This window comes from Chlorocebus sabaeus, chromosome 1 (genome assembly GCF_047675955.1).
Source record: "Chlorocebus sabaeus isolate Y175 chromosome 1, mChlSab1.0.hap1, whole genome shotgun sequence".
Lineage (NCBI taxonomy): Eukaryota > Metazoa > Chordata > Mammalia > Primates > Cercopithecidae > Chlorocebus > Chlorocebus sabaeus.
In genome coordinates this window covers 86,441,120-86,512,680 of record NC_132904.1, presented here as the reverse complement: position 1 = coordinate 86,512,680, position 71,561 = coordinate 86,441,120, and the positions used below count along the sequence as shown (strand labels likewise).

General features: G+C 39.1%; 4 protein-coding genes and 1 pseudogene across 4 annotated transcripts; 3 read left to right on the top strand and 2 right to left on the bottom strand.

The window, feature by feature from the left end:
• Positions 1-117, top strand: part of LOC140712360 (ankyrin repeat domain-containing protein 33B-like) — an 11,099-nt pseudogene extending 10,982 nt beyond the window's left edge.
• A 10,861-nt stretch (positions 118-10,978) lies between these two features.
• LOC103248209 (putative tripartite motif-containing protein 49B) lies at positions 10,979-19,652 on the bottom strand. The gene is made up of 7 exons (XM_073018554.1): positions 19,513-19,652; positions 16,519-16,933; positions 16,157-16,252; positions 14,181-14,411; positions 13,696-13,718; positions 12,741-12,838; positions 10,979-11,656 (listed from the first exon to the last, which is right to left on the bottom strand). Exons 2-7 carry the CDS (start codon positions 16,927-16,929, stop codon positions 11,157-11,159), a joined length of 1,359 nt encoding a protein of 452 aa, XP_072874655.1. The 5' UTR covers positions 16,930-16,933; positions 19,513-19,652; the 3' UTR covers positions 10,979-11,156.
• Positions 19,653-31,163: 11,511 nt separating this feature from the next.
• On the bottom strand, positions 31,164-39,079 carry LOC103248208 (tripartite motif-containing protein 43). The gene is made up of 7 exons (XM_008020483.3): positions 38,900-39,079; positions 36,601-37,015; positions 35,888-35,983; positions 34,583-34,813; positions 33,590-33,612; positions 32,961-33,058; positions 31,164-31,851 (listed from the first exon to the last, which is right to left on the bottom strand). The coding sequence occupies exons 2-7, from the start codon at positions 37,009-37,011 to the stop codon at positions 31,370-31,372; spliced, it is 1,341 nt and encodes a 446-aa protein (XP_008018674.3). The 5' UTR covers positions 37,012-37,015; positions 38,900-39,079; the 3' UTR covers positions 31,164-31,369.
• Positions 39,080-51,750: 12,671 nt separating this feature from the next.
• On the top strand, positions 51,751-60,137 carry LOC103248207 (tripartite motif-containing protein 64C). The gene is made up of 7 exons (XM_073017831.1): positions 51,751-51,866; positions 54,319-54,730; positions 55,284-55,379; positions 56,081-56,311; positions 57,083-57,105; positions 58,068-58,165; positions 59,257-60,137. The coding sequence occupies exons 2-7, from the start codon at positions 54,323-54,325 to the stop codon at positions 59,748-59,750; spliced, it is 1,350 nt and encodes a 449-aa protein (XP_072873932.1). The 5' UTR covers positions 51,751-51,866; positions 54,319-54,322; the 3' UTR covers positions 59,751-60,137.
• Positions 60,138-60,732: 595 nt separating this feature from the next.
• LOC103248206 (superoxide dismutase [Cu-Zn]) lies at positions 60,733-61,479 on the top strand. Its single transcript, XM_008020481.3, has one exon. The coding sequence runs from the start codon at positions 60,807-60,809 to the stop codon at positions 61,269-61,271; it is 465 nt and encodes a 154-aa protein (XP_008018672.1). The 5' UTR covers positions 60,733-60,806; the 3' UTR covers positions 61,272-61,479.
• The last annotated feature ends 10,082 nt before the right edge of the window (positions 61,480-71,561 follow it).

Here is a 71,561-nt window from a genome sequence, read left to right as displayed (position 1 = left end):
TTGGATTTAGCACCAGCATCTACAGGTTACTCCTTGAGTCAAATATAGGAAATGTCTCATGACAGTAGAAATTAGTATAAGTGAAACAATTAATCAAAATAAATTCAGGTTTATGAATACTTATATTCAGCTATTTATTCCTTATACCTGTCATATTCTACTTGGAGGTGGTGGGACATAAACACTGTGTGTCCCCTTCTGATATACAGAATAATAGGATTTAGCTTAAACTGATATTTTCATAATTTTATCAACAGACTTCAATCATATTTTTAATACATGCACTATAAAACTATATAATCTAGGTTAAATATCCATTGTCCACAATGTGGGGAACAGAAGAGTTTCAGTTTTTGGATATTTTTGGATTGTGGAATATTTGCCTATACATAATAAGATAAGATTTTTGTGTTTGTCCCAGGTCTAAACACAAAATTCATTTATGTTTCATATACACGTATGCAGATAGGCTGACAATAATTTTAGACAATATTTTAAATAATTGTGTTCATAAAACAACATGTGTGCACATATCATTTTATTACCTTTTATGAGTGTACTTGCTTGGGGAAATCTAGGTGGACACAGAAAGGTACCTTGCAGCTTAAGTCTGTAATCCCAACGATTAGGGAAGCTGAGGTGGGAGGTTTGCTGGAACACACGAGGTTGAGGCTGCAGTTATTCGGGATCCCATCACTGCCCTCCAGATTGGGCAATAGAGTGAGACTCTGTGTCAAAATAATAATAAGAAGAACAAAAATGTAAAACGACTCACTAATATATACAATGTTTATTATGTTGTAAATATTTTGGATATATTCAGTTAAAGTATATTATTAAAATTAATTTCAGTTGTTTCTAATTGTTTTATAATATCACCAGAAAAATTTATTCCCTTCCTCTCCTTTATAGTTACCTTGCAAATCCATGAACCAATGATGAAAATATATCTACTTGAATAATATTCAAGATACCTAAAACATTTGAAATATAATTAAGATAATGCTAAGAAGGAAATGTATATCATTAAATCCATCTGTCATTAACAAGGAAAGGTCTATTCCAAACAACCAGACAAATACTAGGAAATTAATGCAAAGAAAACAAAGAAAAATTGAAAAAATAATTGCAGAAAATTGGTTAAAAAGCATAAAATAGATAAAATCAATAAAGTCAAAAGCAGGCTCTTTAAATAGGAAAAATAAATTGATAAATTTCCAGCAAGACTCATTTAATAACAGAAAAAGGGAGTTCAAATCATGAGTTAACAGGCAGAAATGCGGGCCATCCACACGTTAAATAGTCAATAAGATTTTAAGAACAACTTTATATCTACACGTTTGACAATTTCAATGAAATGAGGAAATTCTTGAAAAACCACCTGACAAAAACTAACAAAAGAAAGCATAGAAAATTGAAATATATGATTTGGATTATAAAAGTTTGCCCTATTATTGAAAAAAACCTCACAAAGAAAACTCCAGTGATACCTTTCAGTGAAATCTTGAAAACATTTAAGAAAGAAATAGCACACTTAGACAACCCTTCTAGAGAACAGAAAAAAAAGTTATACTTCTCAAATCGTGATGTTGTTCTTTTATTATTATTATTTTTTCTTTTTGTAGACAGCTTTTCTCTCTGTTTCCCAGGCTGAAGTTCAGAGGCAGGATCATAGCTCACAGCAGTCTCAAACTCCTAGTCTTAAGTGCTCCTCCTTTCTTGGCCTCCCAACGTGCTGGAATGACACTTTGCCCAGTCCAAGTGTATAACTTTAATACCCAATGTTGATACACATGTAGTATGAGAAATGAAAATTGCCATACAGACTTTAACATAAACATAGGGACAAAAATTCAAAAAAGTTATTAACTAATCAAATCTTGTGAGAGACAAGGGCATAATACATCATGTGCAAGTGGAGCTTATTCTAGGATAGTAGAGTAATTTAACATCAGAATGTGGAATAAATGTGAATCACCACAGGAACAGGACAAAATACATGTTATTGTTCCTGTAGATAGAGAAGGGAAACATTTGATATAATTAAATGGTCATTTATGATTTTAAAGATATTATTAAAAAACTGAAATAGATGGAAACTTTCACAATCTAATAAGAACATAAAAAGTTAGAACCAATTCAATATTTAATGGAGAATTGAAAGCTTCTACCCAAGAATGGAAATGAGATGTGAATTCTGCTGTCACTGCTTGTTTTCAACACCTTGAAAAATGTCCTCTTCAATGCAACCAGACAAGAATAAGAAAAAAATAATGTGAGGGTTGGATAGAAATAAATCTATGATAATTGCATGATTAGCATAACATGATGTGACATTAAAAGTTACCTGAACTCTATAAACTACTAGACATATTATTGAAATGAGAAAGAGATTTAATCTTGCATGCTTCTTAGACAACAATTAAAAGTGAGAATAAAGTTAAAATGTATTTAAATATTATACAAAGAATCAATACATAGAAATAAAACTAATGGGAGATGCACAAGTCTGTGCATTAAAAACCATAAAATACTATTAAAAGAAATGTTTAAAATATAAGTAAATGAAGAGATATCCTATGTTTGTGGATTTGAAGGTAAGAATTGAAGGTATCCCATGTTTCTGGATTTGAATGCCAATTCAACAAATAAGAAAATGAGTTTTTTGTTTTGTTTTGCTTGTTTTTTTTGCATGTGTATGAACATTCAGAAGTTGATTTTAAATGTATATATGTGATTTGGGCTCTGAAAGCATTTTTTAGCTGTGGAGTGCAAGGGTCGGACCACAACACTACAGAGGAGTTAGTACTCCGTTATTAGACTCATCACCTCTATTCATACCTGAATGGCACAGATAAAAATTGTCATCATTCTGTCGGGGATGACATTGTGCAAGACAGGTGATACATTCCAGTAGAAACAGAGCATAAATATCTGTCTAGAAAAGCCCTTGATAACTTTGCATTGTTCCAAGTAGGCCATCTGAGCTCACTCAGAATATAGTGGACTTCTATTCCGCAGTAGACTCATATTCACAGGAAGTCACAAGCTTATGCGTTACTCGTCACTGACCACATGAAACTCTTTCAAGATTTAAAATGTAGTGAGCTCCTTTTCGATTCTCCAAGAACATGGAAACTGTAAAGGGATCACCATTTTCCACCAAGTCAGCAGGATCTTTCCTGCCCAGCCACTTCCCCACTTTATCTCCTTCCCTTTGGGTTTCTTGAGCACCACTTAAGGAGTCACACTTGAAAACTGGATGATATTAAAGGGTATCCCTAGTAAGATAGTTAGCAGTACCTGCATCCCAGGCATGTTAGGAAACACACTTGCCGTCCAGTGTGTTGACAATGTCAGGTGGAAAACTGACTGTCAAATCTTGTAACAAAAAGTTGCTCATAAAATCACGTGACCTGGTGAGCCTGATTTGGGCTGTTTTCCCTAAGGCAGTGTTCATATCTATTTCTAGATGTTCAAGTAGCCCTTATAGCAATTTTGGTGAAAAGACTCAGCAACTGTATTCCACCAGCCACAATGATGTGAATCTGGACCTCACCACTGTTTGGTAGTAGGAAACTTACTCTGCACCACTCAGGATTTTGAGACGCCAAAATCTGAAGGGTGCTTGACACCAGCCTGACACATGCAAAATCCATGTAGCCATCTAGATTGGTGGGTCACTGTTTATGTCCTGGCTTTCTGAGATCCTCCATATGTGTCAGGCCTTGTGATATGAGATGAATGAAGTGCATGTTTTTGTAATCTGGTTGGTGCAAGCTGATCTTTCACGAGCATCTCTAGGTCTAATAGATCATTATTGTTCTTCTGAAAATAGGATTTGGTACATCTGTATTTTGTTTCCCAATTACCTGCTATTTGTGCTGTTAGAATTTACTTTGCCTAATACAAGACATTTTTTAACATCAAATTTTGTATTTATGTTTACAAGAGGTTTGTATCAAACTAAATCCATATGCTTGGGTGAATTTACATAGGTCTAGCAAATGTTCTAGAATTAGCACACGGCAGAAGGATACATGCATACTTCTATTTGGTCAGATTAGTGGTGCCATAACAGAAATGGAAGCCTTTTTAATCCATCTTTCAAGGGTTTTTTTTTCCTATGGTTTGGGATGGGAAGCATTGTGTTCATATATGTATATTTAGATAAAGTATCTAATGTAAAATATTTTCATTATGGTATAATAGTCCAAGAACATTTTATTTTTGCATAAATCAACCATTAAAAATAGTCATAAAATAGTGAATGGAAGAAAACAATTTTATAAAAGTAATTTCACCAATGATTGTATATTAAATTCGTTGAAACACTACTAAACGCTAGGTGCATTTTTTATGAGAGAGTTCCAAAGATGGGTTGTTGATTTCATTTAAAATTTTATAGTTGTACATATTCAGATAAATAATGGCTGAATGGTTATTTAGCAATGATATATTTTAAAAGGAGAGTGAGACTTTACTGGCTTCTCATAGTTTCTAGATAAAGAACTCCTCCTTTCCATGTTCTGAAACCTGAACCTGCCCCTGCAGCCTCATTTCCCATCAGACCGCTGTCATTCTTGTTACTTTAGCTTCAGTGGCCCTGAGCTCAACTACATTGGGCTCCTTCCACCCAGGAAGCTTTTGCATCTGCGCTGTCACTGCAAGGAAACTTTTTCTCTATCTCACTTTGCCAAGTTAATGTATTCCTATACCTCAGATCTCAGTTCTGTCATATCCTCATGAAAGCCCTGTGTGATCTAACATTCAGCACCTCCCTCCCATTACAGACCCTCAGAGCATTTATTGCTCTTTTATTGAGCTTATACTCTAATTCTAATTATATATGTACTTGTGTGATTCTTCCATTATGATACATTTCATTCACTAATCTGGATATTCTAGTAGGACGGAAAGTGTTTATTATTGTTCATTGTAATTTGTTTCCTATTTCTGCTCTACTGTCATCAGTAAACATTTTTTGAAGAAAGAATGACAAATCTAGAATGGCTGCATGCAGTGGCTCATGCCTATAATCCCAGCACTTTGGGAGGCCGAGGCGGGTGGATCACTAGGTCAGGAGTTCAATACCAACCTGGCCAAGATGGTGAAACCCCGTTTCTCCTAAAAAATACAAAAAAAATTAGCCAGGCGTGGTGGCGGGTGCCTGCAATCCCAGCTATTCAGGAGGCTGAGGCAGATAATTGCTTGAACCAAAGAAGCGGAAGCTGCAGTGAGTCAAGGTCATGCCATTGTACTCCAGCTGGCATGACAGAGTGAGATTCTGTGTCAAAATAATAATAATAATAATAAAAATAGTGGGAAACCATATCTGAAATTTCAGAGTTTAAAAATGGAACAGTAAAGCAAACTTTTAAAATTGTGAGGGAATTGTTTGTGGAATAAAACATTACTTAATGAAATAATTATTTCAGATGTAATGTCTCTGAACAAGGTATGTTCTTACATTTCACTCCAGAGTCATCTAGATTCTCTTGGGCTGTAAGCCCCCATTGTCTATACTTTATAATTGCAGTCAGCCAATATTACACCCTTCTGTGTCACCTAATCTTCTATTTCCACTTCTCTCTCCAGAAAGTAGCTAATCTCATGAAGTGGTTGTGGTCTTAGGTGAGTCTAATCATTTAAAAATCAAACTTGTCTTCCAAGATGGCCCAATAGGAACAGCTCCAATCTACAGTTCCCAGCATGAGCAATGCAGAAGACAGGTGATTTCTGCATTTCTGAATGAGGTACCAGGTTCATCTCACTGGGGCTTGTCAGACAGTGGGTGCAGTACAGTGGGTTCAGCCCACCAAGTGTGAACCTAAGCATGGCGAGGCATCGCCTCACCTGGAAAGTGCAAGGGGTCAGGGAATTCCCTTTCCTAGCCAAGGGAAGCTGTGGCAGACAGGATAATCGGGTCACTCCCACCCTAATACTGTGCTTTTCCAATGTTCTTAGCAAATGGCTCACTAGGAGATTATATCCCGTGCCTGGCTCAGAGGGTGCCACACTACAGAGCCTGGCTCGTTCCTAGCACAGCAGTCTGAGATGGAACTGCAAGGCAGCAGCGAGTCTAGGGGAGGGGCGCCTGCCATTACTGAGGCTTCAGTAGGTAAACAATGCAGCTGGGAAGCTCCAACTGGAACTGGGTGGAGCCCACTGCAGCTCAAGAAGGCTTGTTTGCCTTTGTAGACCCCACCTCTGGGGGCAGGGCATAGCCGAACAAAAGGCAGCAGAAACCTCTGCAGACTTGAATGTCCCTGTCTGACAGCTTTGAGGAGAGTAGTGGTTCTCCCAGCATGGAGTTTGTGATCTGAGAAGGGACAGACTGCCTCCTCAAGTGGGTTCCTGACCCCCTAGTAGCCTAACTGGGAGGGACCCCCCAGAAGGGGCAGATTGACACCTCACATGGTCGGGTACCCCTCTGAAATGAAGCTTCCATAGGAATGATCAGGCAGCAACATTTACTGTTCAGCAATATTTGCTGTTCTGCAGCCTCCACTGCTGATACCCAGGCAAACAGGGTCTGGAGTGGATCTCCAACAAACTCCAGCAGACCTGCAGCTGAGGGTCCTGACTGTTAGAATGAAAACTAACAGAAAGGACATCCACACCAAAACCCCATCTATACGTCATCATCATCAAAGACCAAAGGTAGATCAATCCACAAAGATGGGCAAAAAACAGAGCAGAAAAGCTGAAAATTTAAAAAATCAGAGCACCTCTCACCCTCCAAAAGAACACAGCTCCTCGCCAGCAATGGCACAAAGCTGAATGGAGAATGACTTTGACGAGTTGAGAGAAGAAGTCTTCAGACAATCAAACTTCTCCGAGCTAAAGGAGAAATTTCGAATCCATCGCAAAGAAGCTAAAAACCTTGAAAAAAGATTAGACAAATGGCTAACTAGAATAACCAGTGTAGAGAAGCCCTTAAATGACCTGATGGAGCTGAAAACCATGGCACAAGAACTATGTGATGAATGCATAAGCTTCAGTAGCCGATTCGATCAACTTGAAGAAAGGGCATCAGTGATTGAAGATCAAATGAATGAAATGAAGTGAGAAGAGAAGTTTAGAGAAAAAAGAATAAAAAGAAACGAACAAAGCCTCCCAGAAATGTGGGACTATGTGAAAAAACCAAATCTACGTCTGATTGGTGATGAAAGTGATGGGGAGAAGGAACCAAGCTGGAAAACACTCTGCAGAATATTATCCTGGAGAACTTCCCCAACCTAGCAAACCAGGCCAACATTCAAATTGGCTTGGCCAATTTGATGGCCAATTTGAAGGCCAACATTCAAATACAGAGAATGCCACAAACAAGAAATGGGGAAAGGATTCCCTATTTAATAAATGGTGCTGGGAAAACTGGCTAGCCATATGTAGAAAGCTGAAACTGGATCCCTTCCTTAAACCTTATACAAAAATTAAATCAAGATGGATTAAAGACTTAAATGTTAGACCTAAAACCCTGAAAACCCTAGAAGAAAACCTAGGCAGTATCATTCAGGACATAGGCATTGGCAAGTATTTCATGTCTAAAACATCAAAAGTAATGGCAACAAAAGCCAAAATTGACAAATGGGTTCTAACTAAACTAAACTAAAGTGCTTCTGCACAGCAAAAGAAACTATCATCAGAGTGAACAGGCACCCTACAGAATGGGAGAACATTTTTGCAATCTGCTCATCTGACAAAGGGCTAATTTCCAGAATCTACAAAGAACACAAACAAGTTTGCAAGAAAAAAACAAACAACCCCATCAAAAAGTGGGCAAAGGAGATGAACAGAAACTTCTCAAAAGACGACATTTATGTAACAAACAGACACATGAAAAAATGCTCATCATCACTGGCCATCAGAGAAATGCAAATCAAAACCACAATGATATACCATCTCACACCCGTTAGAATGGTGATCATTAAAAGTAAAAAAACAACAGGTGCTGGAGAGGATGTGGAGAAATAGGAACATTTTTACACTGTTGGTGAGACTGTAAACTAGTTCAACCATTGTGGAAGACAGTGTGGCGATTCCTCAAAGATCTAGAACTAGAAATACCATTTGACACAGCCATCCCATTACTGGGGATATACCCAGAGGATTATAAATCATGCTGCTATAAGGACACATGCACACGTATGTTTATTGTGGCACTAGTCACAACAGCAAAGACTTGGAACCAACCCAAATGTCCATCAATGATAGATTGAATTAAGAAAATGTGGCACATAAACACCATGGAATATTATGCAGCCATAAAAAAGGATGAGTTCCTGTCCTTTGTAGGGACATGGAGGAAGCTGGGAACCATCATTCTCAGCAAACTATCACAAGGACAAAAAACCAAACACCACATGTTCTCTCTCATAGGTGGGAATTTAACAATGAGATCACTTGGACACAGGAAGGGGAACATCACACACTGGGGCCTGTGGTGGGGTGGGGGGCGTGGGGAGGGATAGCATTAGGAGATATACCTAATGTAAATGACGAGTTAATGGGTGCAGCACACCAACAAGGCATATGTATACATATGTAACAAACCTTTATGTTGTGCACATGTACCCTAGAACTTAAAGTAAAATAAAAAAAAAAAAAATCAAACTTTCCAGAGAAGACATCTCCAGAGAAGACACACTGAATATGCAGCTGCTAGGCTTCAGGCACCCAAGAATTACTGCTTACTTGGATATCTGCAAATCCTCCAGATATGAGACTATTCATAGCAGATTCTAGTGTGTATCACAGTTGCAATAAAGCACTTCCTCCTCACTTACTCTAATAAAAATACTTTAAACTTACTTCCCAGGGCACTTTTGTCTGTACAAACACATAGCTATCCCAGCTTTCTCAGTTATTTAAAATAACATCAATATTTAAAATATCTATAATTCGAGCATTTATAATATGTTGGTTTGTGTTACATCAAGTAATTATGGTTTGTTTTATTATTGAGACAGACTGTCATTCTGTCACAGGCTGGACCACACGGCACCACCATGGCTCACTGCAGCCTGGATCTTCTGGACTCGAGCCATCCTGCTGCATCAGCCCCCTGAGTAGCTGGGAATATAGCATGTGCCGTCATGCCAGGCTGATTTCTAAAAGAAAGTTTAGCAGACATGAGGTCTCACTATGTTGCCTACACTGGTCTGGAACTCCTGGTCACAAGCCATTCTTTTTTTTTTTTTTTTTTTTTTTTTTTCCCGAGACGGAGTTTCGCTCTGTCGCCCAGGCTGGAGTGCAGTGGCCGGATCTCAGCTCACTGCAAGCTCCGCCTCCCGGGTTTACGCCATTCTCCTGCCTCAGCCTCCGGAGTAGCTGGGACTACAGGAGCCCGCCACCTCGTCCGGCTAGTTTTTTTTTGGTATTTTTTTTAGTAGAGATGGGGTTTCACCGTGTTAGCCAGGATGGTCTTGATCTCCTGACCTCGTGATCCGCCCGTCTCGGCCTCCCAAAGTGCTGGGATTACAGGCTTGAGCCACCGCGCCCGGCACCATTCTTACACCTTAGTCTCCCCACGTGCTGGGATTAGAGGTGTGTGCCACCATGCCTGGGCTCCTTTTGTATTCTACTATCTTATGCATTATTTGACATTTTGGGTCTTAAGAGTTCTAATTCCATGGTGTTCATGTAATTATGGAACCCACAAAGAGCTTACAATTGCCAATATATACATGGAAGAGTCCTTTCTTAACTTCAATTTATTATTTAAATTGGCATATATTTATTAACTTGTTTCTGAGATTCATCAATTTTGTTGCATTCAGTGTTACAGGATTATTTTGCACCAATAATAATAAATACACCAAATTTATTTAGCTATTCTACTATTGAAGAATATTTTGGCTCTAACTTGGAGCTACTATAAAAATTGATGCAGTGAACAATATTGTGTATGCTGAAGTACATGTAGGCAATCAGTTGACTATATTTTAGAATTAGAATATCTAGCCCATAAGAAATGCTAATAGTCAGTTTCCCAAAAAGAATTTCCATTTACATCTCCCCAGTCATGAATAAATTTCATTTATTCTGCATCTTTGACTACACACAATATTATGTGACTTTAAATTTTGGTATTTTTTTTATGGGGGCCTGTGTTACAACTGGTGGATTAATTCTTAATTTTGTAAGACTAATGAAAGTGAGCACTTTTTTATATTTGGCTAGTTATTTATGTATCCAGTTCTGTAATGGGTCTGTTCAGATATTTTACCCCATCTTCTATTGAGTTCACTGTCTTTCATTTATTACATTTTAAGTATTCATCATGCATATGTATTATATTTTATTTTATGTATGTTGGGATGAATATCTTTCTCCACTACTAGCTTGCATAATGTTTTTTGAAACACAGAAGTCATCGTTATCAATATAAATGAATGAATTGTTTTAATTATTAATTTGTGCCCTGGTTAAGAAATCCTTATGAGAATATTGTATCAGGTTCCCCTTCCTTTCAGGACTTGAATCTATCTGGAAATGAGTGTGTATGGTTTGAGGTAGGGGTCAATATTTAGTCACATTTTTTCCAATATTTAATTAATCCAGCATTGGTCTGATCACCTTGTGTATTTCAATGTAGAAGAGCACACTAATAATGAAGGATTATTTACATCTGTAGTGAGAATTGCAAAATGAAGCCGAACATAGAAGGTCAAATAATAGTATCTCAAAGGATAGATTAATATAATGAATCATGATGGATAAGGGTAATATAGTCAGATAAAGAGGAAGAAAAACATATCCCAGCTATCATTCAGACTTCACTCTAAGTTTCTTTGCATGAAGCACAAGATCCTGACTGTTTCCATTGATTTCTACTTCATTCAGACATGTTTGTCATCTATTATTTCACTCAGTGACAGTCAGAAATAAAGAAAAAAAAAGAGAATATACTGTATGCCATGGTCATGAATAATGATTTTTCAAAAATTAGTTAATAAAGAACCAATACATATACTTTTAGCGTTTTCAGCATATTTAATAGTAACACAATAAATGAGTTTTGATAATATTAGAAGGCAGTTCAAGACATAAAATAGAGCCTATTTGTCGTGTATGTTAAGGCACAAGGAAGAGGATTTCGTGGAATAAAGGGGTTCCCACAGCATGTGAACACGTTCCGGATTTGTCTCTGATCAGAAGTGAATACAGCAAAAGATAGGCCTGAGAGGAGGTGAGAAAGAGCAATTAGGGATGGTGTATATTAGGGAGCTTTGATTAACATCAACAAAGCTCACAGTCTTAGCCTCATAATCCAGGAATAATCCTACTCGGCTGGTAGGTCTTGGGATATATTGCAGCATAAGTGGGGAGGTGGTAAAGAGACGGCATTGAATGTCATTCTTAACACACCCAAGAAGAAAGAGTCCCTCCTCTCCATCTATCTTCTCATTCTGATTCTTCTCTTTCCAATACGTATTACAGACACCAAAAGCCCAGTTCCAAGAGTCCCCCACATGGAACTCCCAGTAATATTTGCCGGAGGTGAAAGTCTGAGCACCCCATGCAAGAAAACTTCTAGGTGTTGCAGTGATATAGGGCACATCTTGATGGTCACATTCAATACACATGCTTCTCAAAATTTCATATCGAAAGATATGACTGTTGGCCTCTTCATGATGCAGAGTAATATGCACTGCAAAAAAATAAAAAAAGAAAAAACATGCATAGACACGTGTAAATTAGAAAAAGATAATTGTTCTATCAAGAAGTTACTTTACCAGGAAATGCAAAATCAGAAAGACAGTTTTGCTTGTAACTTCTAGTAAAGTATAGAGATGATTAATATTATATACAGGACAAACCAAAACTTAACCACAGATATGAAATTTTTTTGAAAACTTACATATTGAGAGCCAAATGTGAGACCAACTTCTTTCAATCCAATTTTCAAAGTAAAATGTACACATTATATGCCCTAAATGCTATACTGTTATCAAGATTTTTATTTAGAAATGTTCCTTATTCTTAAAAGCTAATGCTATCACTTTGGAAAGAATGTGAAGATTTTCACTTACTCAAGAACTGCTCTAGATATCTGGATAAAAATGCATATGTACATGTTATAAGTGATAATTTAAAGCAGATTTCTGCAAAATCTTTGACCAGTCTCTCTGTGGTCCTCCATGCTAGCTCTGGACTGGAAGCTGGATTTTAGACTTAACATGTTGCTCCTCATATTGCAATTAAATTGAACTTATTTTCATTTGTAATTTTACTTGTATTCACAAAATGATTTCCTCCTTTTATTTTTACCCATTAATTCAAATGTTTGCAATATATGAATATATACCCATTTAAAAAATACAAAACCCCCAAGAATCTCCAGTAAACTATATTCCCCCAAAGAACAATCTTAGCAGTTCAAACAAATACACTAAAGAAATGTACAACTTTTTATTTAACATTAAATAATTCACCTGCATTCTGAGCATTATTTCATTTGCTCCTTTTTGAAATTTGCTACCCTACACCTTTTTCCCATTACATAACTCAATACGTATTATGCCAGAAAGTATTGCTTTTCACTATCTTTCAAACTTAATGCTATAAATGTGACTATAAATAGACACAGACACCAAAGGAGTGCATGGTTATATTGTTCACTTATGTCTTAAAAGAAGTAAAATATTTGGTAAGGGATGAAATATTACCTATGTGATCCTAACAACAATAATATTTAGATAAAGTGGGAGTGCTGCCTGTGGTTGGAGACTTACCTCGGAATTGGTTGAGCCTGTCCATCAGTCCAGCGATGGGCCCTGAACTTAGCTCTAGATTCAGAGGCTGGGGCTTATGCAGCAGTACGGACTCACTCCTGCAAGGAAAAACCTGCAGTTACAACATCTACAACCATAAAATAAATAAGAATCACCATTTGTATGTAAAAGACATTTCATGAGAATCCTTTGAATCTACACATTTGGTAATTCAAAAATTATTACTTCCTTTTTTGAAATTAATTCTTATTTAGAGTTCCTAAATTTTAAAGCACGATGGAAGAGTCTAAGTCAGAATTCAATCTGATCCTTCTTTTTTCGCCCCAAATGTGTAAGTTGCCCTCAGCCTTATGGCCTTGATAATATTTAGAATTGAAATTCCGAGTTCCACTTCTTGGCAGACTCCCTGGACATCTTTGAAACAGCAGGGTTCTGGGGAGACTGCTGCATCCACTGCTTCCTTTTCAACATAAAGGCTGTGAAACTTGTTCTAGGCAGGGAGATCTGCCTTTTAGCAAAGAGCTTCCCTAGAGACTTACACACTTCTAACACTCCACAGTTTTTTTCAATCTATTTTTCAGAACTCTTAACTGATTTGTATATATGTATAAAAAACAACACATCAACACATTTTCACTGCTAAAATACTTCCCCCTCTTCTCTCCTGCTTCCTCTGGTGACTTTCTTACCATCCACGAAACAAAACTCTCTTTCACCTATGCAGGATTTTAAGCAATAAAACAAAATCAGGAATAAGAACGTTTGTTTTAGTTCACTCTTCTTGTATTCATTTATTAACTTTTTGGCCTTGTCTCTTAAGTTGTGGGAACAAAAATAGCTGCAAAAAAAAAGTGATATCAATATCTTAATTATTTATGCCATGACCTTACTAGAGCCTTCTTTGATATTTGTGGAATCTGAAAGAATATATGCTATAATGTAGGTACACACTCACCTGTGTAATATGTCTCCAAAACCCTGTAAAAAAAATAAGAAAGATTTAGTGCATTTCACAAGATGCATCTTTCACTAAGTTCAGTGTGAGATTTGTATTCAGATTTGTATTTGTATTCAGTTTCTGAAGATACTATTCTCCTACCATATGCTTCTGGAAAGCATTTTCTTTTTTTTCTGTAATGAAAAACCCAGTCAGTTGTATTGTCATTAATTCACGTCCTGGGAAAGTCTGAGTCTTGAAGACATTCTATAAATAAGTGAAGGGAGAAGAGGCCCAGAGGGTCCATGCTCTGTGGTAACCTCAAAAAACCTACTCAGTCATCTTTAGCTGAACCAGTTACCCAAATGAGTGGACCCAAATGAGTGGAATGTGTTTTTGGAAACACATCATGGAAATAAAGGTAGGGAGATGGATTTCAGCCTTGAGGAAAATACTTATACATGTGAATATTCAAAAACCTGAACCACATTGTGGGTTCGTACCTGAAGTAGCTCCACATCTGGTTTATGACACATTTCCTTCAGCTCCTCATACGTTCCTCTTAAAATCTCCCTCCTATGAGCCATTTTGGCTTTACTTAAATGAAGTTGATGAAAAATATCTTTCCCCTTCTTTTTCAGCATCTCCAAATTATGTTTTTCTTCCTCATGGTGAAATGCAGGCATCTTCTGATACTCAGCTCTAACTGCTTCTAGCCTTAAATGCATATAATCCTGCAATGATAATGGGTTAATCAAAAGAGAAATGTATTTATCTATCTCCTATGAAATCTCAGTGATTCCTTTGGTCTCCCGAACATCCAAGAGTTTAAACCTGAGTCTTGCCAGTTCTTAGAATCCCCAAAATTTTGCTCCTTTCCTTTCTTTCTGCATAAAGATCAACATAGATGTATCTGCCCAATTACATTAAATTTATTCAAGATAATGTGTTTTCTAAGATAGTTGGAAATAAACACACACACACACACACAATTTGAATTTCGCTATTCCAGCCCATGTTATGGGAAAGTAAGAACAGTTCATGCTTAAGAGTTGGAGTATACAGCTATTGTTGCTAGAAAGGAAATAATTATTTTCTGTCTCATTGACACATGCAAGTTGCTTAAACTCAGTCTATGTGAAATGACCTTAGACTAGCATGTCCAGCTAAATGCATTTCACCCAGCGAACCTATCCTAATAAGGTTGCATTTATGATTTGGCCATTTTTGTCTCTCTGAATTCATTTCCTTCCATTCTTTCTCTAACTCATCCCAATCTGAAACATAGACTTCTCTGTGGTTCCTCAGGCCTCCAAATATACACAGACTCAAAATTACTGCATATGCTCTTCTCTCCAACTAGAATTATATAGATACACACAAACACACAGACACACACATATACATATACATATACATATATACACACTCATGGTCCATATATATATCCCTACACACATTTCTGTTCCCTCTCCTCTTCAAAACTTTGTTTCAATTTGAATTTTTCAGTGAGGCATTTTTCTGACCACCCTTTTTAAAATTCAGACACTCATCTCCAGTTTCTGGCCTGTATTGTCCTTTTCTACTTCCCTGTTTGATTATTCTCCAACAAAAAACCTATAACGCTCAAGTACATCATGCATTGCATATATTTGCATATTGACCATTTGACTCTCTTATTTGGATTGTATGATTTGTGAGTACAAAAGTGCTTCCTTTCTTCTTTGCTAGTATATTTTCTAATTTAATATTCAACATACTACGTTCTCATGAAATACTTTTCAACAAACTAATATTAGCTATCATACCCTCAAAGTATACATCCACAAAGAGAAAATTATTTATAATATTTTTCTGAAGTCCTCAGAGTTCTCCATATATTTAGATACTGGTTCCCATATCTCTGGTATGTTTACACGTCTCCCTCAAGACACAAATCTGTGTTTCTCACCACTTTTCTCATCATATGTATTATTCAATATTAATTAGTTGAGATTCCTAATTTCATGGTTTCCCTAGATTTCCCCTGTCACTTTTTCTGCCTAAAATTTTCCATACAATTCCACATACTACTTGTTCACCAGCATTCAGATTAATGCTGACCCAGCCTCAGAAGGTTCATTTGAGCTTTCCATGACTGCCAAATAAATCTTGTGCCCAGCATTTATCCAACCAGCACATATAGAATGCTGTGAGATGTATCCCGGTTTCTTGTATCTCTTGGTGTATAGCTACAGGTTTGTAAGGAAACAAACCAGCATGCTTTGGGTGACATCAGTGGTTTTCTTAGAAATCCTACCTAATAAACATACTGTTCTATATAAGAAATGAGGTCACTTTTTCTCAATGTTTTCATTTCTTTTTTTTTTTTTTTTCTGAATCCCAGAAACAATACAGTTTGCTATCAAGTTCCTATTTTGAGAGTCACCCATTTGCCCACCATAAGTTCCTGGAGAAGGGAGAGTAGCACAGGACTAACCTTCCAGTATTTGGTTCTGGTGGTTTCCATGTTCAGATTTCTGTGATTTTCACAAGCTTCTTCCCATAAAGACTGCATTTTCTTTAAAAGCTTCTCCTGCAAAAAAAGCCATAAACTGAAGCACCAGTGCAGACCGCGACACAGGGAGGGGACCCAGAAGGAGAGACAAATAAGCCCCTAGTAAATGGCATTTCCTTTCTTTCCCTTCACGTTTGTCAAAGCCCAGAGGTTTGAAGCTAAGAAAGCCCAAACAGAGCTGCTTAAAGGGAGGCGGAGTTGGCTTGATCCAATCTCCAAGAAAACAGACCCACAGGAATTTCATGTGTCCTTTATAGAAGTAGATGTTCAGAGGCATCACTTACCCGGTGTTCCTCAGCAGCCCACTCAATGGGACAGTGTCTGTGATCCTGGTGCTCCTGAGAGCTGGAGCACAGCAAACAGAGCAGGTTCTTGTCCACTTCACAGAACATCTTCTTTGTCTCCCTGTGAGTGCCACACATTTGCTCCTCAGAGCTCAGGAATAGCCAGAGACTGGCTTTTCTGGCAAGGGAAGCCATCTTCTTCAAATGAATGTTGGTTTTGAGGTTTCTCTGCTGTATTGACTTTCTGCATTCAGAGCACTGAACAAGAAGTGGGATATCTTGCCAGTTGAGGTAGAAACAGGGCCTGCAAAAGCTGTGCCCACAGTCTATGGTGACTGGGTCTATGAAGTAGTTCGTGCAGATGGGACAGGTGAGCTCCCTCTGGAAGACTTGCAAGATTCCAGAACTCATGTTTCTGGGGAAGAAAGAGAAACGTGTCATTTTGGGGCCTGGATTGATGAAAGGCTTCTAAACATGTGGATATATGTGATAAGTATAGTTTCTTCTCTTGTCAATGTTCATTAAAGTACAGCAAACTATTTCTTCTGTTACAAATTTAACAATTCACACACAGAGGGATTCTCCCAGCTTTAGAGTAGATATTACTAACTAGATGACTCAGAGTCCCTTCTGCTCCTAGTCCCTGTCTGTAACATAATACTAATCTATTCAAATACCAATTTTCTGAGTGTGGATCTGGAAATTGGGTTTTGATTCTAAGTGGTCAGAATAAATCGTAGTTGTCCCTATTCTTCTTTCAAATAACTGATGAATGACTATGAGAGAGTGGGAAAAAACTACCTGGGCCCAAGAATATGAGAAGATGGCCAGAGGGTTCTGTGACATATTTTTAGAGAGGGACACAAAAGCCGGGCAGTAAACCACCATGGTATAAGTTTACCTACGTAACAAGACTGCACGTCCTGCACAGTTATCCCAGGACTTAAAATTAAATTAAATTACATTAAAAACAAAAACCCAAATCAAAACAAAATTTAAAAAATCCAACCAACCAACCAAATAAAGAAAAAGACTGCAATTAAACCAATCAAGGTTTACTAGTAGAGAAAAGAAGCATTATTAAAGATATCGGGTCTTTTTCTTTTCCTGCGGATTAAATTAACTTCCCCTAGGGCTGCAAAAACTCTGAACTAACATATAGGAGCTTTCTGTTAGACTCAGAGAGGTGTAGTTATATTTCCATGGTGTGATGGTGAATTCTAGGTATCAGTCTGACTGGATTAACCAATACCTATAGAACAGGTGAAGCACTGTTTCTGGGTGAGTCCGTGAAGGTGTTTCTAGAGGAGAGAGACATGTGAGTTGGCGAGTTGAGTGGGAACCTCATCCCTCAATGTGTGTGGGCACCATCTAATAGGCTGGTAGCTCAGATATAAAGAAAAAAGCAGAGAAAAGGCAATTTCCTCCGTCTCTCTCCTGAAACTGGTCCTGAGGCTTTCAGACTTGAGCTTAGCCAGGATACCAGTATCCTCAGGATGCCAGCTTAAAGACAGCCTATATTGGAACTCCCAGACTCCATAATCAAGCAAATTAATTTTCCTGATGAATTCTGTCCCATGTAGAATCATGTATAGCTTGTGCACGATGTATGTTCTGAGAAATGTGTCAGGTGTTTTTAGTTTGTTTTTTTTTTTGACAGTGTTTCCCTCTGTCACACAGGCTGAAGTTCAGTGCCATGATCTCGGCTTATTGCAACCTCCACCTCCAGGGTCAAAGTGATTCTCCTGCCTCAAGTTCCCGAGTACCTGGGATTACAGGAACGTGATACTAGGCCTGACTAATTTTTGTAATTTTTTAGTAGAGACGGAGTTTTGCCATCTTGGCCAGGCTGCACTTGAACTCTTGGTCTCAAGTGATCTGTCTGCCTTGGCCTTCCAAAGTGCTGGAATTACAGGCATGAGCCACAGTGCCCACCCAGGCGATTTTATTGTTTTAATATGATAGAATATACTACACAAACCTAGACGCTATAGCCTACTACACACCTATGGTATACACTATAGCTTATTGTTCCTACAATAGGCTACAATCCTGTACAGTATGTTCTGTACTGCATATGGTAGGCAATTGTAACACAATGATAACTATTTGTGTATCTAAACATATTTAAACACAGAAAAAGTACAGTAAACATATTGGTATTATAATCTTATGGGACCACCACATGTGGTTTGTAGTTGACTCAAATGGCCCATGAATATATCTGCACACATATATATATACATCCTATGGTTCTGTCTGGAGAACCCTGACTAGTATAAAAACTATAATCTTTGTTTTGGCAATTTTAAGTCCTTTACGCTGCTTTGTTTGATATCACTTCTGAATTTAAGTGAAAGAAATGAAAAATCTTAGAATTGTAAATATTTTCCAGAGCTCATCTAAGACATTTTAAGAAATTTTTCACAGTTTGATAAGATTAAGACTCAAGTGAGATGACAATCACAATCACATATCAAATTAGGTCTCATAAATTTATTTGATCGAAAAATTGTGTTTTGATTTCTAAAGTAGGATACTTTGGGGAGCTTTCTCATTGTCTTGGTTTCACTATTTTGCATCGCTCATCATTACCTTACTAATTAAAAGTCACGTCTAAAACCTGAATGTTACGAAAGCACATAACTTACATCATTCATTAGTGTATCCTCAATTGAATTAAACAATATTAATATGCTTATTACAAACATATACAAACACCTATGTGTACATATATGTATCAATTCCATATATTCATTATGCATACATATCTGTTGCAGTAAACACTAGTTAAAGTTTTTCAAAACTATATTAAACAATCATAGAAAACACAAAATAACAATTAATACCCTCACAACTGATAAAATCTATGGTAACAACAGGAGTTACAAATGGTATCATTGTGTAGATTTAAGAAAATGAGATATTTTAACACTCAAATTTATTAATGTGTAAAGGAAAGATGATATAATTTTATCAATATGTTTCACTCACCCTGGAGTTCTTTTAATGGTTCCCACAATGATTCTTCCAAAAATACTCCTCCAGGTCAGAAACTCATTCACCGCAGTACTGAATTTCAGAGGTCACCAAAATGCAGTTCTAAGTGCTGTCCTTCTCCTTCAGAGAAAACTGAACTTGTCTCTTCTGCCTCCTTTTATAAGAATCTGTGAAGAGCACACCCACCTCTTTAAGGGTATTTAGAGCATTCCGAAAGGTGGAGACAAAGATGATTAAGTTTATGCAGTATTTAGAACACACCTTTGCAGCTCTGATTAAATTATTGTCACACTTTCATTCTGAAAACCAGTGCCTGAATGAATCATATGTAACATAAATCCTGTCAGAGTAGACATAGGCTAGAAATTAACTAAGATGCATTTTATACTGTTTATTGGGTTTCTTCCATGATATAGGCATACCTCTAAGTGCACATTTATTTATTCTAGAGAAAGTGTCTCCTCCTGGAGTGCAGTGGCATAATCGCAGCTCCCCGCAGCCTTGAATTCCAAGTAATCCTCCTGCTTCAGCCTCTCAAGTAGCTAAGACTTTAGGCTCACACTGTATCACCTGGCTAATTTTTTTTTCTTTTTTTTTGAAATTTTTGGTAAAGTCAGTGTATGACTCTGTAGCCCAGACTGTTCTCCAGCTGCTGGCTTCAAGTGGTCCTCCAGTCACAGCTTTCCGAAGTGCTAGGAGTACAGGTATAAACCACCTCATCCAGCTTAAATACTGCTCTAGTACATTTATAGGATATTTCCGGAGAAGTCCAACAGAAGATAAAACTTTCCTTTTTGTTTTCTGTTTTCTACGACTCTAAGAGAAATCACTGATTAACCAAATAGACCTGCTAACATGGAGTCTCTCATTGAATTTACAAAACTTCGCCAGTCTCACGGGTGAAAGATGAATTATTTTTTTAACGCTTTTCTCCACATAGTGCGTCATGTCCTGCAATGACTATGAGTGCACCACAGGAATTATTTTGGGGATTATAAATAACTTTTAGGATATAGGCAAATTCACAAATACAGAATCCAAAAGATAGGCATGAACTATATTTTCTTTCTGTACCAAATCTTTTTGTAGTTATATGGAAATTATTTTTTTTTCAAAGAAAGATTTCGAGGAAATTATTTTTTTTTTTTAAAGAAAGATTTCGAAAGGGACTACTCAAATACCTTCTGACAGAGGAATCCTTTGTCAATGGTCCAGAAGACTTATGGTCAAGACTATCAAAACTGTGAAGACAAATCTGTCAGACCCATGACTGCCAAGGTTCAAAGACAAAAGCAGAAGCCATAAGATATGTGTATAGTTAGGGAGATTCACATATGAATTAAGTACAAGGAATTGGCTTACAAGCAGTGGGGGCTGTTTAAGCAAATGTGAGATCCTTGATACAGTCCGTCAGGAAAAGAAATCCCCGCTGCCTGGATCCCAGTGGTCATGAATCAAAGCTTTGGTTTAAAGTCAATAGGGGGCAATTGGAAGATTAGAGTCCCATTTGCTGTTTAAAATGTTTTTCAAGAGATGCCCATGTCTTTCTTTAAAGGACTTTCACAGATGAAGTCAGGCTTGCTTGGGCACACTTCCTGGTCACAGGATTAGGACCTTTGCTTGCATCTGCGAAATGCCTTCCCAGCAGTTTCCTAAGTAAGTGTTTCGTTGAAGAATAAGAAGGTATGTCTATGCCACAAAATGGCTACTGCCCTCATTTCCCTCTTTGTATGTGCATGTACTCAAGTTGACCCATCATAAAATCTTCCAGAGTTTATATTTCATTAAATGCAAGAAATTGAACAGTAGATTTTCTTGTTCTATTGTGAGCTTACTGTCCAAGACCACCAACTGACTGACCACCCTCTATATCCATTCTGTACCTCAATAAATCTAAGTAACTAATCGACGTGTCCACACAGAAGTAAGATCTGCGCTGGTTGTGTGTGGGGGCCCTGTTGGCTCAGTCCCAGACTCCCGAGTGGGAAACTTGTGAAACCCTCAGGTTATGGACTGGATCCTGCGGACATTCTCTGCTGAGATTCTGGAGCTCCGTGGCGGGGCCCTGGTTCTCCATTACAAGGTCTGATGACGCTGTTTATCAGGAAGGAATTGGGGCAAGGAGAGAAGCGAAGGGAGGGTAGCTTCTGCTTTTATTTCAACCACTTTTTGCACCACATCATTCACTTATTCATTCAAACACTCAGCTTTAGGCAGGTGAAGCCTAGAGCACTGGAAATTAGGAGCTTTCCATTACAGACCTATCTCTGTCTACTGTGGCATTATCAAGGAAACAACCTGTTTTCCTACTTGAGTCTCAGACCATGAAACAAACATAAGAAAGTAATTCCCTTTAGAGTTGGCATTTTGTAGGTTGCAAAAGTCCTAACCAATCCAGAAGAGAGAGTAGAGATGGGTATAGGCAGGAACAATCCATGATGTGGATAATGGACACTCCAGCCAATTTGGAATACTTCTTCATTTTCCAGTGCTTCTCCTTTTAATAAAAAAGATAGTTTTTTGTACATGACACTGTTTTCATTCTAGCATCTGAAACCTACCTCTACCACAAAGTTTTCTGTTGAATTACAAATCTATTTTTCAGAATCTGGTAATAGACTGTTTTTTTAATCTGGGTTCTAAAACTTATTGCAAAATCTTTGTATGAAATTTGATGATCTATTTCTGCTTCCTTAACATAGGTAGAAATCTGACTTTATTTAATTCTGGAAATTTTAAAGTTTTTATAAAAATGTCATTCTATGATAAATACCATTTAAAACCGAGTAAATATAACTCCTTTGACATTTTGTTTGTTTTATTTGCTCACATGGAGAGAATTCTGCATATTTTTTCCAATGTTAACAAAATTTAGTAATTTTCCAACAAGTTATATTTTTCTTTCTGGACTCTGAATATCCAGGGCTATCTTTTTTTTAACCCTTTTTTTTTTTAATTGCTTCTCAATTGTTTTACACGTTTATTGTCTATTTTTCTACAAACCCCAGTCATTTTCTGTTGAAACCTCTTATCTATTAGAGTGGAGAGAAATATGTTAGAAAAAGGAAGGGGACAATGTGGTACATGGGCTGATGTGCTAGATATTGTGCTGTCTCTATGCACACATTGTTCCTAATCGCCACCGAAAATATGCAATATGTCCCGAGTTTACATAAGAGCACATAAAAGGTAAGCAATTTTTCCTTTTTTTTTTTTTTTTTTTCTGGACACTGAGTCTTGCTCTGTCGCCCAGAGTGGAGTGCAGTGGCGAGATCTCTGCTCACTGCAAGCTCCTCCTCCCGGGTTCACTCCATTCTCCTGCTTCACCCTCCTCAGTAGCTGGGACTGCAAGTGCCCGCCACCACACCCGGCTAATTTTTTGTATTTTTAGTAGAGACGGGGTTTCACCGTGTTAGCCAGCATGGTCTCGATCTCCTGACTTCGTGATCCGCCCGCCTCAGCCTCCCAAAGTGCTGGGATTACAGGTGTGAGCCACTGCGCCTGGCCATAAGCAATCTTTTTATGGTCCTATTTCCTGTACGGGATGGATTCAGGAATCAATCTCATGTCCTCAACTCCAGAAATCCTCAAATCTCTTAAGGTATTGTCTCACCTAGAGCCACAGAAACACATATGATTTCTTCTGTGCTTGTGTGTTCAGGTGAGGTTCAGTCTACATTCTGAGGTTTCTTTCTCTGATGAATGAAACATTCAGTTCTTGAATATTGCTACATTATCAGTAGCCTATAAAAACCAGAATCAAATAGGTTTTCTTCCTTAAGAAAATAATGGAGGCAGCAATTACACACAGCAGTGTAGGGGGTAGATTTCAATCACGTTTTTCTTTTTCTATTCTTTTTTTCTTTTCTTAGAGAGAGAGTCTCACTCTGTCACCCAGACTATAGTGCAGTTGCTGGATCATAATTATTGCAGTGTCAACCGCCTAGTCTAAGCGATCCTCAACCTCGGCCTCCTGAGTAGCTCTGACTACAGGCAGTTACCCCTACTCCAGGTCAGTTTTTAAATTGTTTGTGGAGATATTGTCTTCTTAGGCTGTTCCGTCTGGTCTCAAACTCCTGGACTCAAACAATCCTCCTGCTTCAACCTTCCAAGGCACTGGGATTACATGTGTGAACCACTGTTCCCAGCCTCAAAGTATTTTCATGGCAAAGAGTTAACAGAATATTTTCTTCTCTAGATGCAGTAGACCCAAGATTCTTGTCTTTTATTCTTCCCATATCTGGCTGAGTATCCTGTTCTCAGATATTACATTGCCAAATTTGTTTTCCAGTCATCTTTCCAGCACAGTATAGAAAAATTAGTACTGTGGAGTAGAGTTTTCACATTCTTTCCTGATCCCTGCCAGTTCTAATGGTGCTCATGGACTTAGCCATTACCCTTCACTGGAATCCATTGTTGTTTATAAACAAGAGTAAGTGTTGTTTATTAAATTTCCAAGGAATAGGGCGGAATGTAAGGTTAGCATGTCTTGTGCTTTTACCTACCCTAAGCCCAAAGGATCATGAGTACAACATATAGAAATCTTTCCTCCTTAACCCTGTCACGTTCTACTTGGATGCTGTGGAGAAATAAACCCAGTGTATCCCCTTCTGCTGTACAAAATATTAATACTTGGCTAAAAATGATGATTGTAAAATTTCATCCAAAGATTTCAGTCACATTTTCAACTAAATGCATTATAAAACCATGTAATACAAGTTGACTGTTATTCACAATGTTAGAGAGGAAGAATTTCAGATTTTGGATATTTGTGGATTGCGGAATATTTGCATATGCATAATAAGATATCTTGTGTATCAACCCAAGTGTAAACACAAAATTTGTGTTTCATGTACACCTTATTCAGATAGGCTGAAGATAATTTTAGACAATATTTTAAATAATTTTATTCATGAAACAAAGTGTGTGTACACATTGCCATTTTATTTCCTTTTGTGAGTGCTCTTCCTTGGGGACATCTGGGTGGACACAGAAAGATATATTGCAACTGAAGGGGCTAGGAGAGACTTTGGTCCATTGAGAACAGTTTTGACCGTAACTGCTCACATGAGGTCATGTGTGGGATATTTCACTTTCGGTGACATTTCAGAGCTCAAAACATTTGAGATTTTGGAGCATTTTGGATTTTTAGATTTTTTGATTAGTGGTGCTCAACCTGTATGGTATTTCATCTTTTTCTTCTCTAGGTAGGAATGGAATTTGCATTTTTGTTTTCACTTGTATTACACATTTTTTTTTCCAACTCAAATTCATTATGCATATTAGTTAGATCTCTTCAAATTTTGATGAAAATTCTCATTATATCAATTATTATTTTCAAAAATTTTTTATAACAAATCAATTAAATACCATGATAATCCACAGTTAAAAAATAAACATAAATTCATGTTCATGTATTAGAATTGGGTTTTTTTCCCCAAATGATGAGCATTAATGAAATAGTATGCCTTAAAAACCTTTTTCTAAATATATTTGAGAATATTGTTTGAAAGTAAAAAATTGAAAAAGACTGAGCATACCATAATTAATGACATTTGTGCTTAAGAAGACTCTCTTTTTCAGAGATTATTTATAAAATGAAAGTACACATTTCTAACATTCCTCATCCCAGTTAAGAGCTTGTTACTGATGTGCTACTTATGGTGTTGAAAGTTGTTAGGCTAACAGGATGCACTGGTAATAGTACACTGTCAAGCTAAACTTTCCTGATTTAAATGCTATCTCACCATTCCTGTGCTGTACGTTTTTATTAGAATTCTAGCAGTATGAACTTTATATTGTGGCCTAAATAACAAGCACACACAAACATGATTTCACACTGTGTATGCTGATGTATTTTAAAGTATGTGAAAAATATTGTAGGTGTCAGCAAGTACAACAGTGCTTTGTACATAGAAAGGGACCAATTAATGCTAAGTAAATGTTATTAGTTACTTAAGAACGTTGTATTACGTGAATACATCCAAATCAATTATTATTTCATTGGTAATATGATAGCAACCCTAGATGCAGAGTTAAGGAGAATATTGAGCAAGAATGGGTTAGGAGGGTGTGAGGAGTAGGCCCCAGAGAAAGTAAATACCAATAATTTGCTGAGTCAAAGTTGAAAGCACCCATAGGCTAAGTAGATACCTCCCATTCTGACCCAGTTCAGCAAAATATTTGAATCTTCTGTGGTTTTCATAATTCTGGGAGTTTAGAAAATGCTTTAGAGAAGTGAATGAGCCACTATACTTTTATATTCATTTATTTATTGCATTTGGTGATTTGAGAATTTCTCTAAGTCACTAGAGATAGAGCTTCAGAATACTAATCTCAGGTTACAAATTAATTTTTCAATTTTATACCCATAAACCAGTCCCCAAAGATCACCCCGCGGTTAAGTAACAGTAAATTATCTTCAATGTCATTTAAGTTCACCAGTTTCTTGTGAAGTATTTTTAACTTTAAAAAGTTTAAAAACACAAAAAACTATTCTTTAAAACAAAACAAGTATAAATCAAGTTCTTAAAAACCAATCCAGGCTGGGTGTGGTGAGTTAACCTCAACACTTGGGGAAGTTGAGGTGGGCTGATCCCTTGAGGTCAGGAGTTGGAGACACGTCTGACCAACATGGCAAAACCCTGTAACTAATAAAAATACAAAAATTAGGCTGGCATAGTTGCACTGACCTGTAGTCCCAGCTACCCAGGAGGCTGTGGCAGGAGAATCTCCTGAACCTAGGAGGCAGAGGATGAAGTGAACCCAGATTGTGCCACTGCAATTCAGACTGCGCAAGAGAGCGAGACAACATTTCAAAAAAAAAAAAAAAAAGTCTTCTACTCTTTAAAAATCATGGAAAATATAGTATTACAGATAAAAGTAGAAAACAAAATTGTTGTTCATATATGTTAGGTTTTAATAAAGAGTTATTAAAAAGTAATTATAAAGTCACTTTATGTGGACTTAAAAAGGTAACATCAGGCCGCTGTGGTGGCTCATATCTATAATCCCAGCACTTTGGGAGGCCGAGGTTGGCGAATTACCTGAGATCAGGAGTTCACGACCAGCCTGGCAAGCATGGAGAAACCCCCTCTCTTCTCAAAATAAAAAAATTAGCTGGGCATAGTGGCAGGCACCTGTAATCCCAGCAGGAGATTTGCTTGAACCCCGGGGGTGGAGGTTAAAGTGAGCCAAGATCCTGCCACTTCACTCCAGCCTGGGTGAAAGAGCCAGACTCCATCTCAAAAGAAAAAAAAAAAAAAAAGTAACATTGTATAATGACATCAGACATCTGATTTACTTATCTATCATTGGAATGTATTTGTTGAAGTTATTTTTTAATTTTAATTGATAAAGCAATTATAAAAATAAATAGAGCCAATCAAAAGGACTAGGTTTTGCCTTTGAAACTGAAGAAACCTAATCTAATAAAGGATTATAAATCATGCTGCTATAAAGACACATGCACATGTATGTTTATTGCGGCGCTATTCACAATAGCAAAGGCTTAGAACCAACCCAAATGTCCATCAGTGACAGACTGGATTAAGAAAATGTGGCACATATACACCATGGAATACTATGCAGCCATAAAAAAGGATGAGTTTGTGTCCTTTGTAGGGACATGGATGCAGCTGGAAACCATCATTCTCAGCAAACTATGGCAAGAACAGAAAACCAAACACCGCATGTTCTCACTCATAGGTGGGAACTGAACAATGAGATCACTTGGACTCGGGAAGGGGAACATCACACACCGGAGCCTATCATGGGGAGGGGGGAAGGGGGAGGGATTGCATTGGGAGTTATACCTGATGTAAATGACGAGTTGATGGGTGCTGACGAGTTGATGGGTACAGCACAGCAACATGGCACAAGTATACATATGTAACAAACCTACACGTTATGCACATGTACCCTAGAACTTAAAGTATAATAATAATAAAGAAAAAAAAAGAAAAGAGGGAAAAAAAAGAGTGTATCCATGCATAGTTTAAATTTTTCAAAAAAATACATACATAAAAAGAACGTAGAGAAGTGTTTTAAGAAAAGTTTCTAACTCTGGAAATTCTACACAGTGTATATGGAACAAGGTTCTGTCTTTCACATTATTTAAAAAAACAGAAACCCTCAGTGTTGTCCATCAGGATTCCAAGATATATCCAGTGAATGCTCAATTATAAAGCATCTAGCCTGGCTCACTTTGAAAACTTTTCTTCTAAATTTGTCTTCCTGGGGCCTTTAATACTTGAGTCTAATTTAGAGTTTTAGAAACGATTGAGTTTAAAGAAAGTAATTCCAATCTACCCTTCTTTTTAAAACCGAAGTAGGCTTAGGAATTTCTTCCTAAAATGTATAAACATTATTTTTCAAGCCTGTCATCCCAGCACATTGAGAGGTGGACACAGGAAAGGAGTTTGAGACAAGCATAGGTAACATTGCGAAACCTCGTCTCTCCAAAAAAATAAAAATTAGTGGAGCATGGTGGCATGAACCTGTAGTCCCAGGTACTGGGGAGGCTGAGGTGGGAAGATTGCTATAGCCCGGGAGGTTGACACTGCAGCTAGACAGGATGTAGTCACTACACTCCAGCCTGGGCGACAAAGCCAGACACTGTCTCAAAAAAAAAGAATATAAAATATCTCACTAATATTTGTCATGTTTATTATGTTGAAAACATTTTGGATATATTGGGTTAGAAAGTGTTATTAAAATTAATTTCAATTGTTACTAGTTGTTTTAAATATCATTAGAAAAACATATTCCCTCCCCTCTCTTTTATAGTTTCCCTGCAAATACATGCACTAAAGAAAAACAATGAAGAAAATATATTTAATTAAATAATATTCAAAATACAAAACAAAAAACTTTTGAAATGTATTTAAGACAATGCGAACAAAAAATGTATATCCCACACCCACACATAAGGCATTGAGAAAGGCACTTTGCTCCGGGAATGAGCTCTGGGAATGAGGATTATGAGCAGTGAGTTTGGGAGTCAAACCCAGGCAATTTAGCTTCAAGACATCGCTCTTAACCATGATACCATATTACTCTCGCCTGACTTTTTCACGGTGGAAAATACACAGTGGAAACCTCATGCCAATTCCAGGAAATGTAACGACTCAAGAATTATTTTGACATGTGCAGGAAATGTTGCTTCTTGTCTTCTTTATCAGTATCCCTTGTTCTCTACAACTTTGCTTTTCCTCACCAAACTTTACTTTTCTGACACATTTATGGGTGCATTCCGGTAAAGAAAGAGAGTTTTACTTTGTGTCAGACACTGATAGAAACTCTCTTTCTTCATATGTGCCTGAACTTGACTGTCCTCTTTCTGTTGCCATTAGTTAACCCCGAATACCTTTTACCCTTTTAGATGTCATAAGGGTGTGACTGAGCAGTTTCAAAGGCATCAACTTTTGCTTTCTCCTCCTCCCTTGGAATCCTGCATCTGCACTGCTGGTCTCAGACAAAACAGGCAACCCCTATTTCCCATTCTGGGATATTTTAATGACCAACTTTTCTTATGTTGTGAATTTGAAGGGCAAGGACAGATCATTGGAAAGCAGATAGACAGGGACCTGTGTTCTGAGAACTGGGCCAGAAGACTGACAGAGGCACAGAAGAATTTCAGAGTGATTCTGGCAGGCATCATGGTTCAGTAAGGGCCAGAGGAGTGGATCATATGGGCACAGGGTGAGAGGCCTGTGACAGGACACGGCCTATCTCTTTTGCAGCAGAATGTTAATAGACATTAGATTTTAGTAAACAGAGAACATATCTCTGAGTCAGCATCAAAAACTTCCACAGTCTGGAAGAATGAAGAGTCACAGGACCTAGCCTCACCTTCCCTTTTGAGTATGAGAGTCTACAATGGAACAGCTTTTGTCTGAGCTTAAAACCAATGTCTCTCTCTTCAGTCCACACTTACTGGTAAGGTCCAGTGGATGACTCGGCTACAGGTTTCTGAACTTCTGGCTTTTGAGGGAAAGACTTTGTCACCCTCTATGCTGAAAGTATTCTATGTACTATGAACCCCAGTCAGTGACTCTTAATATCAAGAAATCTTGGGAAGTACAAGGCATTCAGAAAGCTTGCATGAATAGTTTGCAGCCACATATAGACATCAGAAGGGGATTCCTGACAAGGATTCACTGACCCTTTTTATCTCACTGTCCTAGAATTACTGTGTCTGTACATGTCATCTTGAAGGAGATGGACCACTCCTTCCACCCCTCTACTCCAGTATCGTGTGCATCTACCTCAGTGATTTTGCTGTGTTGTGTTCATAATGATTGTCCAGTTGATACCAAATCTTGAAGAAAATTTCCAAAAGAATATTAACGTGGTTAATTGTTGATTGCCCCTTTACAGGCATCTGGAACTTGAATGGTGTTTCTGTAAGGGGCTCGCTGGATCTCATGTTTTACAGGACCCTGAGTCTCTGGATATAGATCCTCAATGTCCACTTCTTAGGAAGAGTAGGTGTAGTAGGTTATATTCCTCCCCCATTCTCTCTAAAAAGTGCTAAAATATATATTCAGTCCCCCACTGTCTTTCTGTGATGTAACTTCAAGACTGCTACTGCTGTGTGTGTTCTAGTCCCTTTACTTTGTGTAGGGTTGTGACTGCAGCTGATGTTTTGCTCTGTAGCATAATGGTAGTATAGACTTCTCCTGACTCTGTGGGAATCTTCACTGTGGAAAATTATCTACCATGCTGTGAGCAAGGCCAAGCAACTACCTGGAGAGGCCGTTTGAATATATTCTATGTAACAGCCCCAACCAAGGAACCCCAGACATCAGCCAGGATCATCTGCTGGACTGGAAGTAGAATGTTTGTTTCCATTATTTAATCAGTGATCATGAAAATGACCATTTGGTGGGCAGACAGACTCAATGGACTCACTATAAACTGGGTTTTCATCAGAACTGGGTTATGTTTTTTTTTTGCTTTTTGATTTGGTTTAACTTAGTTAGTTGTTTTTTTTTCCCCCTGATACTAATATGTTTCCACTGTAACATGAGGTAATGGTTATGTCTCAGGTCTCTAGATTATCAATGAGGATTCAGTCTGTGTGAATTGGAAGTATAAACACATTTAAAACAGACAGTCTGCTCATCTGTCTATTTTTCCCTGGGTGATGCTGTTTGCTTTAATAAACAGCTACAGAATTCCATGTGGGTTAAATCCTTTTGGTTCCTGCTCAGACATTGCTAGCAACTTCTCAGAGAAGCAATAGGCTGTACCATTAGCCTATGTCTGTAGGTGGATATTCTATGTAGATTTTTGTAGTGTGTTCTGATGTTCACACAATGATAAAATCGCCTAATAATGCATTTCTCAGAATGTATTTTGTCTCCATAGGATGCATGACTGTTAAGTTCCTATTCTAGCCCAAAGATTCAGTGAAAACTTCTGTGTAAAGTACATTTTTCCCCCTAAAGTGATGAGGTGTAGAATTTACTGAATTAATAGGAGGGAACTTTCACACTTACAAGTGCATTGTACAAAATCCTGTCTGTCCATAATGTGCAAATTTTGTTCCTGCACGAGATTATTAAGTTGGAATCATACACCCACATATTTCCAGAATTCCATCCAATAAATTCACAAACACTTGAAAATCGCAATACATATTTTAGGAAATGGGCCATAGGACATTATTTCAATTGTAAGAAAATGTACAAAAAAGTTCTGCATTTTACATATTTTCTATTTAATAGCAACAAAACGAAGTGACACTAACATAGATGAAAGCCTGAACAGTATGATTTCTTTGTATCAACAGTGAAGGGGTCCCTTGTATATGGGGCTCCCAAACAGTCAGGTCTCTTAATCCTGATCATCTGTGGCCAGTGGAAAAGAAAGGCCTGACAGGAAAATTTAAGGAGCCAGCCGGGTAACTCCATATGAGGGAACTCCTGGTGACATTCAAAAAACTCACACTTCCACCTTCAAAATCAAGAAACACACCAACCCGGCCCAGAGGTTTCTCTACATAGTGAGGAAACATTGGGGAGGTGGTCAAGAGACTGAAACGATTATCCACCTTCACACACAAAAGAAGAAATATGTCCTTAGATGTAACCATTGTGCCATTCTTCCTTATCCAGGAGTCCTTACAGACTCCCAGAGCCCAGTCCCAAGAGCTGTCCACATCCAGCTCCCAGTAGTGTTTCCCAGAGGAGAAGACACAGGTTCCCCATGCAGCAAAATAGTCAGATCTGTCGGAATTCAAAGATCCACGACTAAACATCAAACTTCTCACATCCTCAAACAGCCTGATATTGTGATTGGTTACTTCCCAAGTGAAGGCAATTTCCACTGTAGAAAAAAGAGAATGTTCAAGTGAAAAGTAGTTTATAAATTCTCATGTTCAGATAAGAAAGAGACTCTCACTAGAAAACACAGGTCAAGATTAGAAAGAAACTTCTGTCTGGAAAAATGTTGGAATCAAAGGGTGTTAGTATATCTGCACAAGTAATTGGCCAAACTACAATGATCACAGTTTCTATAAACTCAAAAAGTATAAAGGGGAGGAAGGTCATGTCTATGTCTAGTTCAACGACCTTTCGTAACAACTGAAAAACTGGAAGCTCTAGCCCTGCAGCCAAGTCCATAGCAATAAAATTAACCTCCATCGCCTCTTCTCTGTCAGGGCGGAGCAGGAGACTGGGGACAGGAGATGAGGTGGGGAACATTCTTAGACCCAAATAAAATGTCACCATTTTGCCAGAAATATTATAATCTGTCACTGAAGCTAGCAAATTCATACTTAAAGAAAAAATCTGAATCTGCCTTCTGAAGTGCAGATTCCTTGCAAGAATTATCTGACTTTCATGGCAGATTCAGGCACAGGCTGCTTTAATCTGCTGGATTTTTCATGATCTATCCTGGAGTTCTATCTCAGGCCTCATCAACCACCAAATCACGTTTCTATGGTTCACAGATTCTCGGTTTTGGTGCTGTTATATAAGTTACTGATGTATGCTTTCGTTGATTAAAAACATGACTAAAATTATAAATGCTATGAAACTTCACCTGAAATGTATTTTAAAAAACACTGTCACTCAAATCAGTTGTTAACTGCACTAAATTTGAAATTGAAATGTCCTAAATTAATTTAGTTCTGTATATTTCATGTAACAACTGTATACAAGAAATTGTATCAGGGAATGCTTCCTAAAGTCCTAAAGGGCCCTTCTGCATATTTTATTTTTCTAAGAAATTTGTTATGTGGCTGATTCCTGTTACATTTCACCAGATTTTATTTATTTTTGTCAGTTTGATGATAGTGAAACTATAAATATAAATACCTATTCACAGACTATTCTCTTCTTCTAGATGAAAGATGATTACACTGGTAAAGCTGCCCATAGAAAACCATGAATGAAGGCATTGCATGTTGATCCCACCAAGAGGGCGACACTCACCTCGGAATCGGTTGAGCCTGTCCACCAGTCCAGTGATGGGCCCTGCAGTGAGCTCTGGCTTCACAGGCTGGGGCATGTGCAGCAGCACGGACTCACTCCTGCAAGGAAGTTGGTTGAGTTGGTTAAGTTTCCCATATCTGTGTTTAAGAAATAGATTCCAACAGAAAATGCTTCATTCAAATCCACTTCTGATATTGTAATGTACCCTCACAATCCTAGGATGGGTTTGAGGCTCTTAGGGAATCTTTCTAACTATTCACTCCATTTCTAACTGACTGCCACTGAAAGATAAATGCCTCTCTCCCTATCTGCCACCAAATAGTTTATCTCTAATTAGGATTCTGAATCCTAAAACCAGGCAATTGTATTCTAGCGACTTCTGCATTGAACTCTTCAAAACATAACTCCCACAGTCACTTGGGAAAGTAAGAAAAGGTTAACGTCTGATAAAATGCATAGGTAATATTCAACATACCACACAAACACATGAGTACACACACACACACACACACACAATCACACTGGCACATTATGGTGTTAGTAAATTATGTTTTCACTTTGTTGGAAACAGCTTGATGTTTTCATAGCACGCCTTGTGCTCCAGCTTGCACTGATGGCCAAAAACATACCTTGCCACGATGTCTCCCAAATCCTGTAGAGAGGGAGAGAGAAAGAAAAAATGACTTCTTTAGAAAGTTGTTATTCTTGTTGGGTGAGGTGGCTCACACCTGTAATCCCACACTTTGGGAGGCCAAGGTGGGTAGATCACCTGAGGTCAGGAGTTCCAGACTAGCCTGGACAACATAGCAAAAACCCATCTCTATGAAAAATACAAACAAATTAGCTGGATGTGGTGGTGCATGCCTGTAGTTCCAGCTACTCGGGAGGCTGAAGCAGGAGAATGACTTGAACCAAGGAGGCAGAAGTTGCAGTGAGCTGAGATTGGGCCACTGACTTCAGTCTGGGTGACAGAAGAAGACTCTCTCTCAAAACAAACAAACAAAAATTCTGCCCATCTGGTCTTTAGGTTTTGAAAACTTTAGAATTACCATATACTATCACTGCAACTCTTTTAAAATGTATTCTCATCTCTAGCAATTATACCAGTAAGACCTACTGACAGAATCAATTTCTGATAAATTCAGGACCCTAAATTTGCATGAGAGAGAAAAGTGTGAGTAGTGACTGCGCATTGCTGCAGCTGTCTACAATGTAGTCTTTTTCGGGGCTAGCCCCCAAAGGTTAATATGGCTGAAATTAAGAGCATTTCAAACCTAGGACTTCCCAAAAGGAGGAAGAAGGAAACGTTAGTTTTTCCATAATTTCTATGGATTATCCATTGGAGACAAAAGTGAATTTTCACATGAAATTTTTTATTCCACAGTTTTAGTGAAATGTGCTGGAGGAGGAAGCTTGTGGTAGAAAATGTTCTATGGAAATCTAGTTACACAATTCCATAAAGGTTTATTTCCATGATTAGGTTAGCAGTTATCGTTTATCTCTATACGGCTCTCACCATCAATGTGGGAGAAGAAGAAATAATGTCTTGGGTACCTAATGGAAGGCCAAGATGTAAAGGTCAGCTAATATAAAGTATCTCAAGGGACATCCTCCATTCTTACCTGGAGCAGCTCCACATCTGGTTTATGACACATTTTCATTAGTTCCTGATACATTTCTTTCAAGTGTTTACTCTTTTGTTCCATGTTGACCCAACTTCTCTGGAGTTGCTGAAAAATCTCTTGGTACTCCTTGTTCAGTCTCTCTAGATGTTGTTTTTCTTCCCTATGGAGAACTGGATGCAGCTTCCTGTACTCATTCCTGATCATCTGTGCCCATAAAACCACATCGCCCTGTAGGGACATGGATTTTGTAGGTTACATACCCAGGCCTACTTCCATCTCACAGAACCCACAAATTCATCCTCCTCATTCCTTCTTTTATTTTCCGTTATTTACAAACAGTGTGATGAGTTAAACAAGACCTTCCTTCAAAATTTATGTAATTCATCAATTCCCGAACACCTGCAAATTAGCGCTTTAGATTTAAATGTTTAAATATATGTCCTCTTAAATCTGAAATACCATTAGAAAACAACTAAAATTTATGATTGATTGTCAAATTGTCGTGGATAATATATATAATCTTTGTTACTCAATTAGTTTGTTGTTTCAAATCTCTGTACTTCACAGACTAAACAATCACTGTCAGTAGAAATGATTTTAGTATCTTATAATCAGAATCAGAAGCCATCACACAAAAAGGATCTTAGTAAAAAATGTAACCCCCAACTCTCAAACCGACTACCTCTTTTCTGTCTCCTATCTTTCTTCTGTCAAAAGCCGTAGGCTCTGTATTGCGCTGCCATTCTAAGAACATGAATCTCCATTCCATTGTGTCTCTCCTCTCAATATTGAGATAGTTATTCTCTCACTCCCCCAGTCATTTTTTATCCCTTCTCCTCAGCTTTTCATCATGTTACATTTTATCCTACCTGAACTGGTATCATCTGAGTCCTCTGCTATCAGACTTCACCAGCACAGGCACATTTCTTAAATGACTGTTCCTACGTGATTTCTTCCCCCTGGCCAACGTCATATTCAAGATTAAATAACTTTATTTTTCAATTATGTACTATGTAATTAATATTACATAATTCAACTTATTCAGAAAACTCTGCCTGAAATACTTATTAATTTTAAGCACATACTTGCCCTTCAGAATTTATATTTATTTTTTACTTATCGGAAGAACATTTCCAAAAAACCTGAACAAACATTATATTGAACAGTCTGGTTGTTTTCCAGCCTATGAATAAACACATGACAAAATCTGGCATATGAGAATTTCAACTCAAGTTGCTAATATAAATGTTGTCAGCATGCCTGTCTCAAGCTGGTTGTGAGGACTCACAGTATCATACTTACCCTCCAGAGGAAGGCTGTTCTTCTCTCCTCATTTAGATTTCTCTGATTTTCTTGAATCTTTTTCCATAAAATCCTCATTTGCTTTAAGAGCTTCTCCTGCAAAAGAATTATGAGGTTAAAAAACAGAAAGTCAAATACCATAGATTCTACACTCTGAATGATAAACACAGGCAAGGGATGTAATATATAAATATATTAGAGAGAAGAAAAATAAACAAATTTTTTCACTGCTCATCCTCAATTGATATTTTCAGTTCTGAGGTTTCAGAATATACAACAGTTTTGGGAACTGAAGAGTCAAGATTTCCTGTAACCTGGCTAATGTTCAGTGAAACATCCTGCTTCAGAACCCACTGTGCTAGTCCCCTGATTTTGTAGTTTGCTATTCCCATACTCGTTTGTCCAGTAATATAAATATATTTCAAAAATATGTTTCTTTGCACTTGTAGTTTTGGTTGCTTTTCAATGCCTTTAGCATTGAACTGTAGAGTCAATCATAAGGACGTTTACTTAATCAGTCTCTTTTTGGGTGCAAACTCCATGAAGGAATGTATAGTTGCACATTTTATTCAAAATGTCATAATTGATACCAAGAACAGCACCTGGCACTCAGTAAAGACGGGAGTAATCACCATGATGATTCTCATTGTCCTTCTAATCTCTTTAATTCTGCCACCCTCCAGCTTTCAGGTGATCTCAGAGCTCTCTCTTACCCGGTGTTCCTCAGCTGCCCCTTCAATGGGATAGTGTTTGTGAGCCCCGTGCTCCTGAGAGTTGGAGCACAGCAAACAGAGCAGACTCTTTTCCACATCACAGAACATCTTCTTTGTTTCCCTATGGGTCCCACATATTTGTTTCTCAGAGCTCAGGAATTGCCAGAGACTGGCTTTTCTCGCGATGGTCACTAAATTCTTCAGAAGAATATTGGTTTTGAAGTCCTGTTTCTGTGATGGTTCGCTGCATGCAGGGCAGTTGGCAGGACTTTGGGCTTCTTCCCAGGAAAGGCAGAGACAGGGCCTACAGAAGCTGTGCCCACAGCAGATGGTGACAGGGTCTACCAGGTAGTTCGAACAGATGACACAGATGAGTTCCTTCTGGAAGGCATGTGAAAAGTCTGAGTCCATTTTCCTAAGGAAAGAAAACCACAAGAATTTATTCTCCTACCCTGCAGAGACAAAGATCCAATCAAAGTTTGAATCAGGTTGTGATTGAATAATATCCTTTTTCTTTTTCTAGAGAAGTATAGGCTTTAATTTGCAATGACAGAAATAGGAAAAATAGAAAACTAAGGCACAAAGAGACATCAACCTCTAGAAAAAATGACTGTTCTCCAATCAACACATGTCCAGCTTTCCAAACTCTACTTTCTTGCAAAGAATAATGTCGGATTTTCTGAGGTGTTAGTGTCCACCAGATTGCTTAGGCTTCAAGGGTTTCATCAACCTATAGACTCAAGAGGTGAGTCTGAATGATCTGAAAATCAGTAACACTCTTAATTGCCAGTGATTGGTTTAGAGAAGGAAAGCTCACTAAGCTCTTCTACTCTCATTATTTTCTTTAACTACAACAACCATCTATAATGACTTTTCCAGCAGGACCCTGCTTGAAAATGTTAGAGCAGAACTCATACCTTTATCCAAATCAGAAAAAAGCTACCCTTTACTCTCCAAGGTAAAACAGTCAAATCAAGGTAAGGTACCTCTCCAAGGTAAAACTAAGAATCATTGTTTTTCTAGGCTGCTATGTTAATTCAATCAACAAAAACTTTCTGGCATGTTTACTGTTCCTGCACTGTCTGTTAATTTGGGGATATACTGGTTAATATTACAAAATCTTTAAAAGACAGATAATTAAATTTACAAAAAGATAATGATAATTGAAGCATTATCATTATTCTTTCACACAGTCGGAAAAACAGTAAGTATCATGCAATAATAATGGGCGCTAGAGGCCGGGTGAGGTGGCTCAAGCCTGTAATCCGAGTACTTTGAGAGGCCGAGGTGGGTGGATCACGAGGTCAGGAGATGGAGATCATCCAGGCTCACATGGTGAAATCCTGTCTCTTCTAAAAAATACAAAAAATTAGCCAGGCGTGATGGCGGGCACCTGTAGTTGTAGTCCCAGCTACTCAGGAGGCTGAGGCGGGAGAATGGCGTGAACCCGGGAGGAGGAGCTTGCAGTGAGCCAAGGTGGCGCCCCAGCACTCCAGCCTGGGCGACAGAGCAAGACTCTATCTCCAAAAAAAAAATAATAAAAATAAAACATTGGCACTAGACAATAACTCAGCGTTTTAAATGAATGTATATTTTGCTAAAATAGAAATAAAAACCTAGGCCAGGCAAGGTGATTTAAGCCTGTAATCCCAGAAGTTTGGGAGGCCAAGTCAGGCAGGTTTTTTGAGCTCAGGAGCTCTAGACTGGCGACAAAGCAAAATGTCTAGATCATTCTGTCTCTAAAAATACTTACACAAATTTAAAAAAATAGGCCCAGCGCCGTCGCTCACGCCTGTAACCCCAGCACTTTAGACGGCCGAGGTGGGCGGATCACAAGATCAAGAGATCGAGACCATCCTGGCCAACATAAAGAAACCCCGTCTCTACTAAAAAAGCTACAAAAATTAGATGGGCGTGGTGGCAGGCGCCTAGAGTCCCAGCTGCTCTGGAGGCTGAGGCTGAAGAATCGTTTGAACCTGGAAGGCGGAGGTTGCAATGGGCCAAGATGGCACCACTGCACTCCAGCCTGGCAATAGAGCATGATTCCATCTCAAAATAGATTAATTAATTAATTAATTAATTAAAATAAATAGCTGAACATGGCGGCCCATGTTTAATCCATAAACCTATGGATTATGTTTAATATAATTTTAAAAAAGAAATGGAACCATTTTTAAAACTCAGAAAATGAGATCATTGCATCAAAAATAATCTAAGTTTGCAGATAAATTAAAGTCCCCAAATTTTGTTGTGGTTTGTAACCTAATAGTAGCTCCTACTCTGGAATATGTGTACTTACCTCAGAAATGTATCTATGTTCTCACCAAAGCTTGCTGTTGAATATGATGGATTCCACTCAGGGATGAGAGTCTCACAGTGCAGTGTTGGTAGCTTTTGGAAGTCTCCAAGGCCAGTTGCAAAGTTGCTCTGTGGGCTCTGGAGAAGAATGAGCTTGGCTCCTGAAGCATCCTTTTATAAATCTCTGAATACCACACCCCTTTCTTCCAATTGATTGCATTTCACAGGGTGTAGGTGGGTGTTAACATAGATGATTAAGTTTCTTCAAAATATAAATTTTATTTTTATTTTTATATATATATATTTTGAAAGGATTCTGGCACTGTCACTGGTTAATTTTTTTTTTTTTTTTTTGCATTTTTAGTAGAGAGTGGGTTTCTCCATGTTTGCTACATGCTTCTGGAACTCCTGACCTCAAGTGATCCGCCTGCCTCAGCCTACAAAAGTGCTGGGATTACAGGCGTGAGCCACCACACCCAGATGATTGATTTTTATTGTAATGTAAGAATTTAATCTAAGAACACCATTGGTCTCCGTTCCAGAAGGGATATTTCTCCTGCTCCTCATGCTCCGAATAAAGCCTTCCAAGGCTCTCTCAACAACCACAGGATGTAGGATTCCCTCCTATATTACCTGGCACTGCCCAACCCAACTCAAGGGGTAATGGAGAGAAAGTCTAGAAAGCTCCATCTCAGGGACCTCCCTGGGCATGGTAGTGTAGGACATGTTGCTCTAAGGTTAATTGAAATGTATTTCTACTTGACAAAATAATGATGACAGGGGTTCATCTGAATGCATTTATTCCACTGCTCGTGAGAGGAGTGACATGCCATGTTGGACACATGAGAACATTCTCTGTCTAGTTACCAGTGGCTCCAGATCTTCATGCAGTCATGGAAAACCATGCTGCAGATTCTGGAGAAGCAGCTCAGACCTTGTGCAGACAAGAGTTCTTCTAGAAACACCTTGGCTATGCAAAAACTATCAGGTCCAGCAACAGTCTGAGCTGGATGAGAGATAGAGTAAAGCTCCCAGGAGCAGCAGAAACTGTAAGACAGGGAAAAGGCAAGGAAGAAACTCTAGATTTCAGGATGTCCCCTTTATATCTTTGAGACTCTCAGGACCCATAAGGCTCCTGTTTCTTTGTCTGACTCCTCTGGGATCCAGGAGTTTTCCTGGGTTAAACCATCCAGGGATAGGACAGGAGATGCCATTTGGTTTTAGGAGCAGAGGAGAGAAACTCAGTGGGAAGAGAGTTTCCAAGGGAGGAAAATTCAGTTGAGCAGGTTTATAAGGTCACAGGACTGGATATGGGTAGAGTTCAGTGTATAGGTTTAGAAGCCATAGTTCCCCCAGATTTCTGATTCTAACATAAGTACACAGAGCCAATCAAATGAAGGAGGGGCAGATCAAGAGAATTCTAAGACAAGGGAAATGAGGGATGAGTATTTGCAGGAGGGCGCTGTCAAGGTCAATAGACAGACATTCTCCCCTCCTCTTATATTCAGAAACAAGAAATGAAACATAAAGGTGTTGCTTGTGCTCTGTGCTAAAGGCAACAGAGCACTTGTCTCTGGTCTCCATATACTCTTGTCATATTTACTTTCAGTATTAAGAGTAAGATTTTGATTCATTTCACACAGAATAAAACTCACCTATCATGTTTAAATTGCTATACATATTATGAGACTTTACTGATCATAAATAAGTTGCTCTCAACCTTGAGGCCTGGTTTAAATTTTCTCTATTCTCATTCCTTCTCCTTCATATCAGAAGCTTCATAATAGACAATGGGGGCAAATATGGTGTGGAGAAATAATCAGTTTGGATTGAGATATTTTTATGTAGTTATCTCTTCCTAAAAAGCTAGGAAAAAGCCAAAATACATGAAATAACCACCTGCCTTAGTTTCTAGCATCCTTTAGGTATCTGCCCACAGATATTCTATATTATATCTTTTCTGAATACGATATTAAAAGTTCAGTTTTGTCTATGCTACTTTCTATCTTTTCCTTTCCTGCTGTATTTTTCTCTAAAGCACTTATCACAATGTGCCACTCTATCAAAAAAAATTTTTTTGTTTTTTTCGAGATGGGGTCTTGCTCTATCACCCAGGCCTAAGTGTGGTGAAATATCAGCTCACTGCAGCCTTGACTTCCCAGGTTCAAGCAATCCTTTCACCTAAGCCGGTATCTGAGACTACAAAACTTGCCAAAACACTCAGCTAATTTTGTTTATCTTTTCTTAGAGATGGGCTCTCACTTTGTCGCTGAGGCTGGTCTCTAACTCCTAAGCACAGGTGATCCTACTGCTTCAGATTCCTGAAGTGCTGGTATTACACGCTAGAGCTACTGTGCCAGCTTCACTTTTTGAATGTTATATTTTGACTTGTTGACTTGTGTTTCTCACCCTACAACCTCACTAGCTCTTTAGGTGCAAGAAAATCTGTCTCTTTTCTTTCATTTCTGCATTGGCTTCTAATGCTTATTAAGACACAGTAGGCACTTGATATATTGAAGAAAAAAGTATTGTAAGTAATATCCTTAAAGATATCACCTTTAAATAATCAGGATGACTTATGAATAATTAAGCTGATGATCTCTCTCTCTGTCTTTCAGACAGAGCTATTTGATTTATTTCTTAGTACATAGGAGTGTTCACAAAGAGCCACTGGATTACTTTCTTAGTGCTTAGAAGAGTCTTTAATATCATTTGTTTTTGGCCAGGCACGGTGGTTCATGCCTGTAATCCCAGCACTTTGGGAGACCCAGGCGGACAGATCGCAAGGTCAGGAGATGGAGGCCATCCTGGCTAACATGGTGAAACCCCGTCTCTACTAAAAAAAAAATACAAAAAATTAGCTGGTTATGGTGTGGTTCGCCTGTAGTCTCAACTACTCAGGAAGCTGAGGCAGGAGAATGGCTTGATCTGCTTGCCTTGGCCTCCCGAAATGCTGGGATTACAGGAGTGAGCCATCATGCCCGGGTCACAATTTTTTTTAAAAAATATATAGTCAGCCCTTTGTATCTGTAGATTTCACATCAGCAAGCAAAGGTGGATAGAAAATACAGTTTTATTCACTGTAATCACAGGTACTTAGGAAGCTGAGAAAGGAGGATTGCTTGAGCCCTGGAGTTTGAGGCTTTCGTGAGGTATGATCAAGCCACTGCACTCCAGCCTGATGAAAGAGTGAGACTCCATTTCTTAAGAAAATGAAATAAAATACAGTACTGAAGGAAAGAAATCCACACATATGGGGGACCAACTTTTTATTTTTAAAGATGGTAAGCTTTATTTTGTCAAATTTTTTTTTGTTTTCAAACTTATATTTTCAAATATTAGTATTGCATACAGTAAATGATTTTGTTAAAAATATCACAAAGTAGGAAGGACATAAATCCAGAAAAAAGGCTTTTAAGTGAACAAATTTAGTTCTATGGAACAAATCTCAACAATTATTTTTCCTTTAGCTTTGATACGTTAGAACTTTTATCAAAGAATGACACTTATTACATGAGCTTGAATCTGAGAACCTCAGATGTAGCTAATAAAGAACTAATGAATAATGTAAAGTAAGAGAATTATGAATGCTTTTCTAAAAAGCAAAGCTAAATAAAACAAAACTGTTACATTCTATTTGGACTCTTAGCCATGTATTTCAGAAATATTTTCTGTTTTATATTATTGCCTACTTCACTGTCTTAATATGAAGACCAGGATGTCAAAGGACATTAAGCATGTGGTGAGAGTTATATTATGGCCAGTTAATCTGACTTCAGATTCCACATACACAGCTACCTTTCCTCACTGAGGCAGAGAGCAAGGTAATCCAGAAAGTCCTATCAGACTCTGAGAATGCTGTACTTACATTATTCTGAAAATCAGTTGAAAAGATGAAATATTAAATAATTTATACTAAAATCTGGATTATTATTCTGATAGATTGATTTGATTTGTTTAGTTGTTTGTTCACATTCAGCTTGTTAATTCCACAGAAGAGAAGGGTTAACTTTTCATATATACGTGTCTTTTCTGCAGGACTTAAGTATGCACAAATTTTGATATCTATCAGGGTCCTGGAACCAATTCCCAGAGATGACTGATTAAATTCAGTTTTGTTCTGAAATTTTTATTTTGTGTGTAGAGATACATTTTCATGAAGTTATAACTATGTTCATTTCTCATTCCAATATTATTAAGAATTATGAATGATCAACCGATGTTTCTGTAATGAACATTTATTGATCCTTAGGGTTACCAGATAGGCTTTTTTATAGGTAGGAAATTAAAAAATGACTCCCTCATATAATATCAATTTTTCTTTTTTCTTTGTACTATGGTTAAATATCATAGTTGATTTCTTGCAAGCCAATAGAAAATTTCAAAATATATGTAGCAAATGATAAATATAATATTTTCTCATACAATGTAACATAATTTTGCATAGCTTTATTTTCAGTATCTTTTTGTTTCTTGTTTTAAAAGAATATATGTTTATTTTAGAAAATGTAAAGATCAAGAAAGTAACAACAGAAAATAAATATCTCTCTAATGCCATCAGAAAAATATAAAGTCATGTTTATATTCTTGTGTATATAATTGTATAATCCCTTTCCTATTTTAAATATATTTTTGTTTATGTATACAGGAAACCGAGTAAATCTCTCTCTCTATAATTTATATAATAAACATATTTATTTATTCTTTTTCCCATTTTTTATATTTAGAGGCTTTTTTCCCTCCTAAATGTTGACTATTGCAATTTTTTTCTGCCAAACGTTGACTATCCCCAGGTTGATCTTATATATATTGCCGAAGGGGTTAAGTCATTGGACAACCAGAAATGGCTCCATCTTTCTGTCCAGGGATTATCAAAGGGTCAGGATCGGGAGTAAGAGCATGTTTCAAACAGTTTGATTGGTTGGCCAATGGCAACGTATTTTTTATCTTACCCATCACCCCCTCTTATGTTGTTGTTGTTCTTAAAAGACAGGTTCTCACACTGTCTCCCAAGCTGGAGTTCAGTGGTGCAATCTCAGCTCACTGCAGCCTCAAACTCCTGAGTTTGATCAATCTTTCCACGTCAGCTTCCAAAATCACTAGGATGACAGTCACGTACCACAATGCTCAGCTAATATTTGTACTTAGATTTGTCGAGACAGAGTATCCCTATGTTGCCCACGATGGTCTACAGTTCCAGGCCTCAAGCAATCCTCCCACCCCAGCCTCCCAAATTTATGGGATTACAGGCATGAGCCACTGTTCCTGGCCTTATTTATCTCTTTACTTCCATTTTTCCTTCCTTTCTAGGTCTGTTGTGTGAACTGTCTTAGCCCATTCTATAAACATTCTTCTGCTGTGGTCATGTGAAACATTACAAAATTGTTTTTGATGATTCTTCATGTTTTATGTTAAATATTGTAACATAGTAGTGTGATGTTTTTTGAAAGGACAAAAAACACAATAGAAGATTGGCTAATCACAAGACTTTGATGATCAGAGTTGTGCTATAATTTTTCGTAATGTAATACAAATTCAGCACTTACTTGTAATGTGCCTTGGGACAAATCATTTAGTCACTTGATTTCTCAGACCTCAGTTTCCTCCTCTGTGAAATACTAATATCAACTGTATGTAGTTTATTTTAAAGAATTAGGAAAATTATAAGTAATTACTTTAATACTGAGCATGATTGCTGTGGTTACTATATCATTGCTACTATTGTAGCATTGAACCACTTACCACTTTACATTTTTATGTTGTTTGTTTTGTTGGTTGTTTTTGTTTGTTTGTTTTGTTTTGTTTGCATTGTTTTTGAGACAGTCTCGCTCTGGAGCCCAGGCTGGAGTGCAGTGGCGCCATCTCAGCTCACTGCAACCTCCGCCTGCCAGGTTCAAGCAATTCTCCTGCTTCAGCCTCCTGAGTAGCTGGGATTACAGGCACGTGCCACCGTGCCTCGCTAATTATTTTGTATTTTTAGTAAAGAAGGGGTTTCACCATGCTGTCCAGGCTAGTCCTGAACTCTTGACCGCATGATCCACCCACCTTGACCTCCCAAATTGCTGGGCTTGCAGGCTTGAGCCACTGCACCCGGCCACAGGAGTCTTTAGAGATGATTGAATGTGGAAGTTCAGTTGAGAAGTGGCTGATTCAAATTGTTAAATTAGAAATATTCAGTGTTAGAATTGTAGAGTGCTCTTGTGTTTCTCCTTTATATAATTTGGGAACTAGTAAACAGCAGCTGTTTTATCAGCAGGCATGTCATCTATGCTCCAAGCAGCCACAGCAAGTATTCAGGGGAGTCATTTCCAGGAATTTCTAATGCGCTATTTGAAATGAAAAGCAAAGTGGACCCTTGCAAGGCTAGCAGAGAAATGAAGAGAAAAATTTCTGTTGCAGCCTTCACAGTGCAGGCAGTTTCAGAGGCTTTGAAACAAGTAGCCTGTGAGGATTCTTTAGATAACCTACACTGAATTTGTGTGGTATATCACTGAGAAAGAATCATGATGGGTTCTACTGATGAATTTTTAAATTAGTATATTAGAAATAAAGCTGGATATTATATACAGATATGTGGGTGTCCATATATATGTTTGCATATATGTTTTCTTTTGTTTTCTTGTAATGGATTAAAAAATAAAAAAATTAAAATTTATAATTGTACAAGGTTATTCTGAAGTGGAAGAATCAAACTCAGTATTAAATCCAAGGGGAATAGACAAATATCATAAAACTCTCATCTGGTATTATCGGGGAATCAAGTCTAATGTGTTCATGTCTCTTCACACATGGGAAAACATCAGTTTGTCATAGAGCACAGTGCAGAATATGCACAACTGCTCCAAGTCGGAGGTCTCACGCCCTGCCTGGGGTCTCCCAAGGCTGAGAGGATCACAATCTCAGCACACTAGTTGGGACACTGGTTAAATTACACTTTTAGTAAACGTAATCCCTCTATAGCATAAGAAATAGTTATTTTTTAATTGAAAATATTTTATTTATATAAAAGACTATCATGTAACACACAAGTATAGAGGAAAATAATAATGAAATGAATATCTGTGAACATACTAACCATATTAAGAAAATAACATTTCCAATATCTTTGGGTTCCCCATGCACTAATGACAGTTGTGTTTTTTCACTTTCTTGAATTTTATGTTTATCTTTATTTCCTCTGTTATTCTTTATAATTTTATCACACATGGCTATATTATTTACATGTTTCATGGTTTGGCTTTAGGTAGTTTTGAACTCTTTAAAATAAAGTCATACCATGTATAGTTTTATGGTACTTGATTTTTTTTTCCACTGGTGTTTAAGTGTTCAGATAGATAGGTAAGTAGATAGACAGATAGATGGATAACATTTATTCAAATGAAAGTAAGATTCATGGTCTGTCAAGAAAGAGAAAACATATAATAATGTGAATGGGGAAGTTAATATAAAGAATAATTAATTATAACAGCATTTGAGCAAGGACATATTGTCTAGTAGAATGTAAGGGGAAGTCTAAATAATATGTGGTGAGCACATAAAAGGAATTGCCAAAAAAAAAAATTAAAAAAAAAAGAAGGAATTGCCATTGTTTCCAGGGTTAAGCTGGAGTAGCCAATGAAGATTCCCCTCACCCCTCAGCCTCATTGAATGTTTAGAAGTCGATGTGCTATTGCTCTTGAAAAACTTGCTTTAAATCCACACTTCAGAGCTCCCCAGAGACTTGCCTTCTGGGCCACTGGTGAAGCTGTTTATGAAGAAATGTCATGCCAGACGGGCTCCACTGCAAATATGGAAAAGGGCAGTATCAGGAGAAGCTCGTGGCTGCTGAGTTCTTATGAGCCCCAGTGAACTTCAGGAAGTGGGTGCTACAGCAGCAGCCTGAACTACACAATCTGGGCATTGGTGTATCCCTGTATACCCTCCGGGCCAGACACTGGAGGTGTCATTTCCAAAGCAGATTGGAAGTGCTTTTTTTGGAATTTCTCTCCAAAGCTTTCTACTCACAAAGATTGACATCATAACATGTGGCAAAGGAAAAGTATTTAAAGGATCCAGATCTATTTATGTAAACAATCAAAATAACCCAAAGTTGGATAAACAGTGCATCATAAAATATATTTATTCATTTTCTGCTGTTGTACATTTGGAATGAGTTTTGTATTTTGATTTTTGTGAACATGTCTCTTAATGCAAATACTCAATAGATTTTTCTTTCCTGACAGTATCTTCTGATAGATGGAATGTCTGGGTTATACAATTTGTGGATCATCAATTCTACTGGGCAATGCCACAGCGATTCAAACTAATTTCACATATTTATATTTCCACTGACAAAGTAATCATGTTATACAAAATAATAGAGGTATGGATGATTGTGGCAAGTTAAAGAAATGCAAAGAACTCACCCTTACTAGAATCCAAGGCATTTGTGGGAGGAAGAATTCGTACATTGAGCACCAAATACATCAAGTACGTTTTGGAAGACATTGAGAGGAGTGTAACTACTTTCTTATAGTTTATCAAAATCCCATAATGAGGTTAAGCAGGTAGGAATATAGGCACATTTGCATTTCATCAAGCATTCTGGCCTAGATGTAATCGAAGGACATCAAGCCAGCAAGAGGACAGAACTAATATTCTCTTGTGTGTATGAGACAGGATCTCACTCTGTCCCCCAGGCGAGAGTCAGTGGCATAATCCCAGCTCAATGCAAACTCTGCCTCCTGGGCTCAGGAAATTGTACAGCCTGAGATTCCCAAGTAGCTGAGATTACAGGCGTGCACCATCATGCCTGTCTAATTTTTCTATTTTTTGTGGAGATGGAGTTTCACCATGTTGCCTAGGCTGACCTCGAACTTCTCAACTTGACTGGTCAAACCACCTAAGCGTCCAAAAGTGCTGGGATTACAGGCATGAGCCACCATGCCACGTCCTGAAATCTTTTCTCATGATAACTACTGTCACATAGACTTTACTATCAGAAAAGATAAGACTACCCTCATCCTTTGGGTTTTAGCTTAGGTATTGTTTCTTTTAGGAAGACTTTTAGGATGACTGTCCCTTCCTTTCTATCAACTACTAGACCATGAGCTCCTTAAGGACTTAGTCCTTTTTTATATATATACTTTTTTTTAAAAAAAAATTTACTTTACTTTTCGGGATACATATGCAGAATGTCCAGGTTTGTTACTATTTTGGCTCCAATCTCTAGCAGTAAGGAGAGTTCATAGCAGACACTCATTTTGTGAGTGATCAGAATAGCGCGCATATGAGACCCTCTGAGACATTCTGTGCTTTGAAAAGAAGAGTTGCACTGCACACTAGGATTTCCACAATGCCTTTGTTATGGGGTTTGGCTGAGCATGCTCACAGGCTTTTTGTCATGTCATTGATAGAGAGTTGGACAGTATGGTAGATGTGGGACCGTGTGCATATTATTATTCAAAACAATGGACTACATGAAAGATTTGTGAACTTTCAACCAATTCTGCCAGCATGCAAGAAGCATCCCCCAAAAATATCGTATGTAATTTGGTGGCTTAGGAACATACTTTGGCAACGTATGTCATGTCACTGAAAGGAAAGCAGTTTTCAGAGACTGCCTGGTTTCAAACCCTAGCTCTCCTACTTCATTAGAGTATGCCTATGGGCAAATTATTAAAGTTTCCTGTTCTTACATTTCTTAATCTTTAAATCAGTGTAAAATATTATTTATCTCATGGAGTTGTTGTAAGAATTAAGTAAGTTGGAACATGTGACTCAGAACAGTTTTTAGCACAGAGTTGGTAATAAATGTCTGATATTTCCACTTGAATGACAGGGTATTTTTCAGTTAGGTAAGGAAATACTGCTTTTTCTCTCTTACCTATCCTGCATGGGAACACAGTTGTAGTAAAATAGATAATAACTTTTTCAGCTACTAACTATACAATTTGCAACTATCTTTTATTCTTTTATATGCATCTCAGAAGTTGCTTATTGTTTAGTTCTGTCTAATACAGGGCAGTCTACAAAATATAGAATTGAATTTTTACTGAGAAGTGAGAATGCTAGAAAGTCTTTCTTCTCTACACTTAGCTAGATAATATGCAACATTTTAAGAAGTGTTTGAAGCAGTTTTCAAAGAACGACATTTCTGAAAAAGTCTGCATATAAGTATCTATGATTACCTTTTCTTAACTTTATTGGATTTTTTTTTGAAGCATAATGCTGATCAAATGACACTTCAGAAAACATACTAATTTGCAATGTCATGGGCTGATGAAAAAGACAGCCGCTTCATATTTTCCTAGGATATTCTGGATTTTATAAATTTTATACTTTTTAAGTGTCTATTAATATATAAATGGTGATTTTTATATAGATTTTTACTTTTTCAACTTCTAGCAAGGTTTGTAATTTTCAGTTTATAGAAATGACCTAAATCCCCAAACATTAGATAATTTATGAATTTATTAAATCATGGTAAATGACAACAAAATCTGTTAGTATGGCAACTGTGTTAAAAATAACTTTCATGCACTGTTAAACGTAATTATGCACATAATTATTGTGAAAATAGCAGCCAGGTGCCATGGCTCATGCCTGTAATACCAGCACTTTGGGAGGCTGAGATGGGTGGATCACCTGATGTCAGGAGTCCGAGACCAGCCTGGCCAACTTGGTGAAACCTTATCTTGACTAAAAATACCCAAATTAGCAGGTCATGGTGGCAGACACCTGTCATCCCAGCTACTCGGGAGTCTGAGGCAGGAGAATCACTTGAATCTGGGAGACAGAGGTTGCAGTGAGCCGAGATCGTGCCATTCCACTCCAGCCTGGGTGACAGAGGGAGACTGCGTCTCAAAAAAAAGTAATAATAATTATTATTGTGTAAATAGTTATTATATAATTTTAAAAATATGAATACATAACATTGATATAGATAGTTATGTACATATATATGTAAAGTATCAGTTTTAAAATTATTGAAAAAGGTGTATGAATAAAAAACAGATTTTATTTTCATATAACACAGTCATTATGAAATAATCATAAAATAGTAAAAATAAGAAAAACAGTCTGATACAACTAATTCTATCAACTATTATATATACAATTATGTGAAACACAATTGAGTTCCTTGCTGTACTTTTTTAAACAAGAGAGTTACACAGTACAGATGTGCTGGTAATCCCAGTTAATGTTTTATCTTTGAACATATTCAGATAAATAACGGCTAGGCACTTAAGCAATTATAATTTTGAAACAGAGTGAGAAACAAAATTTTAAAGTTAGCATGTGGCCTGGTACAGTGACTCACTCTTGTAATCCCAGCACTTTGGGAGGCAGAGGTGGGCAAATCACCTGAGGTCGGGAGTTCAAGATCAGCCTGAGCAACTTGGTGAAACCACGTCTCTACTAAAAATACAAAAATTAGCTGGGCATAGTGGTGGGTGCCTGTAATCCCAACTACTTGGGAGTCTGAGGCAAGAGAATCACTTGAACTCGAGAAGCAGAGGTTGCAGTGAGACGAGACCGAGCCATTCCACTCCAGCCGGGGCTACAGAGCAAGATACCATTTCAAAAAAAGCAAAAAACAAAAACAAAAACAAAAACCAATTAGCATGTGATAATATTTAATGAAATAATTGCTATAGTTAAAATATTTCTTTGAATAACCTGTGTTAAGTCAACTTTCTTGCCACTCATTCCAAATTTGTCTGTTGAGCTTTGGGCCCCGAAGTGTGGTTTTTAATACTTAATAAACCTAATCAGTCAATTTACCCCTTTCTGTGCAATCTAATCAATCTCAGGAAGTGGGTGTGGTCTTTTGTGATCCCATACAGTTTAAAAGGACACTTGTCCAGAGATTTCTCTCTCCTTCAGGGAGGACCCACCGGATTTGTGGCTGCTGGGCTTTAGAGCACCAGGAGTTACTTGTAGTCTGGATATCTACAGAGCTTCTAGACTGAGACCATTCATAGTAGCCTTGTGAGTATAAAATTTGCAGTAAATCCATTAGGAAATAGTCAAAACAATCATTAGGAAATAGTCAAAATAGTAAATATAAGAAAAACAAGCTGATACAACTAATTCTATCAACCGTCATATATACAGTTATGTGAAAAACAATTGTATTCTTTGCTATACTTTTTTAAACAAGAGAGTTACACAGTACAGATGTGCTGGTAATCTCAGTTAATGTTTTATCTTTGAACATATTCAGTTACATAACTGCTAGGCACTTGAGCAATTATAATTTAAAACAGAGTGAGAAAATTTTAAAATTAGCATGTGGCCCAGTGCAGTGGCTCACGCTTGTAATCCCAGCACTTTGGGAGGCCAAGGTGGGCAGATCACCTGAGGTCAGGAGTTCAAGACCAGTCTGAGAAACATGGTGAATCCCCATCTCTATTAAAAGTACAAAGATTAGCTGGGCTTGGTGGTGGGTGCCTGTAATCCCAGCTACTCGGGAGGCTGAGGCAGGAGAATTGCTTGAACTCGAGAGGCAGAGGTTGCAGTGAGCCAAGACCAAGCCATTGCACTGCAGCCTGGATGACAGAGTGAGATACCGTCTCAAAAAAAAAAAAAAAAAAAAAAAAAAAAAAAAAAAATTAGCATGTGATAATGTTTAATAAAATAATTCTTGTACTTAAAATATTTCTTTGATTAACCTGTGTTAAGTCAAGTTTCTTACATCTCATTCCAAACTTGTCTGTTGAGCTTTGAGTCCCCAAGTGTGTTTTTCAATACTTCGTAAACCTAATCAGCAAATTTACCCCTTTCTATGCAATCTAATCAATCTCAGAAAGTGGGTGTGGTCTTTCATGGGCCCATACCCTTTAAAAGGATGCTTGTCCAGAGATTTCTCTCTCCTTCAGTGAGGACCCACCAGATTTGTGGCTGCTGGGCTTTGGAGCACCAGGAGTTACTTGTAATCTGGATATCTACAGAACTTCTAGACTGAGACCATTCATAGTAGCCTTGTGAGTATAAAATTTGCAGTAAACCCATCATGCTCACTTTTTCTCTTAAAAATACTTTAAATTTACCTGGCAGCATGCTTGGTTCTTTTCTAAGCAAACAGGTAACTGTCTTAGTGATTTTACAGAAAATCCATATAAGGTATCTTCAATTTGTGACATCTGGTTTGTGTTGCCTTGCCATTTGATTCTTCTTATGTGACTATTTTCTGTATTGTTAGATTTTTTTAAGTGTGAAAAGATATATTTCCATAGTTTCATGCAATGATAGAACCCATAAAATACCTAAAATGTTCAGTAGAATGTGGGCATGTAGTAATGGTTATAATGTACACCAAAGTCAATCCAAAGTCAATGTTCAAAATGTTGAATTACTTTGAAAATTCTTGTTGCAAAGGTCTTATTTGCGTCTCTTCAAAATTTGCAGTTTACAGACTAGATTGGAAAGCCGTTGAAAATAGTTTTAATTGACGGGGCACGATGGCTCATGTTTGCAGCCTAGCACTTTGAGAGGCCAAGGCAGGCAGATCGCTTGAGGTCTAGAGTTAGAAACCAGCCTGGCAAACATGGTGAAACCACATTTATACTTAAAACACAAAAAAATTATCCTAGCATTGTGATTGGTGCCTGTAATACCAGCTACTTGGGAGGCTGTGGCAGGAGAATTGCTTGAACCGGGGAGGCGGAGGTTGCAGTAAGCTGAGATCACGCCACTGCACTCCAGCCCGGGTGATAGAGTGAGAATGCACCTCAACAACAACAACAACAAAAAAAAAAAAAAAAAAAAGGAGGAGAGAGAAAGAAAGAAAGAAAGAAAGAGAGAGAGAAAGAAATAAATAAAGAAAGAAAAGAAAGAAAGAAAGAAAGAAGAAAAAATAGATGTAACCCTCTGACAAGGGCTCCCAAGAGGCTGCAACTCCCAAGTCACTAAGAGGAGAGATGAATTTGTGGCCATGCTTCCATTAACTGCATTTCCGGAGTTTCTAGTGTAAAGTGGAAAACCTAATACATGTCTTCACTTTTATTGTTATTTTAGAAGATAATTAATTGTTGATTAATTCTTGTAAATTATTATAGTTTAAATATTCGTTATTTCAGAATGTGACAGTGTTCTCTCTAATCATCTGAATTGACTATGGGAACAATTTTCTAATTAAAAATAATAGATATTATATACAATTAATGTTTTGAAAGGAAGAGTTTTGATATTAAAGTTAAAAGGACAAATTTAATGACTGATAATTTTAGGAGTTGATAGTCCACTCTGATTAATGAATCTTAGATAAAACCTACTTCATTTGTAATTGTGTGAGCAAACTTCATCGGTGAGTTTGGAGGCAGAGAGTACAGAATAATAGCATAGATACTAAGTGTCTTTCATATATTATCATTATGGAATCGTTGAGAGAGAATGACAGAGACGGAACGAGATTAAGAACGTTCTTAAGAATGAGATTAGGAAATAAGAATCAGCTTATATAAGTGACTGAGAAATCATCTCAGCTTTTACCGTCTACCCAGGCTTTAAGCTTGCTAAGTAACTGGGAATGATTGAGAACATGGCTTGTTTAAGAAAAACACCATGAGGACTCTCATCTCATTTTCCCATTTGAATCGTAGTGGTTGTTCATATCCATAAGTTTCATACCCGTGGATTCAACTAATCTCAGAAAAAAATATTTACAGGAAGAAAAAAGCAGCTGTACTGAACAACATATCCCCTTTTTTTCTTTTCTTTTTTTTTTTTTTTTTGGGAGACAGAGTCTCACTCTATTACCTATGCTGGAGTGCAGTAGCATCATCTCGGCTCACTACAACTTCTACCTCCTGGGTTCAGGCAATTCTCCTGCGTCAGCCTCCTGAATAGCTGGGACTACAGGCATGTGCCGCCACGCCCAGCTAATATTTTGCATTTTTAGTAGAAACAGGGTATCACCATGTTAGCCAGGATGGTCTCGGTCTCCTGACCTCATGATCTTCCCACCTCGGCCTTCCGAAGTGCTGGGATTACAGGCGTGGGCAACCACGTCCTGCCAAACATGTACATATTTTTAACAATCCTCTTGCTGTTCCTAAACAGTATGGCATTACAAGTATTTATACAGCATTTACATTGTATTAGACATTCAAAGTAATCTAGACATAAAGTGTTCAGGAGGATAGGTTTAGGTTACATGCAAATCCCACACCATTTACTAATAAGAGCCTGGAACATCTTAGGATCTTGGTATATCAGGGAGTCCTGGATCCAATCTTCAATGGCTATTGAGGGAAAACTTTATAAATCCAGCATGTTTGCATTTACTATGTCTCAGTTTGTACTGGAGCTAACTTATTAGACATATTGGACAGACCTCAAGTAGACAAGGAAAATTGTCCACTGGCCTTTTTTTCCTTTTCATCAGGGCAAATAAAAATAAGAAAAAGAAATTCTCACTTTTTTCTTCATTTTCAGAGATATGGATTCAGACACCCTGCAAGCCTTCCAGAATGAGCTCATTTGCTCCATTTGCATGAACTACTTCATAGACCCGATCACCATTGACTGTGGGCACAGCTTTTGCAGGCCCTGCCTCTGCCTCTGCTGGGAAGAAGGCAGAGCACCAATGCGCTGCCCTGAGTGCAGAGAAATCTCAGCGAAGTCCGACTTCAACACCAATGCAGCACTCAAAAAGCTGGCTTCCCTAGCCAGACAGACCAGACCTCAGAACATCAACAACCCACACAATATCTGTGTGCTCCATGAGGAGACTAAGGAGCTCTTCTGTAAGGTTGACAAGCAATTGCTCTGTGGGCCCTGCTCTGAGTCACCAGAGCACACGGCTCACAGCCACAGTCCAATAGGATGGGCTGCTGAGGAATGCAGGGTATGTGATGCCTCTAAGGCAGTTTGATATGTATGTAGTCCCCAATAAGAATGATGAGGGCCTATGACAATGATGGTGATGAGAATGCAGATGGTGGAGGTGGTGATTATTCCATGTCAATCATAACACATAAATGTATCCTTTCAATGTTGCTGACACTCTAATCAGTGACAATTTGGCACTCTAATCATAGCTGTGTTGACACTTTGCTAACGGAGGTTTCTTTAGGAACATTATTCGAACATATAGAATAGAGCTGTGGAACAGGTTACCAGCACCAAGAACACTTTTCAAAGTCATGTTATATAAAAGCCAGTTTCTCAGAAAATTGATGATATTATCTGAAGGGTCCCTTAAAACTCCCTATTATATTTCTATTACTTTTCACATCCAAATTATTAGAACCAAATTTGTTTAACATGGTAAAATCTGACCACTCCACTCTAACTTGAATTTATGTTTCTTTCAGTTACAGCATTTTTATTTAATTGATAAGGGAATGAAATCTAGTATACTGTCTTCATTATTGCTAAGCTTCTTGCTTCTTTTGCAGGAGAAACTTATAAAGGAAATGGACTATTTATGGAAAACCAATCAAGAGACACAAAATAATCTAAAACAGGAAACTAGCAAATTTCGTTCGTTAGTGGTAAGAATGAAAGTATTTCCTTTATTTTTATGCAAATAAACACAATGTTGGCTTATACTTTTTAGCTAAATTCCAACTACCAGTTAAAAGATAGTGATTTCATCTCAAGAAAATGTAGTGATTTCAATTGATATAATAGGAATCGCAAAGAGAGCAGCCCACACAAGCTAGCCAAATTAATTCTAGTATACTGGATAAATGGCATGATACGTATTCTAGTCAAATTTGAAGGTTGGTATAAACCTTTTCAGACACTGGAGATGAGACAACATTTCACTAAGATTGGGTGTGAGGAAGAGGACAGAAATAGAAGAGTATATAGAGTTAAAATATAGTAAGAGTAAAAAAGAAAAAAAGCATAATATGTTGTATGGCTAAATGTTCTTTAACATTTAGCCGAATCACATATAGAAAAATCCTAAAAGAGAAATAAATAGAGGAAATAATGGACTCAGTAAGAACTGTAAAGAAGCATCACAGTGACAGAAACCAGAAGTCTTTATATAAGTTTTGATTTAAAAGGGGAGAGAGAATAAGAATATTGAAACAGATGGACAGAAAACAACACCAAATATTCAAGACTCTTTGCAAGAGTGAGGCAGAAAGTTTACAAATTGTTTGATTACACCCAGCATATAATTATTTGAACTTTTCTATTGAGAGTGAGAACATGTAATTATTTTAACCAAACATCTCTGCAGGACTATGTCTCATTAAGGAAGGTGATAATCACTATTCAATATCAAAAGATGCATATATTTCTCGATGAGGAGGAGCAACTGCATCTGCAAGCACTGGAAAGAGAAGCAAAAGAGCTTTTCCAACAACTACAAGACAGTCAAGTGAGAATGACCCAACATTTAGAAAGGATGAAAGACATGTACAGAGAGCTGTGGGAGACGTGCCACATGCCTGACGTGGACCTGCTCCAGGTGAGGAGGGAGGGTCCATCTTCAGAGACAGGAAGTCCTTGCTGGACATTGCTGCCAGGACATGCACATGTCACCTGCATATGTCACTGCTCTAAGCTAAGTGACACATGCTGTCTGACTCCCACCATTACATTACATCTGTCCAGTCACTTATTACTGCATACTTTGGTAATCTTTGGTAAATTTTTACCATTTTAGCAGATCACATATAACAAAATTCTCTTCAATATAATTTGTAGTAATATCCACACAGTGAGATCATCTAAAATCATTAGAACTTGAGGCTAGGGGAAGGTTAGTAATACTCCATTTATATGCCCTAGTTCCTCCTCACTCTCTGATGTCCCATACAACAGTGATTTGCTGAAGATGTTGAGGGTTTTCCCCTTGTCTGGGCGAGGTTTGTAAAAGCTGCTCATCAATGTCCGTGTACTCCGTTTCTCATATGGTTCTGTTTTGTTTTAATAGTTGTCATGAGTGGTCAGACCTTTCCTTGGAAATAAGATTAGGAAATTAATGACACTGGAAACCTAGATATCTTTGCTTTACTCCACCATCTCTTGCTCAGCTCCTTTCTTCTTAATGCCCACTGATGAAGCTATTCATTATTTAGTTGAGGCTGTGTTATTAACGTAACCTAGAATGATTCCTTAGAAGGGAATAAAAAGATTCACATTTTTAAAACAGTAAAACAGAAAGAAACAAGAGTATGAGAAAAGATTCAGAAGGAAAAATCTCTCACAATTAACATTATCTTTTATTTTTTTGCAGGATGTGAGAAATGTATCGGCAAGGTGAGTTTACACTAAAAAAAAAATGCTATTTCTGAAAAGTTCATCCTCTTGTGAATGAAGGGGATGTATACATTTTGAGGTACTAATATCATTCTGAGTGGCTATTTCCATTTTTGTTTCAAAAGAGGGCCTGAGGTCGTCTTCTCTTTGGTTTGGAAAGTTTTCATCTTAAAATTTGTATGAATTCAAATATATGTAAAAACAGTTTGCCGTTCTGAAGTTTGTTCTTCCCAGTCCATCCATCCTGTCCAGCCTCACCCCACAGATCTTAATACAAAATTACTCTGCAGAATCATAGTGTTGACTTCTACTGTAGAGGGGTGGGAGGTTAAAAAAAAAAAAAAAAAAAAAAAAAGACAAAGGGAGGAGAGAGATTCCCTCTGGTGGGCTGAGGAGGAAGGTTTTATTCCTAAAAGCATCAATGACCAGGACTTGCTCCATCACAATATATCCAGTTCTAGGAAAGACCTCAGGAAAATGGTTGCCTTAGGACCCTCAGCAACAGTGTTCTCAGGCTGGAATTAGACTCCTTTGTTTTGCTCAAAAGATTAAAGCTTTTTGTCTCAGTGCATATTCTATGTTAGACGCTGAATAGCGTTAGTGACAGCTACAGGCTGAGGTCCCAAAGACTTTTGTCTGAGATTTTTGCTCTCTGAAATATTTCCAGGATTTTTGCATACCCTCAGGGGGTGTGATGGGCAGAGGCAAGCAATGACTTTTAATGAGTTTAGAAGTTGTGTAATGTCTGAAAACAGCATATCTGGGGAAATTGAGTTTTTATGCAATAAAATTCAGAAAAAGTAACATTCTTATGGCCCCTAGAGTGTGGAATAAAATGCACATGCAGTTAATGAAAACTGGCAGAATTCTGAGGAAACATCTTATATGAAAATATGATATCTTTGTATGACTGTGTAATTAGCTCTGTGCCTGGAAATATAACTGAGACCATTTTTTTGCAGGGCTGATTTGGCACAGATGCAAAAGCCCCAGCCAGTGAACCCGGAACTCACTTCATGGCGCATAACTGGAGTCCTAGACATGCTCAACAACTTCAGAGGTAAGAGCCAGTTTGCTTGGCAGTCCAGCCTCAAATCATTTCCTTATTGGATACCTTGGTTGAGGCTTTTCCCATTTAAGTTTTATAATTTTTGATATGTAGGTAATACATAGTTTTCCAAAACATGTGCATCTTCTCCACCTGCATAGTAATACTACAAAGAGCAAAACTCAATTTGCTGAGTTAGAGTTTGGTGAAAATGTAAAGCAATGTACATATTTTGTCTTCAGAATAAGAGGACAAAGAATATTCCGGTCATGTAGTTATGAGGACACTAGTTGTCACGGTGGCATCAGTATTTCGTGTTTATTCAATTTAATTCAATTTTGAGGGTTAGATTTGGCATAATGGTTTTTAATTGATTCTATTCTATGTGCATTTACATGCATTCTACAAGTAATTTTATTATTTACAAAATCAGAGCATTTTGATTAAAAAATGACTAAAATATCCATAATCAGGACAATTTTAATACCATCAGATATGTAACAACTGAAAGGGGAGAGATCTGTGAACATGGCCTAAGCATGTTAACTCCACTCAAGAGAGCAGGTCTAGGTAGCAGAGGGCAGGAACGCAGAGTAGATTGAATCAGGAGCTAAAGAGATATTGTAAAGCCAGAGTATTCCTTTCAGAAACTTATAAACTTTACGCATGTTAATTTCTACCAAATTTTTGAGGTTTGAGACTATAACAGGCATAACTTACATTCCAATAAATACTCACATCATGGCAAAGTGATGTCTACCTGTTGATGATCTTAAAGACAAATAATACAAGAAGATTTTCTATTAAAGAAAAAAACCATTTTAGACATGTCCTGAAAAAAACTGTGCAGAGGTAGACATTAAAATCATTACTTCTCCCAGTGATATGGTCACATTTTTTCTCTATTATTTAAGGAATAATATATAATTGTATGTGCTGTAGAGTTGTAATGACATTTCATCTTCATGGATGCATGGCGCTGAACTCTCTTGGCTTCCTCTTTTCTGTATTTTCTTGGAAGAAGAGCAACTGAAGTGAATAATTGGGCCACAGAGCCTCTGTCCCTCATAGCACTCACTAATATAATATTTTTTCCTTGTCAGTGGATAATGCTCTGAGCACGGAAATGACTCCTTGCTATATAAGCCTTTCTGAGGATGTGAGACGTGTGATATTTGGAGATGACCATCGCAGTGCACCCATGGATCCCCAGGGAGTGGAGAGCTTTGCTGTGTGGGGAGCGCAAGCGTTCACCTCCGGCAGGCATTACTGGGAAGTGGATGTGACCCACTCCTCCACCTGGATTCTGGGAGTCTGTCGAGATTCCAGGACAGTAAATACCAATATCGTTATTGATTCTGATGAAACATTTTTGTTAATTTCCTCAAAGAGGAGCAATCACTATAGTCTCTCCACCAACTCTCCACCTTTAATACAGCATGTGCAAAGGCCTCTCGGTCGGGTTGGGGTGTTTCTGGATTATGAAAATGGATCTGTGAGTTTTTTTGATGTTTCTAAAGGTTCTCTTATCTATGGTTTTCCTCCTTCCTCCTTCTCTTCCCCTCTGAGTCCTTTCTTTTGCTTTGGTTGTACATGAAAAGTTGGTTTCATGATGATTTATTGTGACCTCCCCATATATGATGCAAATAGTGTGCTGAGACCCGATGTGTGAGAGCCTGTGAGCTCATTGTAAGTTCATGGAATGTAATTACTTTATGGTTATACATGGGATAACCACCTTGAACGTGTACATTTTTAATTAAGTTATTTTAAATAATAAGTTATTGTGAAATCTTTACTAGAATATCGATAATGGCTTTTCTTCTACAGTTTTGTTGAGATTCATTCACTTACCCTGAAAGTCATGTTCTAATGTATTTAATTCAGAGAATTTAGTATATTACACTTGTGCAGCCATCAGAACTCTCTACTGCCTGGGCACTTTTATCACTTCCCGAAATATCCCAATACCCATTAACATTTATTCTCCATTCACCCTCCCCCATGCCTTCATAACACTTAATCTACTTTTTATGTTTTTGCATTCAGGTAAATAAAATCATACAATATAAGTTCTTTTTAAATCTGATTTCTTTTTCAGTGATTATGTTTTCAGTTTGTACATACTGTAAACCATTTGTCTTACTTGTATATTTGAACCAGGTTGGGGTAGAAAAATGAAGTAGTGGATATCTTATCTTACAAAGAATAAAGAAGAGTGCTTATTTTCTTTTTAAGTCTGACCAAGTTAATTTGACCTCACAGACTTTACTATTTCTCAATATCCTAGTTATTAATCACATTTCAGCTTATACAGCAGTTTCTCAGTGCTGGGTTGTTCTGCTAGTACATCTTCTCTGAGTATATTATATCAGATTATAATATTCAGAAAACTCTTATTCTTATTACTACCAGGTTGAAAATTCCAAGGGGGTAATGGCACTATTTTCCTTCTTTGCTAATATATTACCATTATCCAGTGCAATTTTTAGAATAGATTACACAATAAATAAAATGAATAAATGGACAAGTAGAGGAGTTATGTAATACTATTCTAACATTAAGAAACTTTTCTGGCGGCGTAGTCTCCTGCAGCGTTGGTGGTCAGTCTCGCAATACTCGGAAGCAGGACCCCGGCGTGGCCTAGCAAGTCATGGCGATGAAGGCCGTGTGCGTGTTGAAGGGCAACAGCCCAGTGCAGGGCACCATCAATTTCGAGCAGAAGGAAAGTAATGGACCAGTGAAGGTGTGGGGAAGCATAACAGGATTGACTGAAGGCCTGCATGGATTCCATGTTCATCAGTTTGGAGATAATACACAAGGCTGTACCAGTGCAGGTCCTCACTTTAATCCTCTATCCAGACAACACGGTGGGCCAAAGGATGAAGAGAGGCATGTTGGAGACCTGGGCAATGTGACCGCTGGCAAAGATGGTGTGGCCAATGTGTCTTTCGAAGATTCTGTGATCTCACTCTCAGGAGACCATTCCATCATTGGCCGCACACTGGTGGTCCATGAAAAAGCAGATGACTTGGGCAAAGGTGGAAATGAAGAAAGTAAAAAGACAGGAAATGCTGGAGGTCGTCTGGCTTGTGGTGTAATTGGGATCGCCCAATAAACATTCCCCTGGATGTAGTCTGAGGCCCATTAACTCATCTGTTATCCTGCTAGCTGTAGAAATGTATCTTGATAAACATTAAACACTGTAATCTTAAAAGTGTAATTGTGTGACGTTTGCTTAGTACCTGTAATGAGAAACTGGTTGATGATCACTTGGAAGATTTGTATAGTTTTATAAAACTCAATTAAAATGTCTGTTTCAATGACCTGCATTTTGCCAGACTTAATCACAGATGGGTATTAAACTTGTCAGAATTTCTTCAATTCTCATTCAAGCCTGTGAATAAAAACCCTGTATGGCACTCATTTTGAGCCTATTAAAAGTATCCAAGTTCAAACTAAAAAAAAGAAACTTTTCCAAAATATAAGTGACAAAATAGGATAGAACATACTAATGAATATCTATCAAAAGATAAGAAATAAATTGATTTTCAGATTCATATCAAAGATAATACTGTTATGTTAGGGTTTAAAATAATTGTAGCATAATTTTTATAGGGTTGACTTCAATTAGGTTTTATAATATAAACCATTGAAAGAGGAAGGTTCCTATGTAAGATGATGGAGAACAGGAGCAGGACTTAGAATAATGGAGACTGTCCTGATTTTAACTGACGTATACGTTTAATTACTAAGCATAAAGTGGTATAAATATTCTTATGCAGTAGAAAGAACAACATTAAACTTTAAATAAGAATGCAGATGATACAGAATGGAAAATTCTATAATAGAATATGAAAGCTATGTCTCCTGAGGCATCAGCTTACCTGCTTTAACAAAGACCACAAATATGGATTGATTCAGAAGGTGCATTGCTCTCACATGTTTGTACCAATATAGGAGTTGGTCAAGAAGAAGACTAACATCTTCAACAAGTGAATTTTTTCTCTGTGTGCAGAAAACTCCCATTTATCGCCATGACCCATGCAGCAGTAAAGCCAAAAGAAAAGCAGGAGGGACAAGAGTATTCGGCTATAAGGAAATCACCTGGTGTTTTTCACAATGCTTTGATTCCCATCCTATAGGTTCAAAATTAGGCAGATGGCACACCAAGTTGTAAGACATATCTGGTAATGCTGTTTACATTCAAAACAATATTTATTCTTATCATTTGATTCAGAAAACAAATTAAATGACTGGCACAACAGAAAATAACCCAAGAGATTTGTTCAACGAAACAAAGCAGAACCTCAACCAAAGAGATAATGTGCTGCTTAAAGTTATCATCAGTCCTTAGCAGTCCAGAGCGAGTAAACCCTGTTTTTACCACTGTCAAAGTGTCCAGTGTTGTCCTTTTCAGAGCCTGGCTAGCTGAAGGTTATGTGGCAAGAAACATCTTACTTGTCTTTTAGTCCCTTAAATGAATGATTTAGACAGGAATGATTCTCCAAATTTTGAAAATACTTATCAGAAATGTTCTCTTATTGCTTCACTCTATACCACACAGACTCTGTAATAATCTCTCTCTTCTGCCTCCACATGTTTATTGCAGAACATTAGGGATTAGCAGAGAGAAAGCTTCTCACCCGCATCTTTTGGACTCATGGCTTTTTTCCAAGTGATCTGAGATGATAAAATTATTCACCTTAGGGTTCCAACCCAGCATACCTTTTTGATTTTCACCTATGTTTTGTGAGCTTTTCTGTTGATGCTAAAACTCTATGCAATAGTCAATGCCTCATAATTTAATTACATTAGTTGTTCCTAGTTTTCAAGGAAAAATTTATTCCTGACATTCTTCTAATTTATCTCAGATTCACTTTTGCAGAAAGACAGAATTAGCTACCTTACGATCATTTAGCATTTGACTCTGATTTTGGAAGACGAAAAAGTGTTTGTGTCTATTTAGCATACTTTCTTAGTCATTTAACCGAGATAATCTTATTCTATTGATTCTCCTAGAGATACTGTAGTTATTTATTCTCTTCACCTGTCAAAATTTATGTTAGACTGTCACCAAGAATTACTTACAATTGAAATAAATCAAAGAGAGACCACTAAGAACATTCTTAATCATTAATCTAGAAATCTTGAACTTCCTGAGTTTTTTATCCCTAAAAGAAGTTATTTATCCGCAGGGCACAGTGACTCACGCCTGTAATCCCAGCACTTTGGGAAGCCAAGGTGGATGGATCACGAGGTCAGGAGATCGAGACCATCCAGGCCAACATGGTGAAACCCCATCTCTACTAAAAATACAAAAAAATTAGCCGGGCGTGGTGGTGGGCGCCTGTAGTCCCAGCTAGTCAGGAGGCTGAGGCAGGAGAATGGTGTGAACCTGGGAGGCAGAGCTTGCAGTGAGCAGAGATCACATCACTCCAGCCTGGGCCGTAGAGCAAGACACTGTCTCAAAAAAAAAAAAAAAAAAAAAAAGTTATTTACCAATAGCCTGAGTACAGATATTTTTAATACAAGAATTTTGACTCCTTTATAGTACAAAAAAAAATTGATAAAGAGGATAACTTGGTAAAATAATCTAACAAAACAGACATATTTTTACTAGCACTCTATTTCTGTACTAAATTTAGGAGACATGTAAATGGCAGTTTTCTTCAGTGAAATAAGACAAACACACAGAGAAAAATACTTCATGGCCCCACTCATATTTGAAATCTATTTTTAAAAGTTCAATACATTAAAAGGGTGGTTACTTTGATGGGAAGAAATTAGATAAATGAAGGACAAAAGTTGTAAAGGCGCAGTCATGTAGAATAAATGAATCTGATGTACAACCTGTAGGTATATTGGATAATCTTGTATTTGTTTTGGGGAAATATTCTGAGGGACTAGATTTTTGATGTTCTTATCATAAAAAAGAAGTACAGCTAAGTGATATGATAGATTTGTTAATTTTCTTCATTATAGTAATCATTTCATTATGCATATGTATCTCAAAACAACATATTGTGTACCTTGAAAATATAAAATAAAACAAATTTGAAAATAAAGGTAATTTTGTTATTGCACATAAGCTGAAAATAAGGGAAGACTGGGTCAGTAATAACACTGCTTTGCTGACTTAAGAGAAGTCTAATAAAATATTTTTAGTTGGGAAGCTATCTGTATTAAAAAAAAAATTTGATATAAGGCTGGTGACAGTGGCCATACTTATAATCCCAGTGCTTTGGGAGGCCAAGGCAGAAAAATCACTTGAGGCCAGAAGTTTGAGATCAGCCTGGGCAACACAGTAAGACCTTATCTCTACCAAAAAAATCAAAAGAAAATTAGCCTTGCATGGTGGTGTGCACCTGTTGTCCCAGCTACTCAGGAGGCTGAGTTGGGAGGATTGCTTGAGTCCAGGAGTATAACACTGCAGTGAGCTCTGATTGTGCTATTGCACTCCAGCCTGGGTGACAGAGTGAGAATTTGTCTCAAAAACAGCAACTACAGGCGCCCGCCACCTCGCCCGGCTAGTTTTTTGTATTTTTTTTTTTTTTTTAGTACAGACGGGGTTTCACGGTGTTAGCCAGGATGGTCTCGATCTCCTGACCTCGTGATCCACCCGTCTCGGCCTCCCAAAGTGCTGGGATTACAGGCTTGAGCCACCGCGAATGGCGTAAACCCGGGAGGCGGAGCTTGCAGTGAGCTGAGATCAGGCCACTGCACTCCAGCCCGGGAGACAGAGCGAGACTCCGTCTCAAAAAAAAAACAAAAAAAAAAACAGCAACTAATTATTTTACGTAGCCATTTTACCTGAAAGGTATAATTCTTTCTTCTACAATTAATAAATCTGCATATGTCTAGGCCAGCTATATCAGGCAGAGCCAGGGCTTCTCTGGGGACGCAGAAGCGAGAAGCAGGGAGCTTGGCGCGCGCGACTGGCTCTCTCTGAAGGTGCCCTGGACCCCGCCCACGTCTCCCGCAGCCGGCATGGTGCTGCTGGCTGGGACCCGGCCTCAGGGTGGCAAGGCGCTCTGCATGCCGTCCCCACCCCTAGGCGCACAGGTCGAGGAGGATCTCGCTTACTACAAAGAGTTCCAGGACTTCTCCAGTCTGCGCGACACACCCACCTGCAGCATCGCCTCTGAAGACATTTTTTTTTTTTTTTTTTTTTTTTTTGAGGGAGTCTTGCTCTGTCACCCAGGCTGGAGTGCAGTGGCGTGATCTCTGCTCACTGCAAGCTCCGCCTCCCGGGTTCATGCCATTCTCCTGCCTTAGCCACCTGAATAGCTGAAACTACAGGCGCCTGCCACCACGCTTGGCTAATTGTCTGTATTTTTAGTAGAGATGGGTTTCACTGTGTTAGCCAGGATGATCGCCTGACCTCCTGATCCACCAGCTTTAGCCTCCCTAAGTTCTGGGATTACAGGCGTGAGCCACTGCCCCTAGTAGGACAATTCTACCCTTTCCAGGATGAAGAGGAGCAGGGCATCCAGGGGGTGGAGAGCGTCCCGGAGTCCTGGGGCTGCTGTGGAGGCTGGTGCGGCGTGGGGTGAGCATTGAGAAGGCGCAGGAGACTGACCACAATGGCTGGTCCGGCCTTAATGACGTCTGCTACCACGGCTTTGTGGATATACCCTGGTGGCCTTAGCTGAGTGCTCTCACACTGAGGTCAACTGGCAGGACAGGGAGGGGAATGCAGCCCTAATCATAGCTGCACAGGCAGGAGCTGCCCCTGGCCCCATGGGCACAGTTGCCTTAGACACTGCCTCTCAGCCTTGCACTTCCTGCATCAGCATCACCTGGGCTGGTTCAATTGAGCTTTAACACAGATCTGGTGGAAACACAGGCTGCCAGGCCCTGCCCCTGGAGTCTTTCTTTGAGTAGGCCTGGGGTAGGGCCCAAGATTGAGCAGAAGAACAGGTTTCCTGGTGAGCTTGATGCCGCTGGCCCAGGGATCCCACCTTGAGGGCAGAGGGCTTTGAGGTTTTCATGCCTGAGGAGGGCGAGGAACCCTTCTCAGCAGGCATTGAAGACCAGCAGAGTCACAGATCCCGGGAGAGATGTCGTCAGAGGGACACAGAGGCATCACGGAATTAAAATGAAAATGAAGAAAGGAGCTGAGCATCTGTTTCATCACGTTCCTATGCTGTTTTACTAAAGAGGCTGTTGTGGCCCAGTCAGGGCATGCTATCATCACCAACTACTTGTTGAACTATGTCCCGGGTCTTGACCTTCAAGGAGGGACGCCTTCGGGCTGAAAGCCGCCATGCCTGGTCGATCGCATCCCAGCTCTGAGCTAGTAGGGGCAGGTGTCCACCCGGGGCCCCCTTGGTGGGATGTCGCCAGAGGAGTGGCCACTTACAGGGCCGCCTCATGCAGAGGCTCCAGGAGCGCCCCTGCCTGTAGCGCTTCAGGGAAAAGTACCAGCTTGAGCTGCCTCCGCTCCTCTAGAGGGCGCGGAGGCCCGAGGACTCCAAGAACTGCCTGCAGAAGCTCTAGGATTGCGAGCTGTCCGCGCTGACGCCCCGCTCCGTGCGCGGTCCGCAGGACCTGGGCGCCCTGGACCACATGGTCAGGATGACCACTAGCCTCTAACAGCCACGCCGTGGCCATCACGTGCCAGACAGTGTGCCCCGAGAGCACTCTGTCCGTGCGGAAGAGGCGGCTGGCGGTGCAGGAAATCCTGGCGGTGCAGGAAATCCTGGCGGCGCGGCGGAGGGTGGGGGAGGGGGCAGGCGCAGGAGGCAGGGAAGCAGAGGGCGCACAGCAGCCTAAGCGGCCCGGCCCAGCGGCTTTGGGCTCCCTGGAGGGCTCTGCAAGAGCTGGCGTCCCACCTGCCCCGCTGCCGGGGTCCTGGGGCTCCGCCACTCCCGCCCCGCGGAAAGCCAGCCTCTGCCCCTGCAGGGCTTTCAGCGGAGCAGCTTGTGGCCGGCGTGGTGGTGCCCCAGGTCAGCCTCACCAAGGCGCCGGCGCCCGCCTTCCAACCCCGAGAGGTCGGCTCGGAAGGGCAGCACAAAGGACAGCGACCACCTGCGAATACTAAAGTGGCCTTACAAGGTGGCCAAGGAGGAGAAACGCGAGGCGGAGGAGGCCTAGAAGAAGCGCCAGGCCAAGGTGCGGGAGAAGCGCCCGCCGCCCTGTAAGAAGAGGACGTGAGAGTCCGCGGGTGCTTGACATGGGGTTCCAGGGCAGGCCGAGACCTCGGGGCTGGGCACCATGGCCGCTCCCAGGAGCGCCGGGCCGCGTGCGTTTCCATGCTGTCTCTAGGATGTTCCCAGGAGGGGGCTGGGGGAGCCACATCGATTCGCCTGACACCAGCCACCCTAGGAATCAGTACACCCAGTGGGCATGTTGCCTAAAAGGCTCCCTTTAGAGAACCTCAATTAGCATTTTTTTAAAAAATCAATTTATTAGGACGGGCGCGGTGGCTCACGCCTGTAATCCCAGCCCTCTGAGAGGCCGAGGCTGGCGGATGACCTGACTTTGGGAGTTTGAGACTAACCTGACCAAAATTGAGAAACCCCATCTCTACTAAAAATACAAAATTGGCCGAGAATGGTGGCACATGCCTGTAATCCCAACTACTCCGGAGGCTGAGTCAGGAGAGTCGCTTGAACCCGGAGGCAGAGGTGACAGTGAGCCAAGATCGCGCCATTGCACTCCGGCCTGGGCAACAAGAGCCAAACTCCGTTTCAATTAAAAAACAAAAAACAAAAACCAAAAAATCAATTTATTGAAGGGTATTTTCTGTGTAATTTTGTATTTTTAATCGTCATCCGATTTGCCAAGTTTTACAAGTGATAGGGCCCCATGTATCCAAGGCCGTTTTAATACACTTGCCTGAAAACCTTTTATTTAAAATACTGTTTATAGCAATAAATATTGATGATATCTGTAGAAGTTTACACAGAAATCATGGGATTCTCTCCTTTTTGGCCATTTGCTTTGGTCTTCTCATCGTGGATGCACATACACACTGGATGTTTTATTAATTAGATTAAGTGGTGTCGGATGTTTCTATTTGATGGAGAGATTGACTCGTTCAGCCACTTGATCAAATGAGACAGAGAGATCGGATTTTATTGTATCTTTTTAAAAAGTATCCATACAGTCATATATTGGGGGAAAACATTTATCATCAAATTATAAAACAATGCAGAAATAATCATGTATAGATTGCTAGAATTAAACTCATTTTAAGCAAGGAGTTTTAGATAAACTGGATACAAAATCTTTAACATATTAAAAGTAGACATGAGATAAAAGTGTCATTTGATAAAATGGGGGAAATGTAATAAATGATTACCAGAAATACAAAATTAAGCCTTATATGCTCTTAAGTAAGTCAAATCCAGGCATCCTTAAAATGTAAACAAGGATGCAGCAAGAGTAAGGAGCCCAGAATGATGCAAATTACAGGAATGGGGAGGAGGTGATGTTTAGAACCAGCAAAGAGAATGCAATGGGAAGCAAACTTGTTTTAGGCAAATTCTCCTGGAGTGGACCAGGCACCCCTCTCTTCCAGACTTATTTCCACAGAGTCCCTTATGTGGATTTTTCTTTTGTTTTTCCCTTGAGGACTGCCCTTGTTATTTAGTTCAACCTCATGCGGACCTCATGGAATTTCGAAGACGTGGGGCCTTGGCATTGTGGCACCTTCCTGCCACACATACATAATTCACAGCATTACCAAGTCTCCATGAGCCCTACCCTCACCTCTGTCAGCCGAGGACCCAGCTGGGCAGTGCCACATGGTCTCCCAGGCACGCTTCTCCAAGCTGCTTTCCCTGCTGCAAAAGTTCTCAAGGCACTGGTCTGGGCAGCTGAGCCCTGGGCTTGTCCTAAAGCTCCGTAGGTGACTACACTGTAGCCCACATGGAGAGCTGCAGCTCTAACACAGGGATTTTGAGAGGCCTCAGTGGCCTTTAAGTGGTACTTCCAGGACACCCATCCTGAGCTCCCACAAAGGGCTGCACCTTCCCAAGAGTGTCTAACTGTCATTGGAACAGCCAGGGTTAGGCAGCTTCTGCTGGGGTTGCCATGACGTCTGACCCTTGATGGGTTGCCAGACATTCCTTCCTGTTTCCGTCATGGGAAGTTGGCACTGGGAATGGTACGGAGCCCCCACTTCTACCCTAAGCCTTGGGTGTCTGCTGCTTCCAGGACAAAACTAGACGTTTCTAGTCCTGCCCAGCCACTACTGCACCACGACCCATGCTCAGAGTCTCCAGGGATATGTAGAACAGCAATGAAAAGACAGCAAACAACTGACGATTTCCCCAGGTCCCACGCTGTTCCAGAGTAGGCATGTCGGGGCCCTGCCCCTAATGTGTTCCAGTCTTACCCAAGTGCACAGGGTACCATGGGACCAGCACACGGTTTATCCATTAATGCTCCTGGTGTCCACAAAACAGTTCCAGAGATATCTGCATTTTGAAAAGCCTGCCCAGCCAGCAAGTGTGGGGCAGGACCCGGATTTCTTTGGTAAATCTGAAGGCGAGCTGGCCACTTGCCTGATGAGTAGAAACTACCTTCACCTGGCCAGTGTATGCAACTTGAGAGGAAATGACAGCTTCCTGAGGGGCTCTGGGGGGACTGGGGAGTCTGACGTCCTGGGGAGCTTTGGTATGGCCTCAGTGGGAAGACGGGATTTTGAAAATCTGCCAGACCCAACTGAAAGAAGGGTCATCCCTGATTGGATCCAGACTCTCTCTGGTCCCTCTGGACTCACTCTAGACGTGGCCTGCCTGTGGGCAGCCCTTCTGTTTGGCCCCTGAGGCAGGTCCACGTAGCTTCTGCAGCTGTGCACCTGGCTGCTGGCCCTGCACTTCTCATTTTTGCCACCTGGAAGCAGATTTGCTAGTAGAGAAATTTTCCAAGGGAAAGAAGTGTTGCCAAGCCTCTTTCCTCGACCTGTGGGGGGCTTATGCTCTTGGTTTCTTATTCTCTTTGGAGTGGGCAGCAGAGGGGACAGGGGGCCCTCCAGGCAGGCTCAGGGAGTATGGGAGGCCAGGGAGAAAAGTCGAGATGATAGGGAACTGGAGCCACCTTGAGGGGGGTGTCCTGGGGTCAGTATCGGGTTGATCAGATGAGCCAGTTTATATTTAAGCAATACTATTATGTTCAATTGTTTTTGGTATGGGGTTCCTCAGGGGAGTTGTGGTCGTCTGGTCCCAGAGGTGGAGTGAAATGCCCCCTCATCTTCCTGAGCCATTTGGAAGCCCTTTCCTCTAGCCCTAGGTACTGGTTACACAGGTTCCTCGGTCTCCGGTTGTGCACAGGGCTGGGGGGTGCAGGCTTGCTGTTACTTACCAGGAAAGCCTACTCAGCACTATTGGGCATCAGGCATTCAGAGGTCTCACAGTTTCCTCTCCAAAATCCTGGTGTCCTTGGAGAACGTTTTTTATTTTTGTCTATTTTTGTTTCTTTGAACTGCTGCATTCACTCCCTGAGGGCTCGCCCTCCCTGCACCCCTCATGTTGTTCAGGAAGGAGGGGACTGATGGACATGGACCACCCTCTCCTCTCCTGTTAGTTACCACCACACTGTCACCCCTGGCTTTATCACTACGTTCTCCCCACCCCTGTGGCCTTGCCTCTTCTTCCTCATTCACCCTTCCTTCCTTTGCCTGTTCCCTTCTCCCAGGTGGTTAAGTTATTTATCATCCCTGACACCACCTACCCTGAGGTCTAACAAGGACAGAAAAGCCGACACCTCTGTGAGGCAATGTGGTGTTATCAGAGTGGGACATCCAGGCCCCCAGAGTGACTGAACAGTAGGCCTTCCAGCATCTGTGCTGATGTGTAAGAATTCCTACACCGCCGTGCCCTTGCCACCCCCTCCTCTTTGCTCAGATGGGAGGCCAGGTTTGCTCTCCTGCAATGACAGCCCAGCCCCTGCTGTGCACAGGGAAGGGGCTCATGGTCTCTCCCTGCACCCTGATGTTTATTAACTGTAGATAGGGAATTTCAAGTTGACAGCTACCTGCTCAGGGATTTATATATAAATATAGTTAGAGGAAAAGCTAAAGTCTATTTTACACTTTTTAGTGTTTGTGTAAATTAAGCTTAAACTAGACAGAATAAATATTTCTCAGACAATGTCGATGCTACTGATTACAAGTGAGATGGCTGGAGCTGGCCCCTTGGTGGAGAATTTCCTGGTGATTGGAGATTGGAGACTCTGGCAGCAGAAATGGCTTTGCGGTGGGTGTGAAGTCACTTCAGTCCCTCTGAGTGGCCTCTTGTGGACGTGAACACATGTATAGACACCAGTGAAATCCATCTCCACGTGTGTGGAGGCGACTGATGAGAATACAAATGATCCTGTCCTGGCTTTTCCGTCTAGAACTGGTTACTCCCAGTCTGACGTTGGAGCATGTGAACTAAGAGTGACGATTTTTTCT

Excerpts from the sequence above, each read along its gene's own strand:
- LOC103248209 (XM_073018554.1), bottom strand. The coding sequence starts at position 16,929 with ATGAGTTCTGGAATCTTGCAAGTCTTCCAGAGGGAGCTCACCTGTCCC. Across the intron at positions 16,253-16,518 it reads GGGCTGCTGAGGAACACCGG|GAGAAGCTTTTAAAGAAAAT; the intron begins GTAAGTGATGCC and ends CTTTTTTTGCAG. Across the intron at positions 11,657-12,740 it reads CAGGCTCAACCAATTCCGAG|TGCATATTACTCTGCATCAT; the intron begins GTAAGTCTCCAA and ends ATTTTTTTGCAG.
- LOC103248208 (XM_008020483.3), bottom strand. The coding sequence starts at position 37,011 with ATGGACTCAGACTTTTCACATGCCTTCCAGAAGGAACTCATCTGTGTC. Across the intron at positions 34,814-35,887 it reads GAACAGCCTTCCTCTGGAGG|GGCGATGTGGTTTTATGGGC; the intron begins GTAAGTATGATA and ends ATGTCCCTACAG. Across the intron at positions 31,852-32,960 it reads CAGGCTCAACCGATTCCGAG|TGGAAATTGCCTTCACTTGG; the intron begins GTGAGTGTCGCC and ends TTTTTTCTACAG.
- LOC103248207 (XM_073017831.1), top strand. The coding sequence starts at position 54,323 with ATGGATTCAGACACCCTGCAAGCCTTCCAGAATGAGCTCATTTGCTCC. Across the intron at positions 55,380-56,080 it reads GCAAATTTCGTTCGTTAGTG|GACTATGTCTCATTAAGGAA; the intron begins GTAAGAATGAAA and ends ACATCTCTGCAG. Across the intron at positions 57,106-58,067 it reads GTGAGAAATGTATCGGCAAG|GGCTGATTTGGCACAGATGC; the intron begins GTGAGTTTACAC and ends ATTTTTTTGCAG.
- LOC103248206 (XM_008020481.3), top strand. The coding sequence starts at position 60,807 with ATGGCGATGAAGGCCGTGTGCGTGTTGAAGGGCAACAGCCCAGTGCAG.